The sequence below is a fragment of the Dermacentor andersoni genome, chromosome 7 (assembly GCF_023375885.2).
Source record: "Dermacentor andersoni chromosome 7, qqDerAnde1_hic_scaffold, whole genome shotgun sequence".
Classification (NCBI taxonomy): Eukaryota; Metazoa; Arthropoda; class Arachnida; order Ixodida; family Ixodidae; genus Dermacentor; species Dermacentor andersoni.
The window spans coordinates 85,704,599-85,776,687 of record NC_092820.1 but is presented as its reverse complement, the minus strand read 5'-3'; the positions used below and the strand labels follow the sequence as shown (position 1 = coordinate 85,776,687).

The 72,089-nt window shown below is 44.0% G+C and overlaps 1 protein-coding gene and 2 long non-coding RNA genes across 3 annotated transcripts in view; all 3 read right to left on the bottom strand.

Annotated features, from left to right (window-relative positions):
* Positions 1 to 27,283: 27,283 nt before the first annotated feature.
* LOC129385464 (uncharacterized) lies at positions 27,284 to 30,385 on the bottom strand. The gene is made up of 3 exons (XM_055072095.2): positions 30,329 to 30,385; positions 29,515 to 29,600; positions 27,284 to 27,960 (listed from the first exon to the last, which is right to left on the bottom strand). Exons 2-3 carry the CDS (start codon positions 29,585 to 29,587, stop codon positions 27,413 to 27,415), a joined length of 621 nt encoding a protein of 206 aa, XP_054928070.2. The 5' UTR covers positions 29,588 to 29,600; positions 30,329 to 30,385; the 3' UTR covers positions 27,284 to 27,412.
* A 10,818-nt stretch (positions 30,386 to 41,203) lies between these two features.
* Positions 41,204 to 48,367, bottom strand: LOC129380222 (uncharacterized). Its single transcript, XR_011895446.1, has 3 exons — positions 48,228 to 48,367; positions 47,383 to 47,469; positions 41,204 to 41,879 (listed from the first exon to the last, which is right to left on the bottom strand). It is a non-coding gene; the product is annotated as an uncharacterized lncRNA (long non-coding RNA).
* Positions 48,368 to 65,295: 16,928 nt separating this feature from the next.
* LOC129380074 (uncharacterized) overlaps positions 65,296 to 72,089 on the bottom strand; it is a 7,260-nt gene continuing 466 nt past the window's right edge. Inside the window, exons 2-3 of the long non-coding RNA XR_011895445.1 lie at positions 71,611 to 71,697; positions 65,296 to 65,972 (exon numbers count right to left, since the gene is read on the bottom strand). This is a non-coding gene — a long non-coding RNA (uncharacterized lncRNA). The remainder of the gene's footprint in view (positions 65,973 to 71,610; positions 71,698 to 72,089) is intronic.

Genomic DNA, 72,089 nt, shown 5'->3' with positions numbered 1-72,089 from the left:
AAGCACCTCAGAGAAGCTTACTGACAATTTCAAGTACGCTAATTATGAATGAGGTAATTATATTTAAATAAGTATGTGTGATGGATCATTGAATATAAACGACTGGATACATATGTCAGTTTGAGGTCGTACGGAGAAACGAGAGCACGAGAAGCGCAGTCGAGGACGTTTTCTTGCTATCGCGCTCATCTGAAGTGTAAGCCGCATGCAAGCGACCTTGTTCGCGACGGCGACAAACGACACGATGGAGATCGCGCTAGTCGCCTACAAGTCGTACCCTAGGCGAGCAAGTACATTGAGCGACACGTCGCTGACGTTACCGGTGTGAGGGCAGCAAATGCGCGCTAAACTGGTGTGACGTGTCCCAGGCAGCACACCAGCAATATCCCAAGCATGGCCCAATCTTGGCAGAAATCGGTACCAATCTAATTGGTACCAACCAGAGTTAAAGCAAAGATTGCACCAATGTTATGCCAATGCAGCAGCCATTGTGCTGCCAGCGTAGGACCTGTGTTGAGCCATATCGTTGCCATTATTAGTGCCAGCTTTGAGCCAATGCAGCGGCCATTGTGCTGCCAACGTAGAACCAGTGTTCAGCCATATTGTTACCATTATTAATGCCAGCTTTGAGCCAATGCCCTTTGCATGATGCATACTGAAAATACGCTGGCTCTTACCGCCATTCTTACCGCGAACCTTTTGCTAGCGGCATTTTTGATAGGAATTGTCCCCATACCGTCTTCCTCAATAGTTCCTAGGAAAGCTCGACGGAAAGATATTATGTCAAGAAGCAGAAGTCCTCTATACTTGCAAATAATAATAAAAGAATACTGAAATTCACTTTTATGACAGTTTATTTGCGAACAAATTTGCAAAAACAGGCATTCTCCGTGGACCTAGATGGGGGACGCCCGGTTATGTTAGGACAGTTTATTTACAGGCAGGGCCCTCAGGATAGGAATTGGGCAAGGTGCCGGGGACGGTGGGCTGGGCCAGGGCTTTCAGGGCAGTGAGCTGACGTCGGTAGGCAGGTTGATCAGTGCTTGGATGATGGTGGGCTGGTCAGGCCGCCGAGGACCACGATAACGCGGTGGTTTCATTGAATTTGCTACCACTTCCCATAGTGACTTCACCATTACTTGGAGGAGATGCTTGCACTGTAAAATAAAAAGAAATGTTATCAGCGATGTTGTTATGACAAATGTATGTGGCACTGTTTTCATTTGAAAAATCGCCATGCCGCAAGAATATAAGTTTGACCAGAGAGTCCGAAGGGGCGAATCAAGAAATTTTCTTGCAAGAGATTTGTCAGGTAACACTCTTTATTATTTCAACATATGGGGCATATTTCGTAGAAGGTGTAACAGAGAATATTTAGGTCACAAACATAAAATGCGCCGGATCCGTCCGCTTTGTTTACACCGCCCCCAACTAGTCAGTGTAGCACTTTATATTGAAAAAAATGCAAGAAAACCTGCTACAGTACAAAAAGCCTAGTTTCATATGCATTAGACACAATGGGGCCTTCATGTGAAATTTCTCATTTGAAATCCGAGAAGTTCCGCCAGGAAACAGTAGCAAAATAGTCATTTATTATACGGAAAGCAAGAAATACTGCCGGCTGGAAATGACACTTGATGAATGACCGTGAGAAGAAGCGCGGTTCCTCGGTATGACTAGCAGGATCAGGCAGCACGCATTGCTTGATCAAATCAAAGTCGTGGAAATTGAGTGAAATTCACAAACAGAGATTTACACATGTTCTACTCCGGGCATTATTCAAAGGCTGCGAATAAATGGAGCTATGCGATTACAGGCACTCTACATTACCCAAAGCTGTTTCAGTAACATGTATACCGCGTGATATTGTTTGGGTTGGCAGCAGTTTATAACATTCATCCTAAAACATCACAAAAGAATTGTCAATTCTGCTCACAACGTTTCTGCTCAGTAAAAGTTGATGGGTCTACACGAGCAATGAATTTATGAGCACCTAAATTTCCGCAGGCAAGAAATGAATAAAATAAGAAAGCATATTTCGGGGATTCTTTCGCCTTTGCGCTAAAATACTGCGAGAGCAGTATCTGCCAGCTGTGAAGACGACCATTCTATTTTAGATTGCCTGCTTATTCCTGAAATAATTGCGTTCCGCCACGACAGGGAACTCGACAACGATCTAGCGGTTATATGAAAATGTATTCATTTAAATGAAGTGGACTAAAAATATGTAGTGTCACATTTGAAATGTAACCACTACACATAAAAAGTGTTTTAAATTTCTAGTCAACCAAAATTTATAATCCACACATCTATGCCCCAAGCTTATAGCAGGCAAACGCAATATAACGCTGCAATCGCCACCACACATTGTTCTTTAGGTCGTCCAAAAACGATGAAGTGCTGAGCATGAATTGAAAAAAAATTGACCATTAAGGACTCAGCGAAACCATGGGAAATGTTAGAACTTCAACAGTAACACACACAAATCGCGGAATTAAAAATCGAAACGAAAAAGCGTTGATCAGCAGGACATAATTTTAAAGGCAAGATTGTCATGAAATTTAGCCCTTTGAAACAATTCTAAAACACACAACTTAAGGCGTACTTTCCTAACTCAATCCGTCTGGCCCCTTATAAAACTTATAACATGCGCAAAACAAATGCACTCACCCTTATAAGATTCACGCTTCTGTGTATCCGAGTTCATCCCACATCAAAGATGGTGGCCACCAGCGCCCATTTTTTCTACTTGTTGTTTCCCTTTAATAATTCTAACACAAAATATTCGTGGCCACTTTGCTGTGTATTTCAATATGTAGGCTGAGTAGGAATGACGACCGCAAGCGAGCATTTTTCATTATAGTAGTGCGCTGACAAGAACGGACAAGACGGCAAGCACTCAGGTGGTGTTGCACCATGTCGATGTGCTAGCTATGCCTAGAAGGAAAGGGTAAAATGAAAGGGTGAATGAAAAATACGGCGTAAGCGCTGCACTTTCCCCCGCTGGACCTATCCCGACCACGTTCTTTGGGCGGCACCGACGAAGGGAGACGAGGAGTTCAATAGTGACCCCGCCGCGTTCCCCCATGCCGGAGAGAGCAGCCAATGCAACACAGTAGCTTGTAGCTGTCTGAGCGCTTTATTTATAGCAATGACCAGGCTCACATGGGTGCGTGGGAGAGATGCAGGTGTTGGCTGAAGGACGGAAAGCTAGGCCGAAAAAAAAAATACGGGAATGCACCGTGCCAAAGACAGGCAAAGACGAGAGGGTGTTGACACGGACAAGCACAAACGTTTAACTAATTTTTATTTTTGCAAGGGGCATCCATGCAAGGAGCTTGCTACACATGCGCGAACAGACAAATCGATTGGAATAAGAGCATGATGATTATGCCACCGCAACATGCCATGCATGCTAAACAAAGTTTCACCAATAGATATGCGCTCCATCTCAACGCAATATAAAACGGTTCCATCAGCTCTGTGGCACTGTAATTCTCGAGTCTCCTCAGAATCCTGGTCCTGCAAAACCGCGGAGCGTACATGCAAAATTTACCATGCGTAGGCAAATGCGCAATACCGTTGTTTCTTATGGAAAGCTCATGTCCCCATGCACGATCAATAAAGCATCGGTTAGTTTGCCCGTTATTGCGACTTACCCTGTTTGCTACGTTGTGCATTGGCTGTTTGCTTCAGGAGGCGCATTTCGGTGAAGGCGGTGTGCAAAAACGTCCGTGTACCATGCGTGGAGTTGACATGGAAGAACCACAGGTGGTTAGTACAAATCCTGCGTCCCCCACCACCACCCCCTACGACACGCCTCATAATCAAATTGTGGTTTAGGCACGTAAAACTCCATATTTCATGTTTGTATTGACATTTTCAAACGTCACTAAAGCTGAACACATTTGTTTACTTCACACCCTGTGTTGGTCCAAGAAAGCCAGCTTAGTAACCCATACTGGCAAATCCACACGAATATCGGCTAAAATTTCCCGCCTTTTTGAATGGCAGTGCTAATATTGTTTGTTGCAAACAGGGCCTGCCTTGGATCTCCAGCACACTGGTACAGCCAATGTTGGAACCATGCTTTCAACCTTAAGTCATCATTGGTCCAGGAACTGCCAATACGTATCCAACGTTGGCCCAAGCTGACCCAAGCTGACCCAAGTTGGCCCAAGCCTGGGGTGCTTTATTATTATGAATGAATCTATTTTACTAATATAAGTGGATTTTAATATATAAGTGGATTTACTATTATAAGTTAATATAACTGGATATGTTTTACTGAAAACAGTGGTATAACATATTTGTGGAGGTCCTGCAGTAGGTTCATATCTTTGAACGTACCGCCAGAATTTAGTCCTTTGATCGGTCTGTACAACAATCCGTAGGACTTTATTGATCTACATTCAGTTGCGGCATCGCACTATTGGCTATTCTCTAAAGCAACTTAGGACGGGGAGGGACGAATTCTAGATTTCTATTCCCGAGTGACCAAGTGACGTGAACGAGCGATTTGTTCACGCAACTGCCCGTTTTCGTAACTCCAAGCAGTCGTTCGCCGCCGTCGCACACAAAATCACTCGCATTGGTTTTAGACTTAAGCGTCTCGCAAGTCTTTTACGGCGAAGCTGCCAAGGGGAATTCCGCAACACTTTTCGTGCGGCAGGGAAGGCCAACATGCAACCACGTGGCCCATATCACGAGTAAATACAAGGTTGCGCATGTCGAAGCCTCTAATTTCTTTCAAAACGCAATGACCAACGACTGTAGAATAACAGACGCTTTGCATATAACTTATGAAAATGACAACTTACATGGGTTCTTTTCGTTTCAAACAGTAATCGATACATTTTGTTTCTCACGTGAGAACATACCGGCTCCTCGATGGAGGTTTCTAGCAGTACGACTGCGGTGGTGAAACCAGACCCAGTGACGTTGCCAGTGCGGCCACGCTCGGTGAGTGTGAGCCATCACTAAGAACGATTAGCGAAATACCGCGCTGGAACGAAGCACAATGACGCCCCTCGTACGCACTTGTAGGGGCTGGTGTGGTTGCTCATGGCTTCAACCGTATACAGCACCAACTGCTGTTGAGTTCGAGCGAGGTCGTGACCCGTAGGACTTCCGAAGTGTCTGAGGACACTTAAACCTGCTTCACTCTCTTTCTTGTGACCATTGTGAAGTTTCCAAATATGTGCGATAGCTTGCTTTGTTTTTCATATAGTGGTAGACCGCGAGTCGTGTGGGAACCTGGAGTCGATATTCAACAAGGGTGGTGTCACAATGCGAATCGCTATACAGTATTCCCACTACACCTAAATGATTGGTGCCCACATTTTAGTAAAGTGTCCGAGAGGCAAATAAAGTAGGGCATCATCTAATTTTTTGAGAGATTTGTTCGGAATGGTATCAAGGCCAGGCTGCGTGTACCTCTTCGCGGCCTCAGCTGCTACCCCGATTTGCCTCTTACCATTTATCGGAAACTTCGTAAACAATCCAGAAGTTCTGTTTTGGGGGCCTTCATTGGTTTCGCGCCAGCCAAAAGAAAAAAGTGAGGGCTCCTTTTTTAGTGATGCTTTCCGCAATGACATCAAGGGCTATCATTAATGTTGCCTCAGGCGTAATTGTGATTGTTCTCATTACCTATAGATGTTTTCATCTTGACGCTGTAGTTAAGGCATACATGTCAATAAATAGCGAAGCATTATTTGCAAAATTCAGGTATTTTTAATCTATCTATCTATCTATCTATCTATCTATCTATCTATCTATCTATCTATCTATCTATCTATCTATCTATCTATCTATCTATCTATCTATCTATCTATCTATCTATCTATCTATCTATCTATCTATCTATCTATCTATCTATCTATCTATCTATCTATCTATCTATCTATCTATCTATCTATCTATTAATCCAGCATCTTAAATCGTGATGATATCGTACTTGTTATTTCATCTGGGTATATACAAGAATAGGCATGGTGGGGGCATCACATGCATGCATACACTCATAATTAACATGTGCTGACATCATTGCCATGACTTCTTTGTCATGGCATGTATGTGAAGACATAATTCAATGGATGACATAATGGTCGTTTTTTTCTTAGCTCAATATATACCATGACGTGATTGACATGCATGCATGACCTGCGTGCGGTACATTACATGTGTTACATGCGTGCGGCAACATGAACAACATAGATTGCCTGATATGTCATGTGCTTCACGACAGGAATAACAAAACATGCATGCTCATTCCTTCTCATGGCATAAATGACATCGCATGCTTGTGATAGTATGTATGTCATTGCATATAAGTGGCATGAATGATATGATGCTGACACGGTAATTTCTTTAGCTCAATGTTCTTCAGAATATGAATGGCATGCGCGTTCAGACAAGCACGAGACACATTGCCTTACGCGTGATGTGCGTCATGACGTGAATTACAAGATGGCTTTCACAACAATATCTACGTGATATGCAGGTCACCCTTTCATACAATGCATGTCATGTCGTTTCATCCACACCATTTATATCCTCTTAGATATAATCTCAAAAATGCCGTTCACATGAATGAGAATCATGTTATGACATAGGTGGCACCACACGCAAGCCATGGAATCAATGTCAAGCGTGAGGTGACGCGGCATTATTAAATTCTTTAGCTTGATGTATTCTGGGTACGCGGTCGTGACATGCATGCGTGACATGAATGAATCGTCACGACATGAGAATCATGACATGTCTGTATGCTAAGTCATTACCTGATATACATGAATTTATTGACATAAGTGTCAAGAATCACGTGAATTCATCATGGCATGCCTCCAGGCATGTAAGGCACGGCTTTATTAGCCTGACAAAAACTTATGCCGACCAAATGATCCAACTCGTCTGCTAACATGAGCTGATAGCTATGTGATCGTCTTGATGATGCCATCGGCGTTCCAGCTTCTTAACTCGAGTCTCGCTTATGTTCCCCATGTGTTCAAATAAGGCATCACGCCCAAGAAGAAGCAGGCTATTCTGCAGCAGAACAACAGGTGGTGGTCGCATCTTTACAAACAGCGATGACAAAGCAAGTGCCCCATGAACATTCATTTCCGAATGCTTGACAGCAACGCGCGGCCTTCTCGTTTCTCACGAAGCTCGTACCAGACTTTCGAGCCCAGGTCGCTTAATTAGGCATCGTGGCACGCTCGTTCCCGGTGTACATAAAGTCCAAGTGTAACAACGCTGCCCCGAATTCCTCTACGGCACCATCATCGCGGCTCGGCCAAGGCGAGGGGTGCATGAGGGCGCTGGCCATATAAGGACACATAATTTAAGTTGTGCTACTGTATCACTGTCTACTCTACCCATTTGTGTACTTCATGTGATCCTAGTTGCTATGAAGTAGTAAATAATGTTAGCGATATATTAGAGCAATGGAAATGTCAGAATTTTAGCACATCTCGCACCTCCGTACTCCTCGTACACATGAATTCAGTCGTTCGTAGAAATCACACCATTTTCAATGCTATGGACGTCCTCTTGCTGCTGCTGCTAGGCACACGCACTCTCGCGATAAGTCTAGTTCACTGTACTTGCCTCACACACATAAATACAGGATTTACACAAACACATTTGTAAACCTGGCGACGCTTTGCTTAGCCTCAAACAATGTTGTATAGCCAGTTCCATGCAAAATGCTTTGCATAAGGTTGATTACAACTGTGCGTTTCATCTGCACAATTTAATAATATTGATTCGCAAGCATCGAGAGGCCCATTCAGCCGAAAAGCCAGCGTCTGGCGTGTGGAGCAGCGAAACGGCACCTTAATGCCCATTGGCTCTGACACCACGTAAGGCAAGCGCATCGACGGAGCAAAGTGGGCGAAAGCCCGCTTTGCTTCCTCGCTGGTACGCCAGGTGCTGCCTGAGGGGAGAGGGCAACACCGCCTACTTCATCACTCTCATTCTTCGATGCATGCGTTATCTGCTCGTTTTTTGGACGCGCATGTTCGCGTCTGCGTTCTACCTTCCTCTCGGTGACTGCTACAAATTAATGTATAAAAACATTATTAATTAGAAAGTAAAGACGTTGGCTGTGAGTTTGGAGCCAACAAACCCACCTTCAGAAACCGCGCGTCTTACCCACTGGTAGGCTAAACGAGCGCCTCCTCGAGAGCAAGCCTGGGCACTTTCCTATATGACATGATACTGCTTTCACCATAATTTATATTGCCAAGCCCGCCGCGACAAAATCGGTGACGTCAAAATCACCGCGACTTACTCGCGAGCGTCCCCATTAGATTCTGTGGCAGTCGGGCGAGGCAGCGCGACGTGCCGAATCGGAGTGCACCGGCCTTGTGCTATCTAGGAAGCCGTGGACAAGCATACCAACGCGCTCGCATACCCACGAGAAGTTCATTGGCCCTCTAATGTAAAACTATTCTAGTATGTTTCTATTCCAATCTCCTGAAGTCAAATTTACCTAACCGCCAACGGAAGCATCGGCAACCTTCTTTGAAAAGCATGATCAAGCGCTTTTGTATTTTAAAGGAGGTAAGCTTTACTTGTTTTTAAAACCAATAACATTGCCCAAATCCAGCGAACTTTTTTATGCAATTGGATGACAAGAGGCCAGAAGCACGATCGAGTGGAGAGGGCTTCGATGGATAGAGCGAGCGCAGTGAAAATGGATAATGTGAAGAGTAGGGTGCTGCCTGCGTCCGTGATTGGTTCACTTCCACTTACGCTACTTGCTAACGTTACTAACGGAAAGGTAAAAGTGCCGTTAAAGCGCATCCTCAGCAATGAAGAGTTCGCAGAGCTTTGTGGCGTACGTGTCAAAATGGTCGCTGCGTATTACTGCAACGCAAACATTTATATTATACGCGAATGAATCCGTGCTTACCAGCACCTCCCAGTAGACAGTGTCTGAGCGATCGGCATACAACCATCGTATATTTCTTTCAGAACGGGCCACTCTCCGGCAGTTCATAAAAAAAAATATCTCAGTTTTGTTCGGCACATTAATGCATCTTTAACGCGTACACATCACTTTGACGCGATGAGTTTAGGTGCTTTTCTAACGTAGTGGGATGGACAGGTGAAGGGGGCGCAGCGCAAAATTTTTTTAGCCATAGAAGAGGGCAGACGGCAAAATAGCGTCCCATCAGAAATATTTTCTCTCATTCGGTCTCATCATGCATAATAATTGTGTACACGTCATATCAGATAGGGAGCTATCGCGGTTTTTGTGGCGTCGCGTGACAGGCAGGCGATGTTGGGGGTGTGTTATTTATTACTCAACTTTATTAATGATCTTGCAAATTATGGCCGGGGTATAGGGTGCGCCAGGGATAGCAGAGAGACCCTGTCTCTCGGTAACCTCTCCGGCTTGCTGGATGGCCCAAAGTTGGTCCTGATGATCTGAGCCAGTCAGTGCGGCTCTCCACCGCGCCTCTAGTTCATTCGGGGGGACTGCAATTCTCCTCTGAACTATTTAACAATCCCGGCGTATATGCTCTGGGATGGCTCCTCTATTATCATACAATTTATATTTGTCAACAAGGTATAATTCCGGAAACATGCTGTTAAGGTGTACCGGGTTCGTGTAAATTCTGGTTTACAGGCGCCTTCACTCATACGCCTGAGACCTGTCCAATTTTGGGCTAGGAAGTGGATATAGACACCTCGACTTATTATATAATTGACTAATGTCACTATTTATTTATTTATTTATTTATTTTATTTATTTCGAATACTGTTAGCCCTTTTCGGGCTGGTACAGGGTGGGAGGATTGACACATTTTGTCAACACATCAAGCAATGAAACAAAATAAATACATCACGAGAGGTACATTTCCAGCTTCCGTTCAAATGATTGTACAGTCATTGTGTCATCAAAAATCTGTACATCAAGGCCATTCCAGTCTTCAATTGTCTTAACAAGGGGAGAATATTTAAAAACATCAATTCTGGCATTGTAAGGCATAAAAACATAAGGGTGATTCACACGGGGGGAGACTCTGCCAGGACGTAACAAGTAGCGCGACTGATCTAAGTTAAATTTATAAGTAGAAAGCTGGTACAAAAACTTCAGTCGTGCGATTTTTCTGCGTGTTGCCAGTGTCGATAAATTTGCCCTAGCGAGCAGAGCGGTCACGGACTGTGTTTTGCGATACTCTGAAAATATAAACCGTACTGCAAATCTCTGAATGCGTTCAAGTTGGTTAATCTGATATTGCTGGTGAGGATCCCATATAACTCTAGCATATTCCAAAGAAGGACGTACAACAGCTGTATATGCCTTAAGTTTAACTGCAGGCGTTGCATGTGACAATTTTCTTTTCAAAAATCCAAGTTTTCGCTGAGCAGATCCACATATGTTGTTTACATGATTCTTCCAATTGAGGTTATTTGAGATGGTGACACCAAGATACTTTAGTTTTGTCGTGCGGGCTATTTGTTTGTTGCCTACAAAGTAATTAAAACACAGTGGTATTTTCTTGTTCGAGACAGTCATACACGCGGTCTTTTCAAAATTAATTTCCATGTTCCATTTGGAGCACCAATTGTGGATTCCTTCCAAGGACTTATTCAGTAATTTTTGATCATCTATTGATTTCACTGGGCTGTACAATATACAATCGTCCGCAAATAAGCGAACCTCAACACTTGTATCTATATGCTCGGCTATGTCATTAATGTAAATCAAGAATAATATCGGCCCCAACACAGACCCTTGCGGTACACCAGAAGAAACGGGTAAACTTTGGGAGTGTTGGCCATTAATATCAACAAATTGCAGCCTATTTGTCAAGTACGCCTGAATCCAATTAATGATTTGTTCGTTGACTCCAAAGTCATAAAGCTGGCTGATCAGTTTGCTGTGACAGACCTTATCGAATGCCTTTGACATGTCAATTGAAATTACGTCAACTTGCGCTTTCGAGTTGACTGCCTCAGCAAAGCTGTGGATAGTTTCAAACAGTTGGGTCACAGTTGATAGATTTCTTCGAAAGCCATGCTGCTTACTGTAGAAAAGATTATTATTTTCTATGTACTGAACTAACTCCTTAGCAATTATATGTTCCAGGACCTTGCATATTGTGCACGTAATAGAAATCGGGCGATAATTCCCAATGGCAAGCTTACTTCCAGATTTGAAAATTGGTTTCACCCTTGCCATCAGCCAGTCAGTAGGTATAATACCGCTATGAAGTGATAACGAAAAAAGCTTTTCGAGAAAGCATGCCACCCACTCAGAATAACGTTTAAGAAAAGCGTTTGGAATCATATCCGGGCCTGGTGACTTTTTGTTGTCTAGTCTTAGCAAGGCAGCAATTATACCTTCTTTGGTGATAACAATGTCGCTGCTGAAAAGATTTATGTCCGAGTGTTTTATGACAGTACTATCATCTTTTGAAGTGAATACAGAGCAGAAGTACTTGTTAAATGCTTCAGCTAGGAGGGAGGGTTCAGAACACGACATACCATCTACAAGAACGGCTTCGGTTGTGTCTCTGCTCCTTAACATGTATCGCCAAAATTTCTGCGGCGATTCTTGCATATATTTAGTTAACGTATTGGAAAGGAAAAAGCTTTTAGCTTTTTTTAACTCGCAACGCACTTGCGCACTGAGGTTACTGATAGCTGTCGCGTCTCTTTGAATTCTCTGACGTGCACGGCGCAGTCGCCGTTTTAGATGAATAATATCTCGTGTAATCCATGGGTTTGGCCTATCTGTCCTTTTTGTTTTTTGGGGAACATATTTGAGCAAGCAATCATTTACGACTGCTAGGAAATGACGCCAGAGCCCATTTACGTCTTCATGATGTGGCGTTTCATCGACACCGATTTCCAATCGGTCGAGAATTGATGTGTCATCGGCTCGAAAAAAATCAAATACTTTACTAGCCGATTTCTTAATTAAGAGTTTATTGCTGACTTTAAGAGACGAAATGACTGCTTTGTGGTCGGATATTCCTTCTTCCACATCAATTTCATAATCAAACGTTCCCTCGGATAGAAACAATAAGTCCAACGTCGTCGAACTTGCCGCACGTACTCGCGTTGGAGACGAGACCACCTGAATAAGACCGAGCTTAGCCATTGTTTCTAACATACTGTCTGCATGAATCCTATCAGTGGAACTTGGGATTCTTGCCTCCCAATCTACACCAGGCAAATTGATGTCACCAGTGATTATTATTCTCGCTTTCTTACTTAACGCTGTTAGGTAATTATCAAGGCTTTCAAATAATTCCACAGAGCTGCCAGGAGGCCTGTAGATGACGCCCACTAACAATACGGTATTACCAAGAAATAGTCGGCACCAAGCGTTTTCATGCCCTTCAAATGACGGTAAGGGCTCGTATTTTAGTGGTTTCTTTAACAATAGCGCAACGCCCCCACCTCTTGTTAATCTGTCATTTCGCAAGACATTATAAGAACAAGGAAAAACTTCATCACTCGCAATATCATCTCTCAACCATGTTTCTGTAATAGCTATTATGTCAGGGTCATGCGTTAAAGCCAATCCCTCAAGCAACTCAGTCTTATTCACAATGCTTTGGGCATTCAAATTCACGAGCCGTATTGCATGCTGCTTCTCTTGTCAATGACGGTTCAGCGAAGGGTTTCCTTTGGTACCGCGCATCTTTACCCGCATGCCAGCAAGTCCTGAGCATGATCCGGAGAGTCACCAACCGGAACAGAGGAATCAAAGAAGAAGACGCACTGCGCCTGGTGCAGGCATTCGTCGTGTCACGCGTAACGTACTCCGCCCCGTACCTCCAGCTTGCGAAGGTGAACCGCGAGACGCTGAACACGACGATAAGGAAAGCAGTGAAACTCGCGATGGGCATCCCAGTCTACTCGTGAACGCAGAAGCTGCTGGAAATGGGTGCCCACAACACGGTGGAAGAGCTGGTGGAAGCACACCTATCCCACCAGAGAGTAAGGCTGAGCCGGACAGAGCACGGTCGGGCCGTCCTACGCAAGATAGGATGGCAAATTGAACAGCAACCGACAACGGAGCCACTCCCCACAACGTGGAGAGACATTATTAAGACCAAGCCTCTCCCCCGGAACATGCAGCCGGGGAGGAACGACGAGAGACGCTCTGCGCGGGCCAAGGCAATGGCTCGACAGCTGGAAAAGGACCCAGAGGTTCTCTACGCGGACGCCTCGCTTCCCAAGCACGGAACCAGAGCAACGGCGGTCGTCACCACCATCGATAAACTGGTCACAGGCGCGTCGATACGGACGACGAATATAGCCGAAGCAGAAGAAGTGGCCGTGGCCCTCGCACTCGCACAACCGGGAGTGAGGACCGTGGTCACAGACTCCCAGACCGCCTACGCAAGCTACCGCAAGGGGAACATCTCTCCCGCGGCACTAGCGATCCTCACCAAATGCAAATCACCTCGACGGGCCGTTGAGCTCGTGTGGGTCCCGGCTCACTCGCAAGTGGAAGGCAACGCACTCGCCGACCACTATGCCCGAGAACTGTCAATCCGGGCCGAGGACGAGCCAGAGCTACCGCACCCCGTGACAAGCTACAAAGAAATCACGCAAATGTACAGAAGCGGCAGATGTAGGCTTCCCCGTCCGCATCCGCAACTCAGCCGACAGCAGCAAACGATCCTGCGACGCACGCAAGCGGGGTCGCTAGCGCATCCCGTGCTCTTGCACAAGATGTTCCCAACAGAGCATGACACTTTATGCCCTTTTTGCAGACGGTCAAAAGGCACTCTAGCACACATCATTGCAGAGTGCACTAAGCTCAAGAACCCCCCACCATCCCTACCCCCCACCCTCCCCAGCCCCAACCCCCCCGAGCGATGGGAGACCTTGTTGTCCAGCCCCGACCTACCGACCCAGCTCGCGCTGGCGGCTAGGGGCCAGGAACTGCTGGACGCATATGGGACCTGCGAATAAGGTTCCACCCCATCTGGTGCCAGTGCGCACCAACCGCCACTAAGCGCTCAGTTCAAAAGTTGATTCTCTCTCTCTCTCTCCCACAAGTAGGCCTCATCATCCACAAAAAGCCTATCATGCACGAGCTTAACTTTGGCTCCTCGACTTTTATCGGCCTTAGCCGTTTCCCAAAGGCGTGTTCGCTTTTTGAGTGTTTCCGGCGAGTAATCATCAGAAATGCTTATTTTTGAGCCTTTCAGTTTATGGCAGTTCTTGAAAAGTGCTACCTTTTCATTGAAGTTATAAAGCTTCATGATGACTGGCCGATCCCGGTCATCTTTCTTCTTCCCAAGCCTGTGAATCCGCTCTACTGACGACACGTCAACATCAAGGCGGTTCAAAAAAATGTCTTTTAACACTTTGCGTTCAATATCGTCACTTGTTTCTTTCGCGTTTTCTTTGACACCGTAAACTATGACGTTATTCCGCCTTGATCTGTCTTCTAAGTCAGTTATCCTTTCTTGTTGGTTTCTGATCGTCCGCTCAAGATCTCTAACTGTACTTTCAAGTTCTTGCACCTTATTGCACACATCTTTGAGGCTATCGACATTTTCTTCAAGGCTTATAAGCTTAGCCTCTGCTTATGTTTGGTTGGCTAATATTTCTTTAAGCATTTCCTCAACAATAGGACCCGGGTTAGTTTCCACATTTCCGGCAAGCAAAATTTCAAAGTACAACCATAACATACTCAAAATTTCACGACACTTCATTGGGAGCGGCAGCACAATAATGCAAGGATCGTCTGAACGAAAACATGATACGCAAGGATAGTAACGAACCTGTAAAATAATCCAGGCATATTTAGGCGACATGGTCGCTCCAGCGCTGCCGCTCCCACTGAAGGAATCGGCTGCGGAACAGGCTTTATATGATTCCAGGCCGTCGTTGACGCCCCTGCGGTTGGATGATGCCATGGGGTGGCGCTGTTCTCTTGAAGGTCAGCCGGCGTTTCCAGCGAAAAGGCAGTTCCGTTGCTTGTGCTGACGTAACTTGTAATCAGCGGCAATATCTGTAAAATAATCCAGGCATATTTAGGCGACATGGTCGCTCCAGCGCTGCCGCTCCCACTAAATCAGAAGAGTCTATCCCTATCCTTTCATTCCATCTCCTCCTCGGTCAGAGCCTCCCCCCTTAATTGGGCGCCGTTAATGAGTCCTCGCGCAACACGATGGGCAGACTCGCTAAGGGGGGCGGGGGGTTCGCACGCTGCATGGGCTGGGAACCAGATGATTGTCTTGTCGTGAAATTCCTCAGATGATGCGAGTTTGGCTTTACTGTTTAGAATTCTTGTAGCCTTAGCTGATATCCGTCCTCTGCCGTAATTATGTATAGCCCATTGAGAGTCGCTAATTATTTATCTATATTTGGGAGAAGTGATAGCCCGAGCGATAGGAACCTCCTCCACAACCTCAGATACCCTGGTTTTGATTAAGCACGTTAGTATGCTTTTTTTGTTTTGTAATATTTGCTACTACTGTAAATGCTTGGTGATTTGAATACTCCGCGACGTCCACAAATAGCGCTTCCTCATCATTGCCATACTGTTTGAGTAGAGCTCTAGCACTGCTAGTTCTCCGGCCCTGATTGAATTCCGCATGCATATTTTTGAGTAAATTTGGGATTTTAATCCTGCTTCCAATCTCTCTGACCAACGCAACCTTGTGTCCTTGCTGCTTATGGCAATTAATTCGTAATTTATCGAGTATACGTCTGCCAGTCCGGGTGCTGGCAAGTCTTTCCAACTGAGCTATCTGCTGAGCTTCAATCAATTCTTCTAAGGTGGTATGTATGCCAACCTGCAGTATTCTCTCAGTACTGGTGCTTTTGGTTAAGCTTATAGCATGCTTAAAGGCTTTCCTTCTGAGTGTATTGGTTCTGTCCTTTTCGGCCTTGCACCAGTTAAGGTACGCAGCTACGTAAATGATATGGCTTATAGCAAAATAGTTAAGGAACCTAACAAAGATAGCCTCCTTCATTCCCTGATTCCTGTTGGTGAATCTCCTCATCAACCTAATGGCGTTAGTGACCTTGGTAACGAACTTTCTAAGAGTTTCACCGTTAGTTCGCTTCGACTCAAAGTTGAGTTCCACCACCCTAATTTGTTTAACTATGGGGATGGCACCGTCATTCTTCGTACAAATATGTATCTTCTCGTGATCTCACCTTGATGTATCCCTTGGGCAGCCTGCCCTTGAGGATAGGTCTGTAAAGGAGTAGCTCTGATTTCTCTGGAGAGCATTCGAGCCCCGTGCCTGTAAGGTACTCCTCCACTTTACCTACCACTTCCTGTAATTTCTGTTATATCTCTCCATCTCTGCCTTACGAGATCCATATGGTGATATCATCCTCGTATAATGAGTGATTAATTCCTTCGATCTCCTCGAGCTTTTCTGATAATCATATCATAATAATGCTAAATAGCATGGCCTATATCACGGAGTCCTGAGGGGTACCGAACTGCCCATGCCCCCGACCACAGGCTTGAGTCCCCTCTTGGTGAGGGTAGACTTCCTATTCATTAAGAAGTCTCGAATGTAATAGTATGCCGTTTCTACTACGTTTAGGTTTCTGACCTGACTGAGTATGGCTGAATGTGCTGCGTTGGGAGCGGTCCGAAAATTTTTTCACCATCTGTGGAGGGCTGACTGCATAGTTCGAATAGAAATGTTTGGAATAATAATAATAATAATAATAATAATAATAATAATAATGTTTATTTCCCATCAAGCAAGATGGAGGAGGCTGCAGGTAAAAGCTGCACGAACGAACGGCAGCTTGACAGGAGCCCGCAGCCCCCTCTACAAGGCGGCAGTAAAAGGGTTACAGAAAAGAACATCGAATAGCTTGATGTTATAACGCACCATAACCCAAAAGCCACCTCAGCGGCCCTATGTCGGCAATTAATTATATTGCATTCACAGCTCATAGGAAGTGATTAGGCGACTTGGAATTAGAAAAAAAAAAGTTTGTTTTTTGCAGGGATGGTTTGAAAATTATAGTGTCCAACCTAACGTTACCAAGCTGTTAAACATAAAATATAGAATTACGACGACGCGACCAATGGTATTTGACAGCAATGGCATAGCGCACCAGGTGGATTTTTTCATTATCGAGCTATCGGTAATTACATTAAAATAATTACTAAACCACGTATTTACTTAATCGAGGGCACGCATTTTGGATAAAGAAATTATATTTGCGTTTTAAACCGCCCTTTCAGTTGGTTTCCGTGTGCTATGCCTCGCATTATGATTTTTTTCCGCGCTATAAAGAAAACGCGCGAAATAATAAAAAATAGGCACATGATTACGCGTCCACGCGCCGCGACGGTACCGGTCCCCAGCGTTTCTCAGTCGAGTCAACTCTCCATAGGAGTCAGGATTGCCCACAATTCAATGTAACCCCAGAGTACATTTCTATCTAGATTTCCCATTTTGTTTTCTTTCGCTCAACTGCTCCATGACAATAATTTTGGTAATCTTATCGCATAACATATGAACACGGATAATACAATCCGTGTTCATATACACGGATTAGCAATCAAGCGTCTGCTGAATCTTCATCCTCGTGTCTTGATATAATGAAGACAGTGTTCGCGGCAACCACAACAAGATGTTCCTCTGGAGCATGCAGTACGTCACTCTGCGAATATCTTCCGTAATTGTTTGACAGGTACCTACCGCTGCTGTAATCAAGCCACTTGATGTTCCCATTCTCATTAGGGTTAATCGAAAGCTTGCTCTGATGCCGAAGCTGGCACGTAACCGAGAGGGAGGCCTCCACCCCGAAAAAAAAAAACTTATCGGCGTATCACTCCTTTCCGTTCATGCCACCACTCCTCACCCACATTCCTAAAGCGCCGGCAAATCAATCTATTCGGCGGTCAGCATTTTGCTGCCTTTTACAGCCAAAGCTGTATATGAATAACCTTCCGTAGCTTTATCGCTGTCTGTCAAAAGAAAAAAATCATTTTTGCCGATTCTGGTGATAGTGCAGAAAAGGTACAAGCTCAGTGGCACATACCCCTATTGGCTCGCGAACCTGTAACGCCATCTTCAAAATCTTGGGGATGGGCCCACGTACTTAACGCCTGCTTCATCTCCGCCGCAGGTTGGCCCGGCATGACACTCTCTTCGGGATAGACACACGTATTTGCGGAGCCTTCAACTCATGTTTCACCTTCGCCGCGGGTGTGCCCAGCATTGCACTACCGTTGAAATCGGCCAACGTATGGGTAGTGCCTAATGCCTGATTCACCTCAAATGCGGTTCGGCCCGGCATTGCACTACCGTCGGGATTGGACCACGTATGGGTAGTGCTTAACACCTGCTTCACCTTTGCCGCAGGTGGGTTGGCCCAGTACTGCACTACCATCGGCTTTTGCAGATTTTGCACATGGGCAGATTAAAGGCGTCGTCAGCAATTCCCTTGAACAGCCGCCCGACCTTCTGAGCTTCTGTCATGTCATGATCGCCTTTACAACAAAGCGCCAACACGTCCTGGATGCTCGAGACGTAGGACCGTATAGGACCCCAGTTCCTGCTTGGCGGCGATTTTAAGGCCGGTCGGTTTGCCAAACAACTCTGTTAACTTCTCTCTACATTGGTCCCAGCTGGTCAGCTCCTCTTCGTGGTTTTCGAACCACACCTTTGCCGTGACTCTTAGGTAGAACAACAGGTAAGCTAGCATGAGCGTAGGGTCCCACCTGTTGAATCCACTCACGCGTTCGTGCATACTCACCCAATCTTCAACGTCGGTGCCATTGGTGCCACAGAAAGTTCCAGGATCATTGGGTTGCACTACGACAACCGGAGGTGACAGCGGCGTAGCATGCGACGGTGACGTAGCAGGCGGAAACGAGGTTCATCCCGTGCGCTCACCGTCATTCATGGTGGGGACGGCGATGCGACGTCCACTGCGGAGCTCCGTTTCCGGCTGTGGCACCCAGCACGTACACCAGTATGTTACGGGGATGTTGGGAGTTTAGACGGCCTATATATACAAGGTATGTACAAGCAGAGTCAATGTAGCAAAGGTGGCTGACCAGCAGCAAGACGCAGCAGCCAGCGTCTCGCGATCTTCTTCCTTTCTCTTGTTTTACCCTTCCGTAACAAGATTTATGGATCAAAATCCTTTCATTTAAAACGAAGGTAGAGAAAATGCGGCCGGAAGTGCAGAATAATTCCGTTTAACGGTTCTACAATTATCAGTCGAGCCACCTGACGTGTCCACTTCTCTGCTATACTAATGTGGGTGTTGTTCTGACCCACCGCGGTAGGAGCAGCACGTCTAGAACCACAGCGTCGTGCGCTTTACGCGGTTGTAAGTCACTGGCAGCCACGCATCGTTACGCAACTTCCCAAATGACAACACGAGTCGGTTTTGACACTTAACTTGGTAGAGGAGTAAACTTGGGGTGCAAAACAACTGTGATTGTTCTGCACACACACACCCACACACGCACACACACACACACACACACACATATATATATTTATTTATTTATTTAGGGATACTGTAGCCCTCACTTGAGGGCCATTACAGGAGAGGAAAAAAATAAAAATTGAAATTTCAACATTGACAATACAACGTTATACATCATTGTCAAACACAAATTACTGGCAGGATGAACAAACATACACAGCATAACAGTAAGCATGATCAGGTCTCAATTATCCCGTTGCCTGTAATACAATTCTAATAGACTACAAAATTCGTTAACATTTTGTGCTGTTACAGTGCAGTCCGGAAGGCCATTCCATATAATAATAGACGAAGGAAAGAACGAGTATTCAAAACCATCAATGCGTGTTTTATAAGGCTGTACACTAGCACTGTGGTTTAAACGCGCACTGTGTTTGAAAGGGGGTCGAATGTATGTTTCTTTGTTTATTCTTATTTGATTTCTGGTTATCTGGAAAAATAATTTCATTCGTTGTTTTTCTCGTCGTGTTTCTAGCAGTTCCAAGTCACAACATTTCAACATGTGTGTTACAGAATCGGCTCTCCGATAACGCGAACAAACAAAACGCACCGCGGTTCTCTGAATATATATATATATATATATATATATATATATATATAATTCTGGCAGATTTAATTAAAAAAACGCTAATAAGAATCTTTATGTTACACTTTTGCTGGATTACTTGTTCTTGGCGGTGTTCTTCCCGCGCTCTTGTCATGTGCAAGTCCGTTTGATGTGGTTCCTTGTTTGCCAAGTAAAGGTGAGGTTTATTTCCTATACCTGTGAAGTACACCTCAACTAAGCTCTTTTTTGAGGGTTTACGCGTCTTTATGGTAAATGGTGGGCATTATTCACCTTTGTGAAAGTAAAGTTACCTCCCCCCATAATTTTCGTAGAAAAGTTACCTTGGGTTGGGCCGCCCGTCCCTTACACTCGAGTCCACACTCCCTTACAAATTACACTCGAGTGGAGACAAACGAGTGAAAACGTATATATTTCTCGTGGGTGACCGCAATGGTCTCCTAGTATTGCTAAATTTAGAGCGCGAACTGCTGGCACACACGCTGAGACACAAGAAATGACAGGACACGGCGCAGAGTATTCTTGGGACCAAAGTTCTGCAGTTCATTTTGACCTCTACGCGTAGATGTGAGCCAGAACGCAGGCGCAGCACTCGATTTCTAAGGCAACAACTGCTTTCCTCTTTTTTTCGTTTAAATTCCAACGAGACGAGTGGGAAAAGATGGAATGGATCAGAGAGTAAAGCCTCGAGCCGTGGACTACTAGTCGCACAAATGGCGTTACTATGGCTGGTTATCGATTACCAATTCCTAAATCTTACGCCGCTGGAAGTGGGCTGTGATAAGCTACTTTTACAGCACCTAAAAGTTTTCTTGGACTATCTCGCTACTTTCCTTTTATTTTATAAAATGTTAGTCGTTTAACATAAATTAGCCTAAAAGCTTCTTTAATTAATTGTCACGATTTTTGGAACACCACGACTTGTCAAGAAAGACCTACATGCCAGTTGCGAATCGGTGATTATGTAATACTTTTCCCCAGAAGGGCTGAAGATGAGTTGGATGGCGAGGGCAACCGCCAGGTTCTGTCCTGAGTCAGTAGCTGCAGGCGGAGAGAGAATACAGGCAGCACTCACGACGTCGTGAGTGCCATCGACTACCACCGTTGTATGCCTTTAGACTAGAAGCCGCGTCCGTTTAGATAACTGTTCTCCTCAAGTTCGCCAAGAGTGTGAGCGAGGTATCCCATCCATGCCCACCGTCGACCGACATTGTGCTCTGGATGCATATTGCGAGGTATGGCATGTACCCGAAACATCCTAGTCATCCTCGTTGGTATGGAGATCCCTTCCATGTTAGGGGATGTGGGCAGAAGCTGGTGGCCCATGTGAGTGAGGAGCTGTCTAGCAGTCGGAGTAAAGAGAATATGTTGGGGCTGGCTGATTCACCTGACCTCAAGCAGTTCGTTGAGAGCGATTAAAGACGTTGATCGGAGCTATAGTGTGAAACTCCGAATGCGACACTGGAGGCTTTGCGGATGAGCGTGTCCACGCGGTCACGTTGTGCCCGCGTTAGGCGGCGAAAGGGAAGATGAGAATTGAAGGTGCTAAGAATATATGCGTCTACTAGTCAGAGCATGTCCTTTTCTTTAGGTACCGAGCAACGATTGCTAACCTGGCGCAGCATAGCGATGAACTGCTCCGTTTGGCGCGAAATGAGAGAGAGGGTGTGCCTTGCCCTGCCATCGTCCTGAACGTAAAGCACGAGGACGCGCGTAATACGGGCATTCCTTCGATGAGGACTGTGATGGAGTCCAAGGTAGATTTGCCGCGTGTATGGAAGTGGACGAGATCGGACTTGTGTACGCAACTCAGGCCGGCCCTTCGGGCTTAGCCTGACACAATCTCGACCGCCTGTAGAAGCCGGTCTTAAGTGGCTCCGTCGGAGCACCGAACCGTCCACAGCATTCTTTCGTCGGCATAGAGTGCATGCTGAAGATGATCAACTTGGTCCAGTTGTTTGAGGAGTTCCAGCCATAGCGATGTTAAAGATGGTTGCTAGGATCACCGATCCCTGGGGGGTACCTTGTCCAGTTAGCTGGAAGATACCCGAGCAATGAGAACCAATGCCGATCGTTCCGGTGCGGTCGCGGACAAAGGCTCGGACGTAGCTCTATACCTGGACCTCGCAGTGCGATCCGGCGAGGTTGTTGAGGATGAGGTCGCGCTATACGTAATTGAAGTCTGACTTAAGGCCGAGCGCACGTAAAGCTTGGGTTAGGGCTTCGTGCTGGGGACCAGGGACCTTCTACCTTTTTTGTAGCAGCACGTCCCGTGTCGACAGGTGCGACCAAAAAGCGAACTGCATATGCTGGAAAAAGGAATGGCGCTCGAGGAAGGGCTGCAGGCGCCGATGGACAACATACTCAAGCAGCTTGCCCATACAAGACGTAAGTGACATGGGTGTGAGACTGTGGATGTAGATAGGTTTCCCCAGCTTTAAAATAATTGATATATTCGCGTGGCGCCATGCCGGGGGCCGCGTGCCATTGCGCCAATGCTCGCGAAACGTGTCCACCAACCATTCAAGATCCTCGTTATTGAAGTTGCGGAGACTCGCGTAACGGATGTGGTCCGCTCTCGGTGCCGAGTTCTTTGCGGAAGTTCTGCAACACGGCACGGACCTCCTGAATAGGGGTTTCGGCCTCAAGCGCGTGGGACCGCTCTGTCATTACGGGGACGCACGGTATTGAGGGCTCGAGCCAGACAGAATAAAGCGCATCTCGAGCTCCTGGAGGAGGTGGTCGGGATTGTGCTGAGAGCATGTAAGCCAGGCACGTACCCAGGGGGGGGCCCGCCCCCCCCCCCCCCCCCAAAATCAAGTGGCATACTCCTCCCCCCACCCACGCCACCACTCCTCACACATTCCTAAAGCGTCGCCAGATCAATGTTGAGACTTGGCAGCTGTTCATCGGTCAGCATTATGCTGCCTTTATCACTCCTTTTAGATGGCGGTAGTTATCGGCATCTCTTGTAATGTGAAGGACAGTTTTCTCATAGATTCCGCAGTCGCGCGATCAACTCGAGATGCGTTCAGTTGTCACCATCTATTCAACCGCCACGCGCATAGCTGTTGCTTTTGTTAGTTCAACCTTCTTTGTTTAGGCTGATTCTGGGACCAGGAGAGGGATGCGGCTGTTACTCAGCTGGTCTGTACGGTAGTGGAACGAGTTGCGGCCGGAGAAAACGCCAATTGCGGTTAACTTATCCCTTTCCTTCATTATTTCCTTGAGTTACCACTCGCCGCAACGCTGGCAGATGCCCGGAACCATATACACGTGATATGGGTTAGATAAGGTGGGAAATAAAATAATGTGAAAGAGCGTCAATCATGAAACCCTGCAATAACCCTGAAACCCATAAGCAAGATGACTGTCGCCCGTCACGTCGTCTCTTTTTCCCTAATTGTATAGAACTTTTCGTGCAAAATTGGCAACTGGAAACAAAAATCGTAAGGAGTTGAGAAATTAAGCGATCTACTAAGGGAGCGAGCCAAGGCAACAACCAAACTGCAAGCAAAAGCGAATAATAAAAAGTTAACCGTTGTTTATGAGAATATTTATCGATCAACATCTTTTTATAATAGGGAAGTAGAGAAAACGCCGCCGGAAGTGGAGAACAATTACTTGTTTTGAATGACGCTTCTACAGTTATCGCTCGAACCGCCTCACGTAGCCACTTCTCTGTTGTGCTTATGTGTGTGTTTTTCGAACCTCTCGCGGTGAGCGCAGTACGTCTAGAATCGCACAGTCCTGCTCTCTACGCGGTTGTATGGGACTGGCGGCCGCGCAGCCTTACGCAATTCGCGGAACTGTCAAAACTGATCAACAAGTTGAAAATAACAGATATTCGAAACTCTAACATGAGAAAGACTGAAGAAGCCGTAAAAAATGAACGCAGCCTGAAATCAGTAAAAAAGAAACCTGGCATAGGACAAACCATGATGTATGCACTAAAACATAAGAAGGATAATATCATCAGCAATCTCGAAGATATAGTAAAAGCAGCGGAAAAAATCTAAGATGACCTGTATACAGTACCCAGAGGAGTCCCGATACCTCACTTAAACACAGTAATAAACAGGATACAAAAACTCTCCTATAACTAGCGATGAGGTCAGAAGGGCCCTGCAAGACATGAAACGATGAAGAGCGGGAGGAGAAGGTGGAATAACAGTCGATTTAATCAAAGGTGGAGGAGTCATAATGCTTGAAAAACTGGCGGCTTTTTATACGAAGTGTCTATCGACTGCAAGGGTCCCAGAAAACTGGAAGAATGCAGATATTATACTAATCCATAAAAAAGGAGACGTTAAAGAATTGAAAAATTATGGGACCATTAGCTTGCTCCCAGTATTATATAAAATATTTACCGAAATTATCTCCGATAGAATAAGGGCAACACTGGATTTTGTCAGCCAAGGGAACATGCTGGCTTCAGGAAGAGATACCTTACAATGGATCACATCCATGTCCTCAATCAGGTTATCGCGAAATCTTCAGAGTACAATAAGCCTCTCTATCTGGCTTATATAGATTACGAAAAGGCATTTGATTCAGTAGAGATACCAGCAATCATAGAGGCACTACGTAATCAAGGAGTAGAGAAGGCTTACGTAAAAAACTTGGAAAATATTGCTACATGTGTGTGGTATTTGTTTGTTTGAACGAGGCGCGTAGGCGCCATCACTCCAGAAAAGAGGAGGAAGAACGAACTGGGCTCGCGCTGTGAATCTAACCGGTCAGCGCTGCAACCGCTGTTGTAAATATAATCTGTAAATAGTTTCTCGTCTTATTGACTCGTCCTTCGCGTAAGAATATCTACAGAGGTTCTACAGCTACCTTAATTCTACACAACAAAAGCAGGGAGATACCTATAGAGAAAGGGGTCACACAGGGAGACACAATTTCTCCAAAGCTATTCCCCCCGTGCTTAGAAGAATTCAAGCTATTAAACTGGAAAGGCTTAGGAGTAAAGATCGACGGCAAATATCTCAGCAACCTTTGGTTTGCCGATGACATTGTTCTATTCAACAACAATGCAGACGAGTTACAACAAATGATTGGAGACCTTAACAGAGAGAGTGTAAGAGTGGGGTTGAATATTAATATGCAGAAGATGAAGATAATAATAAATAGCCGGGCAAAGGAACAAGAGATCAGGATCGCCAGTCGGCCACTAGAGACTGTGAAGGAGTACGTTTACCTAGGTCAATTAATCACAGGGAACCCTGATCATGAGAAGGAAATTCACAGAAGCATAAAAATAGGTTGGATTGCATACGGCAGACATTGCCAGCTCCTGACTGGAAGCTTACCATTGTTATTGAAAAGTAAGGTGTGCAATCAGTGCATTTTGCCAGTTCTGACATATGGGGCAGAGACTTGAGAGCAAGTTAAGGACCGCGCAAAGAGCGATCGTACGAAGATTGCTAGGCATAACGTTAAGAGAGAAAGAGAGCGGTTTCTATCAGAGAGCGAACGGGTATAGACGATATTCTAATTGACATCAAGAGCAAAAAATGTAGCTGGGCAGGTCATGTAATTCGCCGGTTAGATAACACTTGGACCATTAGGGTTACAGAATGGGTACCAAGAGAAGGGAAATGCAATCAAGCATGGCTGAAGACTAGGTGGAGCGATGAAATTAGGAAATTCGCGGGCGCTAGTTGGAATCGGTTGGCGCAGGACAGGGGTAATTGGAGATCGCAGGGAGAGGCCTTCGTCCTGCAGTGGACATAAAACAGATTGATGATGATGACGATGATGGTGATGGTGGAGGTGGTGGACCTCCCCCCCCCCTCCCCCCCGAAAAAGAATCCTGGGTACGTCCCTGATTTAAACGCTTGTGTGTCTGCATCTTGCTGGCCGGTGGATTTGTCAGTACTCGGAGAATGGCCCACGTGTTAGCCGTGCCCCGTGTGCCTTACTCACAGTCACAAAAGCCTCTCAAGTTTTTACTCATAACAGTCTTAGTGTACTCCAGCGCTTCTCGCGTGATAGAGGCAACCGATAGTTGCAGCTTGCGATTCAGATGCTGCCTCCTCCATCGCTTCATCAGCTCGCTCCTGGCGTCCCAAAGATGGAGAGGGTCTACGTCAAGGTCGGGATTGGCAGACGTAGTAGCGTTCGCGTGTGGGGTTGTCTCAAGGTCTGTTGTGACGGCTGCGAGCCCTTCCTCGTACCCACCCGCTCCAAAAGCGGATGGGTACCAAATAAGATCTCATGGTCACGCACCATTGGTCCGGTAGTCCGTGAAAGGTTGCGATTAACTGTAGTGCGACGCTTTTGAGGACTTGCTGAGGTAGTAGTAGCAGTAGTAGTAATAGTAGTAAACTTTCTTAACACAGGGAGTGGGGAATGGGTTCCAAGGCGGGTGGCTGGCTCCCTTAGTTCAGGGCTCCACTGTCCTTTCCGCCCACTGGACTTGCTGGAGGATTGTCCTCTGGAGCCCCAGGTCCGAGTTGGCATGCTGTACCTCCTTGAATTTCTCGCAACAGACGTTTTTTACTGGTGCACTTGAAGCATTTCTTACAAATCAGTCATAGCATTTGTACCGTATTTCAAAAACGTTTGCATTTTAGCATGTTCTCTCATTTCACTACCTTGGGAAAATTCTGTACCCGGTTCGGAACTCTCGTTCATAATGCTTTGACAGCATTGTACAAGAAATTGCTTACATTAGGTGTAGTTGCCCACACACTTCGAGCTTCGAGTATTGCTACGCCATAACCTGGTCCTAGTTATCTTAAATTGGGAAATTGCTGCAGCCCTTCAGTGTCTAAAGGGCAGTAGGCGAAATTTAAATATGCTTGATACAAGACAATAAATAGGCAGAGCACGAGGTTTTAGCGACTTGAATTTAGCTCCTCAGTAAACCAGACACGTGATGAACTACTAGCCCATCACTGTAAACATGATTTACTGTTTCCTTAAGTACACAAATCGTCAATATACAACTTTTCATGTATATTTCTCAAACATGGCTCCAATGTTTCTTTGACATAATAGTCACACTTTTCAAAAAGAAGACGCTCAGATTTTGTTTTGTCTGGGCCATTTATCTGTTTGCCTCGCACCTCTATTGAGCTGTACTGACATGCGTGGTGGCTGAAGGCTATGTCCAGCTTCTCTCTGGTACTTCTGAGTTTCAGCAAATCATTCACGATGCCATATGAAAACTACCTTCAGTAAAGGGAACGACAATTGTGCACAAAGAAAATTCACAGAAAGTCTCACAAATCCATGTACATTTTGGTATGTTTATTCTACTAGAATGCACGAGAGCGCAGAATGATATACTTATACGGCAAGCTTCAGCAAGTTTACCATGTGGTACTTTTGTGTAGCGACATTTATTTCAGTCTAGAAAATCACTTACTCGATGGCTTTGCGCAAGGCTCTATCAAATGCAATAGAAAATTCCCAGTACCACACTTCATTGACTACGCTAGGGAAGACGGCGCTCAGGATTTGAAAGGCCAAGCGCACCTCACTACCGGCACCACCGACAACACCGCGGAGGCCTTCCGTTGTCACAGGAACAATGCGACCCAGCAGTTCCAGTTTGACGCCATCGCCAGAAGACTCAAGGATGCGGAACTGTGCGGTAAACCGGGAGAACGAGGCGCTAAGGCTGAAGTTACCAGCGTGCCCTGAGCAAACCTTCCATGGCAACGATAAAACGATGTCGCCATCATTGACGAAGTCTACTTGTAGCATGCGGGTTCCGTTGATGCAGTACGGAAATAGGGGTCCGTACAGACGGAGTTTGTTCAGGTTCTTCAATGTAAACCCAGCTATTTCAAGTCCAGGTGCATATGGCTGGTCCTGCTGTCGACGGGACCCCTGAATTTCAGGGAGCCTGGCGATCACCCGGGACACTTCGTTGTCTAGACTTAGGCCCGAGAAATCACACGTAGTATCTGTGGAATAAAATGTTTTTTCTGTAGGATCGGCATAGCAATGTTTTTACCGAAAAGAGTATCAGTACGCAAATAAAACGTCTGAACCATTTACTATGTAGTACTGGAAAAGTCTCAACGGAATCGTTATACAAATGACAACAAGTACAGGAAAGGCCATCGCTGGGAGCTGCTCCCGTCTGTTCAAGGCAAGCTACAACTTTTGATAAGTCCGTTAAAACATTTTCATAAATTTTTGTATGCGCATGTTGTGTAAAAATGACGTTCTTGAAGCTGTGCTGATCTCACTGGTCATAGATTGGATCACTTAAACCACATAGTACCATGTATGTTTCTACCATAGATTCACTAACCAGAAACTCCAATTCCCGCGTCTTTGTACACTGACCAAATGCCAGTAGTTTAAAACAAACAAGAGCGCCCTCAATAAAAAACGAAAATTGTTTCACATTGTAATGCGGTTAAATAGTAAACTACGTGGTTCACAGAGTGGTCACAACACACCCTTCTCTGCTTTAAGTTATTGTCAACAATTATTTCCTTTTTCGTTTTTTGCATATATATGTGCGTCGTTTCTTTCTCTCGCATTCACAACTTATGGCTCCAATTGAACATGTTTGTTTTACTTTTTGAACCATATAAGCTATGTTGATATCTAGATATTTATGACCATTAGCCGAGAATAAGGCTTATAAAGCGTTGCATTGAAGGAATGTTTGCGCACACAAAGAGAAGTATTCTCGCAAACATGCGAATCCGGCAACCTTTCTTCACCTACCTTTAATTACACCAGCCATGATTGGCATAGTATGCAGGCGTTTATATTATTGTTGTGTGCATTGAGATTATAAATATAGATTTTATGGTAATTTACTGCAGCGACAAATGGGACAAGTTGATCTTTTTTTGTTCGTGCAAGTTTAATAAAGCTTTACCAAACTTTATTACATTCCACCAAACTTCCCCTACCGTGTATTGAAGCACTTTCTTGAAGTAGCTCCCTTGCAGCGAACCACGGGTACGCGGGAAAGTCGATACAGTGCCATTGCTTAACCGGTTGATGAGTGAGAGAAGGCGGAAAGAGAACCTGAACCATGAAGTCAAACAGCTTTCTTTCACATATTGAAAACACATGGATTCGCGAACTTTGTGTAAATGCGTGGCAGCCGATCTCAAGCGCCAGCTATCATAGTGGAATATTTTAGCAGTCACTGTTTATAGCGCCTATGATACCGGTTGAAGATTTACAAAGCGGAAGAAGAAGTACAAACTACCAACTTCGTACGTGTGCGTCTTCCGGTGTCAGTCTTACCCGGAGTACGGACTTTCCTCACCACGTCTAATCTTATCAGTTTTCTATCCGCCGGGACCAGGACAGGTAAAGTCTGATTCTTGCCTTTTACTAAAATACACCTATGCATTTAGTGCGCTTTCCTGTCGATGCATCTATGTGCATCGCCACTTAACCCACCACGACAATTGACAGCAATCGTTCAACTTACGAAGACCAAAAGGGTTCGATGACACGAAAATAAAATACAAACATCTCCTCACCTGCCTCGTGGTGCGTTGCAGCACAAGACGTGGCCAAATAGGCAGCGACAGCCACAATTGTCGCTGGCCCCATCTTCACGAAGTTCCTATAAAGTAGATGTTCACAAAATGCGCAATAGTAAATCACTGGCCTTTCGGGCATGTCGCCTTGTGGAGCGTAGGGCGTGTTTGTTCTGGGCCTAAATACGCTATCCCGAGAAAAAAAAAGTACAACTATAATGTTCTAGTTATCCTCAAATGACAAAGTTACAAACCCTTTCCAGAAAATTAGTTTTTTTTTTTCAACTGAAAAGCTCACCAGGTAATTGTAGGATTAATCCATATTGTCGGCGTAGAACACTCCAAATATCGCCTAAAGTAGAATATAGCTGTTTTGATCTTGACGATGCCAATCTTCTCTAGAGCTAATTAAAAAAAGTGTAGAAGCGGTAGCATTCAATACATGTGAGTTCATGCAAGTTCAATATGACAATACAGATTCAGAAGGTGACTGATACACGCTTACCTTTTCTTGCAAAATAAACAGGCACGTGATCGGCAGCTAATTTGTTCGCAGGCGTTAGAGCGCTGGGCTTCCCTATGGCGCGTATTGGAAGTAAATAAATAGCTTAGTAATTAGTAATATATCGCCAAATACCTTATTGCTCGTAAAAGAATTTTTCAGGCACATCAGTGCTTACTTGAAAAGCCTAATGGCTCTTGCGTTTCTTATGCAAAGCGTCGCTTTTTCACTAGAATTAGTTCAATTCTTATTGTAAATGTGAAAAAGCCAGTTTTTTAACACCGCAAATACAAATGACCAAATTCGACTTACTTTTTGCCACAACGTTGAACCGAGAGTATGGCCTCCCTTGAAAGGAAGTACCCACGGCGTCTGCAAGAGAAAGAGTTTGTAGCTTGTGGTCTATCGTAAAGCTTTATAAAGCCTTCGACGGACGCGCCTAGCCTTCGCCGATAAGTTCGGGTTGCAGCAAATGTACCGTGCCGACTTCTGCGATCTTATCGACACGTTGCATGAAAGCCGGCCCGCTCGCGTTACTCATTAGCCACATTGCCCCAGCAAAGGCTTGTTGACCGCGCCACTGCAACTCTTCAGACGGTCGGTGATTTCACCACCAAGCCCAAACCGCCGACAGATATTTTTGCAATTTGTTATTACTGCTAAATTCAGATGTTTCCGATGAATACTTGGACGAATGCTGTGCCTTTAGTTATACGCATACGTTTAGGTTATCTTACGATTGAGTCATACAGTTGAGTAGCGAGAAAAGCCACGCATTGGCATATTGCCCTCCTGATGCAGGGGCTTTCTGGCACGCATTTATTCTGAATAAGCATCTTTAGCATTAGGTCGTGCCCCGTGCAAATGCGCTCATAAACAAGCATAAAAAGTTTGTTCATTATGATTTTGGACATGATGCATTGTTACAAAAGGATGATGGAGGATTGTGTCATCAAGCCTCTAACGATTACCTTCTATGCCTGTAGAATGACCTCTTTCTTTCTGTATCGATAACCTAAATTTAGCAGCTGTGGTCCCACCCATATACACAAATATCTCTAATGTAAAAGAGAGAAAAAGTCGTATTGTTTAAAAGTATTTTCGTGGAATAGTCGGAGCCCCTTTAGTCCTTGGCCCTACTGGCCTCGGGCGCCCGCTTGACCTTTTTCATGATGGACTGTTTTATATATAAAGCCCGAATGCCCGCTGTGTGGTGGAATATTGTGAGAAGAATCAGACAACACGATCGTGTCTCTCTCGAAACTCGAAGCTAAGTATTGAACACTGGCAGCAGAACGGTGACGTCGCAGTTACAAATTCAGTGTAGTTGGTCGGAATTTTTCTTTCATGAATGCACTAGTTTGTACCCAATGATCTGTGTGTAAGTTCGGGGCGTTTAGTGGTATCTGGACCTCACGTTTAGAGGCTCTTCGGCTAATACATTTAGGATTGAATACCCCTTCAATCACAGTGGTACATTCAATCTGAGGTACTGGCCAAGAATGGGCAGATGCCCAGTAGAACAAAACCATTGATCTAATAGGCAGCCGCCAGCAGCAAGTTCGCTGTGCTCGCTCATATGCAGTGGCAAAATTTATCAATCTGTATCTATCTAGATTTGCATCAAGACAGGAAACGACGTACGCGAAGCCCGCGGAAGAGGCAAAGAAGGCGTCCCTGTAAAAATTATGCAGAACACACGCTCTGTAGGAATTGACGTTGTGACAGTCTTTCTGCTGGGGGTGCTATCTAGTACTGTTAAGCGTCGAACAACGCGCAAGGCGGCGACAATTTCACGACGATAGCATGCAGAGTAAGGCATACTCACTGATTTATAGTACTGCGAGGTAGAAACAATAAAAACTGCCCTACTGTGCGCTGGGTCGATCGAGAAGGTGGTACAATGTGACACAGCGTTTCAAACATTGGCTGTTACTAAGGAAGGAGATGAAAATCTGACGCACTCTCACGATTAGAAACGTCATCTTGCTATGCGAGCTAAATAGGCAAAAAATAAAATAGGAAATACTCACCTCTACGTACAATATAAGGGATCATGTTGACTTCTCCTCGCCACGGATGAGTGGTGCAAAAAGATTCAGGAATGTGTGAAATTAGGGGGCACTTTCATGTGGGAAAGCAAGAGATTCCCTTTTCTTAGTGATGGTTCCATTTTGTAGGGTATTGCATGACTTAGCGACATCGATCGCAATGGAAATACACGCAAAGTTGCTATGCAAAGAAACTTGCAGAGCCAAGTAAGCTAAACTGTAAAAAATGTTTACACCCTAAGGGCGTTTTCTTGTTGCACTGGTAATACCTTACCGTTAGGGCCTTACAAACATTTATAGAGGCCCTAGGCGTGCAACGAATAAACTAGACGTGCGATGAAAAAAAAACGCAGTTGAAGCTGTGTAATCCTTCTGACAGCCTTGGGTGCACAGAAATATCCGACAATAGAATTTCGCAGGAACAGGGATGACAATCTCCTGTTGGATGATTCTGTACGCCAAAAGCACTCAGAATGATTACATAGTTTTCAACTACATCTTTTGTCATCGTATGTCTAGCTAGAGCTCCGTTGTTGTCCTCTATAAATTATTGTAAGGCCCTAAGGGTAAAGATGCTACCAGTGGGACAACAAAACAACCTGAAAGCTGTAAACATTTTTACAGTAGGATAGACGTGCTATGATTCCAGGTGTAACCAAAGCCAGTCAGATTGAGATAATATATTTCGTGTTCTAGCAACAGTAGGTTGCCAGTAGCTAGCGCGGACTCACATAAAACCGTTAGCTCCAAGGTCCCCCTTACGCAGAAAATCTAGCGTGTTCAACGTTCTTCTGCATTGACCTTGAGTTTGTCGTGAGTTGGACACGTTCGAAAACCACCGATGGAAATAAACATTTAACAAAGTACGTAAACAGGTGAAAGAACGTTCGTATTGCCGCTGGATTTCTCAGGGAGGTTCCTGAAACCATGCGAAAGTAATTGAGCTAAATTGAACTTAGCATAAGATGAAGATCGAACCCAGAACATTCGGAATGCGGGACTGCCAAGAAGGCTCGTCGGTTCAAGCGCGTTAGATTCGCTCGTATTGAACGCTTTGTGGTCTTGGACTTAGTAAAGTGTCTTAGAGAAATGTACTGCGTCTTGCGCGGTAATTATCTGAGAGGTTATTAATAATGGGCTAATTAGACAATTTAATGCGTCGGTTGGAGTGGATCATATAGGTAAGCAAATTAATGTGTACCTATGTGTGATGCATCAATAAGTAGGCTGCATTTTGTCTTGGTAAGACGTTCCAGCGAAACGTACTGACAATTGGGACTATGCTATTTAGAATGAGTTAACTAGGTTGAAATAAAGGTGTGGTGGGTCATTGACTTTAAAGGAGTGGATACATTTGTAGGTGTGATGTCATTTGGTGAAGCGATAGCACGAGAACTAGTCAAGGGCCTTTTATTGCTATCGCGTTTTTCTCTCAAGTATAAGCCGCATGCAAGCGACCTTCTACGCAACGGCGACAAACGACGCAATCGAGATTGCACTCGCCGCCTACAAGTCGTGCCCCAGGCGAGCAAGCACATTGAGCGAGACGTCGCCGACATTAATGGCATAAGGGCAGCAAATACGCGCTAAAACTGGGGTGACGTGTGCTTTACTATAATAAATGGATGCGTTTTACTGAAAAGAGTAGCAAATAATATTTCTGAATGTCTTGCAGTTGGTTTTTATCTTTGCACGTATCGAGAATTAGTCGTTTGCTCGGTCTGTACGACAATCGGTAGTACTTTAAAGATGTACACCCAGTTGCGGCATCGCACTATTGCCTAGTCGCTCAAAGCCCTTGAGGGCCGCGATTGAGGAATTCTAGATTTTCATAACCGAGTGATCAGTGACATGAACGAGCGATCTGTTCATGCGACGGCTGGTCTCGTCGCTCCAAGCAGTCGTACGCCGCTGTCGCAAACAAAATCACTCGCATCGGGTTGCATTGAAGCGTCGCTCAAGTTTTTCACAGCGAAGCTGTTGGGGGGAATTGCGCAACACTTATCGTGCGGTAAGAAACGCCAGCATGCGACCGCGTGGCTCATATTACGTGTAAATGCAACGCAACGCATTTCGAAGCCTTTAATACCTTTCAAACACTACAATAACGGACGCTTTGCGTATAACTTATGAAAACGGGTAACGCTCATGGGTGGTTTTGGTTTCCAACAGTAATCAATACATTTGGTTTAACACGTAAGAATATACCGGCTCCTCAATGGAGGTCAGTACTAGTACGGATGTGGTGCTGAAAGTTACCCACTGGCGCTGCCAGTGTTGCCACGTAGCTTGAGTGGGAGTCATCTGAGAACAGTTAGCCATGACCACGCTAAGAACAAAGCAGAATAAAACCCTTGGGAAGCACTTGTAAGTCTTGTCATTGCTCACGGTTTGACCCGTATGCTACAACAACTGCTGCGGCGTTCAAGCGACGACATGACCCGTAGGACCTCGGAAGTGTCTGAGGACTCTTAAAGCAGCTTCACTCTATTTCATGTGACCGTTCTCAAAGTTTCAAACATCTGTGAAAGCTTTCTCTTTTTTGCATATGGTGGTAGACAAATGGTGGGGTTACGTAACCTCGAGTCGGTGATGAACATGCCTGGTGATCAACGCGAGTCGCTATGCAGTGTTCCCACAACACCCTAATAATTTGCGCCCTCATTTTACTGAAGAATCCAACAGGCAAATAACGTTGGTCATCATCCGATTTACTGAGTGATTTATCGGGAATGGTAATAAGGCAAGGATGCATGTGCCTCTTCGCAGCCTCAACTGCTACTCCGATTTGCCTTTTAGCATTTATCCGAGACTTCCTAAAGAATCCAGGTGTGCTGTTTTTGGGCATCCATTGGGTTCGTGCCCGCCAAATGTGAATATAAGGGCTCCTTTATTACTGAGGTCCTCAAGGTAGACATGAAGGGCTACTGCTAATGTTGCCTCAGCCGTAATTGTGATCGTTCCCATTACATAAAGAGGTTTTGATCTTTACGCTGAAATTATGGCATATATCTCATTTAATTCAAAGCATTATTTTAAAAAGTCAGGCATTTTTATTCGATCTAACTATCTTCCTCCCTATCAATCTATCACTTTAGCACCTTACGTCTGGGCACCTTAGCACCTTAAGACTGGGTATATATCAGAGTACCCATGGTGGGGGCACCACATGCATCCGTACAATCAGAAATAACGAGTCATGAAATCCTTTCCATGACTTGTTTGTCATGGCATGTACATGAAGACGTAGTTCTATGAATGACATAATGCCGCGGCGGTAATTTCTTTAACTCCAAGTACATCAGTATATGAATGACATTCGAGTTAAGACAAACACGACTCACATTGCATAACACATGATGTGCCTCATGACGTTAATGACAACAGTTCATTCCCAAAAATTTCGTCTTGACATGCAGGTCATGTCATTCATGTGATGCATGTCAAGTCATATCGTTCACGTGATTCATATCTTCATAAACATATTTTCAAAAGTATACCTCACATTGATGAGAAATATGTTATGACATGGCTGACACGGCACGCATACCATGGCATCCATGTGAAAGAAGAGGTGACACGGCATTATTCAATGTAATAACTTGACACATTTCTTTAACTGGATGCATTCTTGGTGTGCTCTCATGACATCCTTGTGTGACATGAATGACACGCCATGCATATCATGACATGTGTGTATGCCAAATTATTACATGAATTACATGAATGTTATGACACAAGTGTGAAAAATTACATAAATTCGTGTCGTATCATGGTTACCTACCTACAAGGCATAACCTAACTACCGGAACAAAAGCTTATGCCGACCAAATGGCCCAAGTTCTCTATTAACTTGGGCCGATGGCTATGTGCTCGTCTTGATGATGCCATCGGCGTTCCAGCTTCGTAAATCGACTCTCGCTTCTGATTCCCGTGTGTTCGAGTAATGTAGCAAGCGTAAGAAAATGCCGGCAATTCTGCAGCTCAACAATGGGCGGTGGTTGCATCCGTACAAAGAGGGATGGCGAAGCAAGTGCCCCAGGAACATTCACTCCCGAATGCTGGGCCGCTACGGGTGGCCTCTTCGTTTCTCACGAAGCTCGTACCAAAACATACGTGGCCCTCCTTATTGTGAACAGGTTCACTAATTAGGCATCGTGGCCTGCTCGTTCCTTGTCCACATATAGTCCGAGTATAACAACGCTGCGCCGAATTCCACAATGGCACCATCATCATGCTGCTGGCCATAAGATGACACATACTTCAAGTTGTGCTACAGTATTGCTGGCAACTCAGCCGTTTTTGTACTCCATGTGATACCAGTTACTTTCGTGTAGTAAATAATGTCAGCTAAATATGAGAGTAAAAGAAATGTTGGAATTTTAGCGTATCTGGCACCTCTGCGCTCCTAGTACACTTGAATTCGGTCGTTCGTAGAAATCACTACATTTTCATTGCCATGGACGTCGTCTTGCTGCTGCTGTCAGGCACACGCACTCTCGCTTTAATTTGGTTTCACTTTACTGCGCCAAGCACAAATATATAAGAATTACACAAACAGATATCTGAATCTGGTAATGCTTTGCTTAACCCCAAACAATGCTGCATAGCCAGTTCCTCGCAACATGCTTCGCATATGGTCGATTGCAGCAGTGCGTAGCATCTGCACAATTAGGGAATATTAATGCGCAAGCATCAAATGGCCTATTATGCGAAAAGCAGGCGTCTGTTGTCTGGAGCGACGAAACGGCATCTAAATTTTCAGTGGGTGCTACAGTACGTCTCGCAAGCTCCTCGATGGAGCAACACGGGCGAAAGAGAGCGACTGCTGCCATGCTTCCACGCCAGGTGCTGCCTCAGGGGAGAGGACAACACCGCAATGCTTCATCGCTCTCCCTGTCATAAGCATGCGTGATCTGCATGTTTTTAGACGTGCATGTTCTCGCCTACGCTTTACCTTCGCCTCGGTGATTGCTACAAAGAAATAAATGCACAAAAAGCTACTTCATTACAAGGCACAAATGTTGGCTGTGAGTTTTGCGCCTACGAACGCACCTTCAGAAGGTGAGCGTCTCACCCACTGGTAGGCTAAACCAGCGCCTCCGGGATAGCAAGCCTGTACACTTTGCTTTACGGAATCATGCTACTTCGACCGAAATTTCTATTGCCAACCCCGGCGCGACAAAACCGATGACGTCAAGAACACCGCGGCTTACTCGCGAGAGTCCCCATTAATATTTGTGGCTGTCGGGCAAGGTAGCATGACGTCACGAAACGAAGTGCACCGACCTTGCGTTATCTCGGAGGCTGTGAAGTAACCTCTGAACGCGCTCGGATGCCCGCGAGGAGTTCGTGGGCCCTATGATGTAAAACTATTCCAACCGATTTTATTCCAATACCCAGGCATCAAATTTGAGTAACTGCCGACGGAAGCATCGGGCGGTAACCTCCAACCTTGTTTGAAAAGCCCTATCAAACGCTCTCCAGCTTCACAGGAGGTAACTTCTGCTTGCTTTTAAAGCGAATAGCATTGCCTACATCGAGCAGATTTTCTCGTCTGATTAACTCCCGATAGAGTGGAAGCACGATCAAGTGGAGAGGGTGTCGATGTGGCAGAGCCATAGCAGCCAAACTGGGTGACCTGACGAGTAAATTGCGGCCGGCATCCGTGATTGCGCCGCTTCAATTATTTAACTTGATCTGGCTGGTCGAAAATCGCAGCGGTGGGTGATGGAAGCTTAAAAATGCTGCGGAAACGGATCCTCCCTATAGAAGAGTTTGCAGAGCCATGTCGCATACGCGTAGAAAGGCTTGGTAGCCTTACATTGTTAAGCATTCGCTTTTATTATACGCAAATAAATCCGCGCTCTCCGGCAGCTACCAGTATCCAGTGCCCGAGTGATCGGCGGGCAGCCATTTTATGTTCTTTTCGGAACGGGGAAGTCTCCGGCTGTTCAAAAAATAAAGTTCGCTTTTGTTCGGGATATTAATGCGACTCTAATGAGCACACGCCACTTTGACGCGATGAGTTTTCTTGCTTTTGTGACGTGCGCGACAAAGAGGCAATGAGGGCGCAGCCCCAAAAACTTTAGAACAGTTGCAGACGGCGGGCGATACAAGGCATGCAATCAGAAATAATTATTTTTCTTTTATTCGGTCTCATCATGGATAATCATTGTGTAAACGTCATATCACATGCGGAGCTATTGCGGTTTTCGGGATGTCGCTTGACAGGTTGGCAAAGTTTAGGGTGGCTCGTAAATTTTTTGCCGAGTCGTGGAGGACTGATTGCAGAATTGGAGTACAAAAAATTTGGAATAGTATTTGTGCAGAACAATAATTATCTCGCAGTCACAACTCATACGAAGTGCTTAGGTGTCCTGAGATTTCAGTGATGGTGTGCAATTTATACAGCCGAACCTAGAGTTCGCAGCTCTTAAAAATAAAATTTAGAATTACCAGAGCGAAACCAATGGTTTTTTATCAGCAGTGAAATAGCGCCCCAGGGAGATATTATTCATTATGAAAAAATTGGTAATAACATTAGAAGTATTATTCAACTATTTCATTACATAATTGAGGGCACAAGTTTTGATAGCGAACTCGTATTTGCGTTTTAAAATACACTATTCAGTTCGTTTCCGTGTGCCATGCTTCGCCCTATTATTTCCTTTCGCAATAAAAGGTAAACGCGCGAAGTATTAAAAAAAAAGCCGCATGATTAAGCATCCGCCCGCCGCGACAGCAGCGGTCCCCAGCGTTACTCGGTCGAATTAGCTCTGCTCAGAACAAAGGATTTCCCACTTTTCAATGTAACATCAGAGTACACACCTTTCTAAAGTTCCGATTTCGCCTAGTTCTGCTCAACGGCTCCATGACATTAACTCTGGGGATGTTGGCCCATAATATATAAGCACGTAATATACGATCAAGTATTTGTATTGTCTGCCGAATCGTCATCCTCGTGGCTTCAGATCGGGAAGGTGGCCTTGGCGACAACTACAACAAGATGTACCTCTGGAGCAGGCAGCACCTGACTCCGCGCTTTATTTTCCATAATTCCTTTACAGTTACCATTGCTTGGGGGCGATGGGGGGGTGGGGGGGTGGGAGTGTAATCAAACCACTTGATTTTCCCATTGTTACATATGATAATTGAAAGTTTCCTCTGAAGCAGACGTATCTACATCCGTAAACGCTTCGCGGTAAGGCACATAGCTAACTTCGTTGCAGACAAAAGGATGTGACGTTTTCAGTTCTTTCAACATTTCATGTAGCTTACTTCAAAGCCACTTGTTGTTTTCTGATTCAATTTTCTTTCTTAGGGCTGTAGAAATTCTTCCACACTTTTCCGTAGTTTCCTTACCATGAGAGAAGGTATGCATTTCCTGCTGACTACGCTCTAGCAGTAGATGTTCCACTCCAGCCTCAGTTTATTCAATAGCGCGGTTTACTGAGTTTTGACGCCATATTATTCTTTAAATAAGTACTTCAATAATAGGGGGATAATGATGAAGCGCAGTTATTTTGTTGAAGCAGAAACTATTTAATAAGCATTGTAAATTACTTAATGTAATATTTTCCCGACTGCTCAAGCAGTAGTATAGCTTTGACGCATGTCTTTGCCTTCATTGCCGCTAAGCATATGAGAGGATCAATAACTGGCCTAGACACAAGGGTAGACATACGGTATATAATTCCGGTGGGCGACCTCCATGTTCTCCTTCCTAGTATTGATAAATTCAATGCGCGATCTACTGAGACACAAGCTAAGGCTCAAGAAAAAAACAGGACACGGCGCTGAGTATTGCTGCACCGAAGTTGTTCAGTTTAGTTTCAACTCTTCCGCGTTGATCTTAGCCAAAATGCAGGCGCAGCGTTCCACTTGTTAGGCAATCACTGTTTTACTCTTTTCCTCCTATCAATTCATGCGAGGAGAATGTGAAAAGATGAGATGCCTGGAGGTGCGTGATAGCGGGCATATTTTCGGAGCAACGTCGCCCGCAGTTGACCATTCGTCGCGAAAATGGCGTTAATATGAACTAACTTCGCTCATCAATCCCTGACTCTTTCAGCGCTCTAAGTGGGCTTTGAAAAGATGCTTTATCAGGACCGAAAAATTTTCTCCATCCCGCTACTTTCGCTTTTTATATAGAGTGTTAGGCATTTAATTTATATTAGCCTAAAAGCTTTCTTAATAAATAGGCACAAAGAACGCTTTGTTCAACGCACATTCAGTGGCCTTCTGTAGCTACTCGGCTTTCATAGACGGACCTGGCTTTGGGGTAAATGAAGCAGCCGTGCGTTGGGAAAAATGCGCCGGCCTGACAGAGAAGTCCGAAATTTCAAGCTCTAAATTTAGTGTAGCATCAAAAGAAAATCACTTGGTTATCATCTCCTGCCCGCCAACTGGTAAAAAATGACTGGCAAGCTCAAAAGCAAATTACATTTTATTCATGGTCAACCTCGTCGGCGTTAAGGTTTTCCCAGTTTTATCAGCCGTCCGTCAGTGGGCGCAACGAGGTATTTGCCATCTTTTTTCGTGTTTGAAGTTGACCCGTCAGCGTACAATATTTTCCAGCTTAGAAGATTTTGCAACCTTTCCTTCCGCCTATTCCATTCTTCTTCTCCGATGTCCTACTCCCATTAGGCGAAGCGGGAAATGGGAGACATTTTATTCGCTTGAAATAGTCTTCGTGTTGTATTATAGTAGATGTTGACCTGAGGGAAATATACCACCTGTGGATGACACGTTCACGAAAACGTACGACTATTTCAGTTGTGAATCCCTCTGTAACCTTGCTAGTGAATTTTTTCTCCGGAACTTGTCCAGTCCTCCCCGCTCACCAGAAATAAAAGTGCCTATAATGTTCCAATTTATCTTGTAGCAAATTTTCCTGAAAGAGACTGTCGGCTCTCTCATGTCACTTTTCTTCCCTTAATGTTGTTGCGGAAGACAGAGTAGTAAAAGTAAACAAATGTTGCCCAGTGCTCCTCCAGAATGAAGGAAATGGCTGTAGCTAACACACCTAATAATTTTTTCTATTTTTCCTCTAGACTAGCGCTTACTTCTTCGTACACCTATAGAAGAACAATGACGATATGGCGTGCCGATAAAACATATAAAACCAGAGCACTGCTGAAACGAAAGTGATTTTATTAGGTTTCTTGAAATAAGATAAAGCGACATGATTACAAGACGGTGTTTTTTGGATTTCAGGTAAGTTTCGGTGTGGCGACACCGACATTTTTCATTGTGAATATTTCACGCACGGGGCATATGGAAGGCCCTGGCAAGATTATGCGAAAATTGTCTGTTCCAAGCTTCTTCAAGAACACTTGGTAGGAGTGCGCTCAGTGTTTTAACAGCATCGAGCACAATATCCCCCATACCTGTGACAAGAACGCGGATGTTCTGCGTTGTAACAGGTAGTGCACGCTCGAATTCCAGCTTTAATCCTTCACCAGAGGACTCGACAATGGCAAATTGCGCTGTGAACCGCAAGAACATGGAGCGAAGAGCTAACTCTCCTTGTTGGCCTGAGCAAATCTTCAATGGCGAGGCGAATTCTATAGGTTCACCATTGTAGAAGTCGACTTGCACCATGCGCTTTCCTTTGGCACAGTAAGGAATTAGGGGCCCGAACTGGCGCAGTTTGCTCAGGCCACGCACAGTCATTCCGCCGACATCAACTCCTGGGAGGAGAGAGTGGAACCTCTTTGGGCCGTACTCGAGACCATCTGGAAGCTTGACCAGCAGCTTGGAAAACATTTCGTCGTCTAGTTGGATGTTTGTGAAGTCACATGGACCATCTGAAATTGGAAACGCAGCAGGACGCGCTTAGCTCAATTCAGCGAAACAGTTTCTTGCAAGGCTAATTTTCGAGCTAATATTCGCATCGCCATTGCACGAGTCTGCCACAATCAGAAAGTTGGAAGGCAGAGGATTGCGAAACTATATTATTTTGCTAAAGCTCTCGAGAATGGTCATCGCTACACGTAGGCGTCTGTTAAAGATTACGTGAAGACAAGGACCTTTACCAGTGCGTAGGCGCAAGCGGCATGCCCGCGTCTCAAGATTAGGGGATTGATTCTATCGGCGAATATATGGGTGCTTTTCGACTGTCATCTTGGTAATAAGTTGATGTGACCGCCTAATACTTCTTTTTTCCACTCTATACGCATTGTAAGCTTGGTTCATGGTTTTTCTCAAGGGTGCTTGTAGGGGTTGTCATCTTTATACCTGCTGCTAATTGTATGTATGTATGTATGAATGTCTGTATGTATGTATGTATGTATGTATGTATGTATGTATGTATGTATGTATGTATGTATGTATGTATGTATGTATGTATGTATGTATGTATGTATGTATGTATGTATGTATGTATGTATGTATGTATGTATTTAAATACCGGTGCTTCTACCCCCGCGATCATTGGTTCTCCAATTTTGCTAATATGCGGGTTTATCACTTATAACTTATAGGGTATAAAGTTTGTAAACAGGGAGAAGGTGCCTCAGAAAGGCTGGCCTAGGGAATTTTTAAACGTCACCTGCGGCAGAAAGCGTATTTGTACTATTTGGACTGCATTCCTCGAAGCGGCGGACATTACTTGTAAGAGAAATGGATATGCATAATCGACTAATAACAGAATTTATTCTCCACTCGAGCGGTAAAAATGCACTGTTGTTCCACTTAGTTTTTGTTTTATGAAAAGGCTCATGAGTGCACGGAAAACCAAAAGTAACCGGGACGCCCATATATCGCATTCTTTGAAAATTATTATTTTGGAAATGGATGTCATTTTGAAATGTCATTTTAAGTCGATATGCCTTTCAGACTCACCGATTAGAATCTTTAAAATGCAATTAGCGCCGTAATGTATTAATTAAAAGTTAAGATGTGATTTTTGGTAATTACCCGAGTATGCACTTCTTCCAGTCTAATAAATATTCGTCGATATGAATAACCCACCTCAGAGACTACAATTAGACTACCTGACATATATTTTTTTGAAAATCCTGTAAAACGTAGAAATCATTGTTATGCGGGTCGCTCTACCCTGTTCAGATGAAAATATGCACGGATCCTTTATGCTGCGTAATATATAAATTCATCGGAAAGTACCAATACCATTATTTTGTTACTGCATTTAGTGCGTCAGAACCACGTGTGTTGGACATTGTAGAAGTATATGGCCTTGCTTCGATGACCACCTTAGAAGTTACACAACACAAGCCGATGAAACAAGTAATACTTTATTGTAGGAATGTTTGTTTGCAGCTTCGCCTCACACTCCGGGCACAACAAGTGAAATTTTTATCGCTAATTTCGATTCGAACAGAATTTTTTCTGCTACCAAACATAGGAAAATGAGCTCATTCACGTGAATAAATGTTAAAACGTAACTGTGCTAAGATACCAAACACCGGCAATTGTGGTAGGGCTCAAGTAATACAGTGTTTCCTCGATTAAAATTGTATATTTGCACTGCTGCTTTATTTATCTAAAGGATTTCCGATTCCAATCGTGAATTCTATCTTGCGCTAATAGGGGCATTTACGGCGTGTATTCAACATTAAGAAGACTAGCATACAAATCCGTTTGAATTACCCCTCTCGCTCACCAGACATGTTTTCATTCATATTATTTCTACGGCTGACTGTTCTTTGGCTATCTTCCCCTGAAACTTTAACGGCAACTTAGGTTGAACTGCGTGATAACCCGTCAGGAGGACTCAAAACTGCATGTTATACACTGATTAGGCACTTATGAGAGTAATGAACCCTTGTAAAGCGCCGCGATCTGATCGTAGTTTGTGCATAAGCTCGTAGGAAACTACTCTTAGGTCTGTGTTCTTTACACTTACTGCTAACTTCTTCAATGCACTCTTGTATTTCGATTTCACGACAATAGCATCATTCCTGAATATTTAACACACATTGAAAAATATTGTTTCAAGTTTACTGCAAGCGCCGCTCGCATCAAGTGATCTTTAAGACATTATCTCTTTGCCAAAGTATATTTTAGCATCTATTATTAGAGGGGAAAAATAACATCCACAATTCACTCCTTACAGTCAAGCTCCTTATTTCGAATGTAAAGAAAACCACCTTCAGAAATTCAGTTCATTAGCTATGCAACACATGGAATTGGTAATGCTACTTTCCTAAATAACAATTATGTGCGGAATTTCCTGCGACTCGTCTAATATGGAAATGCAGTATGCGAATGCATTACCACAAGCGAGACAACCGAGAAACACAGAACTATACACAACTTGCACTACAGAATGATGTTTCAGAGAATCGTTATGTACACTGACGCAGCAGTTCTGAAGAACAAAGAGAACTGTTTGCATGCATGAGTATCATTCAATCTGAATCCTCGCCAGCTTCCTGGTGGTGTTTTTTTTTTCAGTTTCAGTTTCAGTTTATTTCTTTATTAAGGAGGAGACATACATGTTTACACAAGTATACAGAAGGAGGTCCCAGAGCTTGTGGCTGAAAGGGGACCTCCTGTTACAATGAGTTACAAGTAACCGCTGCTTATACTATGTCTACATAGCGATCTTTCCAACTTCTACCTATTCGTTATACGCTGCAAGGAAGGAATCCACACTATTCAGATTTCATCTCATTTTGCAATGAAGGTCCAGTGGGCACAGAGACAGGCTCCCTACCACTAAGAATACTAAACCGCTCAATGCATTTCTTCGCCACATAGCCACCAAATGGCCCTTGCTTCGACACGGCGCTCGAACCCTTCTAACCCTAAAATCTCTTCTGCGACGGGATTCACGTGCTTTAAACCCTTCCCTTGGCTGTGATAGCAGTCAGGCTGAGAACGTTTCTTCCCCGACACGTGGGTAGGGGGGGGGGGGGAGGTGGCAGGGGAGTTTCCTTCCTCCGTTAGTAATTTTGACCTGAACAGTTTACATCCCTGCAAAGTTCGCAAAGTTTGCTTTGGATAAATGCGATAGCCAGTCCTTCACTGACCTATTTTCCCCGATTGACAACTACTTAGGCCATGCTACGTGCTCTGTACACGTGCTCCGTAGACGTGTCGGCAATGGAAACTCGTGATATAATGTGGCGGTCCAGGGTGCAAAATTTCTCGCAATATTTCCTAGAATAATAACTCGCCCTGCGACGCCGTTTTATGCATCGTACTTCAGGTACTTGAGGTCTTCGGATCGGGAACACTCTCGGTGAGTGAGGAAACCTATATGGCCCGCCTGTTCTGTCTCACACGGGTTCATTAATAAGCTAACTGCCACATAGGCAACTGTTCTTTCTCATATTACGCAAAAGGGTTTTTTTTTATAAGACCTTTCCCTCAGATGCAGCAATATATGAAACTTGAAATTTTCGAAGACAGACGGCGCTTTCCGCGCTGCAGTATTGTCCATTTCTATTTTTTTGCTTTTTCTAGCTTACTCGTGAACTGTAGGTGAACAGCATTAGACAAAAATAGGGTATCGGCGAATTAACATTTTTATAGCCTTGATATTTTACGACAGCTATATCTGTAGAGCCATCACCACGTTTACCTACCATTTTCCAAATGAACATTCGACATTGTTTCTTCATGTTTATGTTCACTGACATTTCAACAAGCAATGAAAGTTTGAAAGTGGCCTTTTATGTCGCTACATATTCTGTGAGCAAAACTAATACATTTTTTTTGGCCAGATGAAATTCACGACGAACGAACTGTTCAGTTTATTTCAAGTCGCAAAATATATATGCGAAAGCGTTTGCATAGTAGATAGACTATCTACTCTGACTCGAGTACATATCGAGAAGTACTAAATCGCAGTAATTGAAGACTACTTTATTATCTTACTAAATTGCAGAAGGGCTACACTTAGCATCTCTTGCTGGTCATCAAGTTTGTTTCCAATTTATTCTGACCCAGTGATATTGCAGGCTTATATTGAGCTGGATCCTTTGACGCCCTCTTATATTCTCAATATAAAATGGCAGGCTTTTTTATTTACACTGCGACAACTACTTAGTGAGGTCACTTGGTTTGACGGTGAGGCTAAGTAATCTCACTTATTAGGAAGCGACCTGTTTTTGCGCGTCAGGATATATGAAATGTTAGAAAGCATGTTTATTATGCTGGTACACGTGACTACATCTGGAGGTCTTTTACCTCTTCTTCTTTCATTGAATGAAGAAGATGCTGTTGCCTGATGGTACCTACTGTCACAAACAGGATGCGTCAGCTGCGCACCTGCTCATCGAGTGTCCGCCATACGATCGCCAGCTTAACGCCAACATAGCCAGCAACCAACAGAACAGACAACACCAACCCTACATGGCCATTTGATTTGACGGGATAATCACCTTCTATCAATAGAGAACGTATTTAGTCCCTGGACTGGCCCAGACAATGACAGGCTGTCATAGCTGTTTGTCATTTTCTGACAGTGACCTTTTTCATTACTCTTTGAAGACAACAAAGTGTGAACATGCTCACATTGTGAACATGCTCACTTTGCGTCGGTGGACTTTCAATATGTTTACATGCTTTAATAATCACTTTGTTATGACACACACATCGTTGATCAGCAATTCAAGAAAATTTTCGTTGCACTATTAGCTGCGAATGGACCCTTGCTTGTCGCCTATACAGTTCGTCTTAGACTTTACATACGGCAGAATAAAATGATACTTTATTCCTTCGCTATTCTTATTCTCTTGTTTTTGTTCTTTCTTTCCTTTTTACGGTGCTTAATTGCACATTTTGCTCATTCTCTAGAGTTTGCTTTGGATAAATGCTATAACCAGTCCTTCACTGATTTATTTTCCCAATTGACAACAACCACTTAGGCCAAGCTATCTCAAAGGCAAACCGTCCCATACACATTTAGTAGCTATCTCTAAAACAGAACAGGGCCCGTTAGCAAACTCGCATTCGCTGTGCCTTCAGATTTCGCTCTGGGTAATACTCTAAGGAGCTTTAAAGACCACTCTAGAGTCACATTAGAGAAAGTGCTTAAAGGTTCGGTTATACAGGAAGACCGCACAGCCAACTATGAACTGCCAATTACGGGCGATGGCTGTAACAGGGTACGTATGCAGCTTCTTTACGAAGGCCTGCGCGCATTCATATTCAAGAATATGCCGACTGGAACACCCTGCAATGACAGACTGTAGCAGAGGATAATTTTTGTGCCATTGAAGCAAATACGTCTCTACAATGACGATATTACCAATAAAACTGAAGTTTCAGACTGTATAGCGTTCACAATTAGATAAGTAAGCATGTGTATCCATGCGAGAAATTAAAGTGGCAACTTACCGGTCCTGTATTCCATCGCAGCACACGAGGAAAAAGAGAAAGCGATTACAACAAAGAGTTTTGCAAGGCCCATGTTTACTGATGAATCTGCAAAGATACGAGGAGGTTGTGCAATGTCAGAAAACTAGAATCCAGTATAGTTGTGGTAGAGTACTATTGCAATAGAGAAACTCAAATATGCCGTGTGTAAGATCTTGTAAATGATTAGCAATTGGTTACACTCCCTGCTACCGTTATTCATAGGGTAACTATACACGTCACAGAAAGTATACGAGCCATAAGCACTGGCTTCTGTTGTGTGTTCAATATTGTACACTGTTGTTCAGCTCATAACGTAATGCATCTCTCTTTAAATGGGAAGTGTAGCACGTAGATATTCTAATATTGAGCTCATTGACACCGAGTTCTTTTAGGTGGCTAAAAAATTAACTTGGTGGTAGAATGAACAAGGAAGATATTTTTTTTTTTGGTTTTGTTGGCATTAGACGTCTTCAAAAAGGCATCCCTTGTAATTGTATTCTTACATGCAGCATAAAACATTTCATGCTGTTTTTCTTCAAGAACCCGATAAAGCAATACTTTGCACAGCCAGCCGCGAACGTCTATCGAAAAGATCATCTAGAAATTTGCACAAGAACAACCAACAGTTAAACTGATATTTTACACAGGTGAAAAACTGTTCCCTGTTTCTCTTGCATGTTTTATTGAGTATTCTATCTCAACATCATAATAAAATACTAGCCCCATTAGATCTTATATATTTCAATTCCTGGACAACGCATTTGTCCTCTAATTCAAGGCAATGAGTGCAAACTACATCATGGCGCAAGGACAAAGTAACTTACTTTCGGGTCGCTCAGTTGTGTCCAGAGTGCCGTTGCAGAGAGTACTAGTCCTGTAGCCTGACTACCCTCTGTGAACACGAGCTTGCCCTCGCAATCGCCCTGTACAAGAAGTTGTGAACAATACTTCTTTCCAACAGCTTTATAAAGAGCAACTTTACTGACGTCTGCGGACCCGTGATAAGTTAATATCGTGTTGAATGTGCAACAGCAGCGACGTTGAGCGTGACCCCGCTTGCAATCTTAATGGTACGTTCTATGATGCCTGCCGCTTCCGTTACTCCCTCATTGACTCTAACAAGAGCTTATTTACCGCAGCACTGAGACGGCTACGACGCACGCTGATTGCAGCCTAAAATAACAATCGTAGACATGAACTCGGCTCTCTCACCGCTATCAGTGCCAAATAATGATGTTCATTCGACCTTCGGCTTGAGAGATTTATGCGTCCAGTAATTGGTCAGATCCGGTGCTTGATATGTGGCACGTGTGAATGTACTGCTAAAAGTGCTAGTCCATGTTGTATGAAGCTGTTTAAGCAATGCATTTAACGAGGCCATTCTTTCTTGCAACATGTTTGTGCACTAGGCACTGTAGTCCTCCACTGTGTTTGCAGGCTTTACTGGGACAAAACCTGTTTGGGCTCAATGAGAACAGCTCCAGGTATGAGAAGAAATGTAATTTTTTTTTCCTAATATCGCATGCATGGAGACATGATGGACTAATTGTCGAGGACCCTGCCATTCCTCCTAGATGTTTCTGTTGCAAGAAAGTGAGGCAACAAATGGCCCAGATATCTTTCAGCACTTCAAAGCAATGAAGCGAGCGAAGGAACAAGACGGAAACGCCGTTGAGGTGGTCGATCTCAAGTATTTTCTACAGCATTCTTAGCATTAGATTAACCGACAAACTTAGATTGCCAGTGTGGCACATCATTCGTGTTTTCTTGCGACTTTGTAGGATTCACGTTTTTTTACAAAGCTATCATGCTCGTTTCCTTGGTTTGTTGAGAAGACATCGAGCAGCCACGCAGTGCGTAAAGGCATTAGCCTTACTAATAATATAATATTGGTAAAACGAATGAAGGACCTAGATTGGCAGCGCTGCATAAAATGCCGGCAATTTCATTTGATTATACATCTTAGATATTAAATTGCAAATTTGACTTTAACGTTTATTAATTTTTTTGCAAAATAAGCTGTTCAATGATGATGCAGAACTAGCAGATCCTAATTCTTGTTCCCATGGTTTGTCCAAGAGAGCTTCGCGAACAGTAGCGTAAGATGCTGCAATGATTTGTCACTTTGACACAAACGACAAGACTGCCACCGAATCGCTTAACGGAAGAACGAAAATACGAATGTTTCTTGGCGTAAAGCTACGCTATTTCTTGTCGGAAGCCTTTAATTTCTTATGCCTTCGGAAAAATAGCTTTTATTCTAGGATTCATGCCCCAAGTTGTCACATACAGAAATCGTAGTTCTACAATATCACAAGCCTTGCTGTAAATCGCCGATGAATTTGCCCAGATTTTTCACCCCTGACATTCCACCACAGCTCCTATCTTCTGCGAAAGGCACAATTGCACGCACAGTGTCTCACATTTAAGGACTTTGAGCATTGTGGCCTCTAGATCAACTACATTGACCCAACCTAGCGGCCTCAAAACTTTTTCTGATGCGTTCGCTTTTTGGGAAAACGCGAAATTTTCGGTACATCTTATATGACACCGCTTCAACATTAACAGCTCGTGACATAAAGCCGCGCTGTTTTCCTTTATTTCTTTTAAAGGTAACGGGCGTCTGTTTGTACAACACTGCATAGAAAGTGTTGTACAACAGCACAACACTTTCTATGCACGATAAACGTAGGGGACAATTGATCCAGTGACGAACGTTTTACTGTCCATTCGTTATCATTTCGAAAGTCAGATCTTCCATTAGCGTGCGCCGCAGCGTGCCTCCAAGAACTAATTTAAACGCGCACTTTATCTTTACCACATATGTTTCATTCAAAACTAGCGCCATGTGGTCAGTGAGAGCTGAGATAAGGGCGGGGCTGCGTCTTGCCATGGTGTTCATTATTAAACTTGCACATTTCAGTCATGGTATGCATTATGTCGTTGTTTGCAACAACGCATCTTGAAACGAGTGGAAAAGATAATACTCACTTTTCCAACTGCGAAAGATCTCAACGGAAGATGCTGCAGGTTCAGGACATCGTGCCTAACTCAACTTGTAAAAGCAGGAAGCAATTGATGCTCCCTATGTTGGGATGATTCAGCATCGACAAATAACTGCGGAAATGTGCTTTATGTTTCAAATATTACGGTAAATGCGTGTTGGATGACTGCTACAATGAATACACTAGATGGCCAACAAACTGGATGACAGATAAAAAGCACTTCTACGGCAATATTAATCAATCAATTGACTTAAAAAGATCCTAGTCTACCAGCTGCCTAACATTAAGAGATCACCATTCCTCTAGCAAGGAAAACGCTGGCCTAGGTGTTACATACTTAGCTCCACCTGTATTACAGGAGAAGGGACATCACGAAATACTTTATTTTTCTCCTATATCCATGCTGGCCAATTTAGTTTTGTGAATTATACAGTGTTCCATGCTGATAAACTCGCATAAATGCCGTGAGTTTTTACCTGTACGTTGTTGAAGCTATTTTGGTTTACTGAAGGTATTCTGAAAAAATCAGAAAGTGAATTACATCCCCCATAAGAGTGTGACCTGGGCGTTTTGGACAGAGCCGTTAAACGCTAGGCGGTTACCATGAAATTGGCCCTCTACATTCACAAAGAGATAAGTTCGGACCAGGATGAAGTTGTGACAGAACCGCCAGAAATTGAGCAGATTATTAAACGCTTCCAAAGAAAGAACCTTACCGACACTTCAAATTGTAATAAATTCCACCTATGGGCTCATGGCTACGGCAGTGATCATTACTTCGTAGTAGACATGCGCTGATATGAGGAACATATTTCAATGGAAGTAGAAGAACGCAGCGGTAAAGCACGCGTACAGAGTTATTATGCGTTAGCATTCCTTGGATATTTCATATACTTTATAGGGGTTATCTATCTGATTTCTATCTATGTTTGTACCTATGTATCTACGTATGTTTTATAAACTGTTTCCCGCCAACTTAGGTCCCTGGCAGTTTGGTCGAATGTTTAGCGCATTGGGTTCCTGTGCTGAGGTAACAAGGCTTGTTCCATTGAAATTGTGCCACGGAGTATGTACAAGATACGTGCCGCTCTTCAACAAACCTCTTTCACGCGACATGAATCACTGTAAATGGGTGGACTAAGTAGAGACCGCTCTTTGAAGAAACTCTTTGACGCTGAATTGAAGCACTGGGTATGTGCACCTCCCTTTCTGCTAAACTTAAATAAACGTTTTGCTGCCAGTTGCCTGCTCAAGTATTTCATTTGAATAAGTAGATTTGTGCTAATTTCCGCGGGTGATTTACAAACGTTGTCGAAACGTTTAAAGAACGAACCCTGTACCTGAGTCATTCTCATTGTATCATTAGTCTTTAAAACAGATCATGTGTAAACACGAATATTTTGGTCTTATGATAAACCATTTCTAAGCGAATGTTGATTAGGATCAAAGAAATGGGTCTTTTGTAAAAGCTGAGTGCTGTTAGCTGCAAATTACGTGTGCAAGTATTTTGAAGGGTATGGTTTACAGGGATATAGGGCCGTTGTTATTGACATTAATTTTACGTCCAGGTACGAAAGCAAGAATGACGTTGCCAGTTTTTCAACTCTGCGTAAGTGTGCGTTAGTTAAAGATTGCTGGAAGATCTGATAGAGGATTAAACTGCTATAAGTTACTGTTAGTTGGAGTATATTTGTATTTATATCATCAATACCGAAGCCTGTTGATACTTTCAGACTCTTTATTACAAGTGTGATGCCTTCCGTAGGTAATCCAATTGGGCTCCTGAATTTATATTGTCTGCACACAACACCAGGAGCAATTTAGTGTTCTTCCTTCGTAAATACGTATGTAAAGAATTAGTTAAAACATGGGCAGATTTCTCATGATCAATCCGATTTCTGTTTTTCTACTTTATTATCGAAGTGCAAGAAAGGAAAGAGCGCGCCAGAATGTTTTGGACTGTAAGTATTACTGTGCACTTCTCGTGTGATACGGGCAACCCATAGTTGCAGCTTGCAATTGACGCGGTCCCTTCTCCATTGCTTCTTCAGCTCCCACCTGGCATCCCACAGATGGACAAGGTGTGAGTCAATGTCGGAATTAGGAGACGTAGTAGCGATCGCACGTGTTGTTTTCTCAAGATCTGCTGTGAAGCCTGTGAGCCTGTCCTCGTACCCACCCCCTTTTGGAGCAGGTGGGCAGGAGACAACCAAATAAGAGCTCATTGTCACACAGTGTTGGTCCAATACTCTCGAAAGGTTGCGATTAACCGGTGTATACCTCATTCGAGGACCTGCTAAGGTAGTAGTAGCACTAGTAGCAGTAGTAAACTTTATTAGGAAGGGAGTGGGGAATGGGTTCCAGGACCAATGGCTGGCTCCCTTCGTCCAGGGCTCCACTGCCCTTGGCCGCCCGATGGACTTGCTGGAGGATTGTCCTCTGCACCCCCAGGGGCGACTTGGCAAGCTGCACCTCCAGGACTTCCTCGCAATGAACGTTTTTTACTGGCGCAATTGAAGCATTTTTTACATAGCAGTCATAACATTTGTATCGTATTTCAAAAATGTTTGCATTTAACATCTTTCCACCTTTCACAACCTTGAGGAAAATTTTTTACCCGATTCTGAAAATTTGTGTGCAATACTTTGTCATTGTTGTATAAGTATTTGCTGACACTTGGTGTAACTAACTGAAGAGTAGTCTATTGCTCAACCATAACATGGCCCTAGTTACCTAAAGTTATGAAATTGCTGCAGCCTTTCGGTTCTCAGAAGGCAGTGGGCCACATTTATAAATTCTTCAAGCACGATGGCAAACAGGCAGAGAACGAGGTTATAGCACCTTGAATTTAGCTCCTGTATAAACCAGACACGAGAAAAACTACTTGCTCATCACTGAAAACATGACACACTGTTTCTATAAATATAGACGTCTTAAATTATCAACTTTTTTAGGCGTATTTGTAAAACACGAATGCAATGTTTCCTTGACCTAATAGTCTGACTTCTTGAAAAAAAGTACTGATTTTCTTTTGTCTAGACCATTTCTCTGTTTGCCTCCCACCTGTATTGAGCTGTAATGACATGCGTGGGGGCTTAAGGCTATGTCCAACTTTTCTATAGCACTTATGAGTTTCAGCAAATAATTTACGATGACGTCAAAACTCGCTTCAGTAAAGAGAACAACTGTGCATAAAGAAAATTCACAGAAAGTTTCACAAATCCATGTGCATTTTGTTACGTTTAATGTAATAAAATAAATTAGAGTGCACAATGATATACTTATGAAGCAAGCTTCAGCAAGTTTACCACGTGGTGCTTTTGTGTAGCGACACTTATCTCAGTCTAGAAAATAACTCACTCTATGGCTTTTCGCAAGGTTCTATCAAATGCAAGAGAACACTCCCACTACCACAACTCATTGACTACGGTAGGGAAGACTGCGCTCAGGATTCGAAAGGACAAGCGCACCTCGCTACCGGCACCATCGACAACACTGCGGAGACCTTCAGTTGTCACAGGAACAATGCGACCCACCAATTCCAGTTTGATGCCTTCGCCAGAATACTCAAGGATGTGGAACTGGGCGGTAAACCGCGAGAACGTGGCGCTAAGGCTGAGATTATCTGCGTGCCCTGAGCATAGCTTCCATGGCAACAATAAAACGATGTGGCCATCATTGACGAAGTCTACATGTAGCACGTGGGTTCCTTTGATGCAGTACGGGAACAGGGGTCCGTACATACGGCGATTTTTCAGGCCCTCCTTTGTGAATTCACCCACTTCGAGTCTAGGCACGTACGGCTCGATCTGCTGTACATCAGACAGCTGCATTTCGAGGAGCCTGGTGAGCACCTGGGACGCTTCGTCGTCGAGACCACACGTAGTATCTGTGCCTCGAAAAAAAATATGTTTGCTTTAGAATCGACAAAGTAATGTTTTCACTGATCAGAATATCACTACGCTAATACATGTGTCTGAGTCATTTATTATGTGCTGCTGCGGTGGTGCAAGCTGACCCAGTGACGCTGCCAGTGCTGTCACGCATCGTGTAAGCTATCACTAAGAACAGTGAGCCTTGACCGCGCTCAAACGAAGCAGAGTCACCCCCTTCGGAATCACTTGTAGGGATTGGTGTGGTTGGGGTGCCAGTGCTGCCACGTAGGTGAGTGTGAGCCAACACAGAGACCAGTTAGCCACGACCGCGCTAGAACGAAGCGGAATGACACTCATGGAAAGCTCTTGTAGGGGTTGGTGTGGTTGCTCAGGGCTTCACCCGTATGCTGTATAAACTGCTGCTGCGTACGGGGGAGGCCTTGACCCGTAGGACTTCCGAAGTGTCTCAGGGCTCTTAAAACAGCTTCACTCTATTTCATGTGACCGTTGTCAAATTTCCAACCATCTCTGAAAGCTCTCCATTTTTTTGGCACATGGTGGCAGACAATGGGACGGGTGACGGAACCTTGAGTCTGTGGCCAACTTGCCTGGTGGCATAACGCGAATTGCTTTACAGTGTTCCCACCACACCGTAATGATTTGCGCCCACATTTTACTGAAGTAGCTAGAAGCAAATGACGTAGGTCATCATCACATTTGTGAGTGATATATTGGGGATGGTATTAAGGCCCGCCTGCGTGTGCTTCTTCACGCCCTCAACTGCTACATCGATTAGCCGTTTAGCCTTTATCTGAGACTTCCTAAACAATCCAGATGTATTGTTTCTGGGGAATTCAATGGGTTCGCGCCAACCAAAAGAAAAAGATCAGCACTCCTTTATTAGTGGTGTCGTCCGCAATGACATGAAAGTCTATTGTTGAAGTTGTCTGAGGCGTAATTGTGATCGTTCTCATTACATAAAGATCTTTTGATCTTGTACCTGTAGTTATAGCACAGATGTCATGTAATGCGAAGCATTATCTGCAAACTTAATTTTTGATCCATCTGTCCTATCGTCCCATCTAGCTATCAATGTACCGTCTGACGTCATGATGATATACAGGTAGTAGTAGTTATTTCAACGGGTCAAATACCAGTATAGGCATGGGGGGGGGGGGGTGCTGAGGGCCCACCAGCTTTCCGAACCCCTCATATATATATATATATATATATATATATATATATATATATATATATATAAAGATATATATATTTCTTGACTTGGAGAAATTTCGTAAGACCTTGAACAATTGGTCTCTGAAGTGACGGCCTGATGAGCTTTTAAAATACCTTATGGTAGGAGGCAGTGCAGTTTCGCAACGTTAGGTCTCTCCCACCACCCAGCGCCTGGCGTCTCTCAATGGTGTAATCTTCCTTAGTGTAATTGTCGTATATTTCACGGCCACTAACACTGCTACGCATTCCCAGTGAAACTGCAGCCTCTCTAGGTTTCTTTTTTTTGTGTGTGTGATTTCAACAGAAGCGCCCCTGCGCGTGAATGCTGTTCATTCTGGTTTCGAGGAAATCCATCTTGGGCTCATTCTGGTTACTGAGAGAATTATACAGGGTGCCCAACAATCCTGCATCAAGAATTAAATAAGGAGCAGTTGTGTTACTCGGAGAAAACATAGGGCATATTGTTTCCAGTACAGTGGAGTAGCCGGCAGTAATTCTTTCATTCCTGAAATTTAATTTACCAATTGCAATATTAAGTAATTCGAGAAGTGCTGTCCTAATGACCAAAGTGTTAATGAGGCATTTGTAGGCACCCCCAGGCACCCACAAATGACGTCATCATGCTTTGTTTGGAGCGACGTACTAATAATGTGCAATTTCTTCCGACTGACAAAAAGCTTCACGAAATATGAAAAATACCACGTGACTGTGCTTCCACCAGTATCCATAAAGCAGTGCCTTCAAATAAGCTGATTGAAAGGAACTGCACCCGAAGCGACAGCGCATCACGAAAGGAGCACCAACAGCAGGTTTCGCGGCTTTGCAGCTATTCCTACCTCCCTACGTCACACTTATTATTCGCATTTCAAGGCTGACTGTTCACATTGATAACAAAAGCCCCTTGAACCGAGGCACCGCTCTGACCACGCACGAAACACGAAAAGCAATGTGATAGACATATATAGCATGTTTCATGATGGCTTTGCTCGAAATGAATTGGCAGAATTAAAGTGGCAGAACCGAATTGGCAGAACCGAATTGGCAGAACCGAATTGGCAGCCAAATTAAAGTGCCGGTTTTAGTCCTCTTTTAAGTGTATACATGCTGCAAACACAGGTTCATAGTCTTAAAATAAAAGCGAAATAAACAGACCTCGAAGTGACCCACGTGTTGAGGAAAGGCAATGCCGATGCGTTCAATAAAGTAAATAACTCCTTCTAAATGAGCCGAATTTGCAATCTGGAGGTCTGCTCAAAAAACAAAACAAAAATACATCACATTTCAGTGCACCCTTATTTTCTATGAATTCGTAAGTGCCGTTGAACACTAGCGCCTGCCTTGAGGACGTGTTCCGATAGGTCTTCTTCTGCAGCTACGCTGTACTGAGTGCACTTTATCACACCTTCAGTGGCTTTCTTGATAACCCACACTCTAATTCTACGGCAGACATTCGTTATCCTTGTCTTGAGCTAATCTGACATCCGTCTCGATCATATAGCGAAAATCATTCACATAACCTCAAAGAAAGAAATCGGGTGGAGAGAGGGCAGGTGACCTAGCCGGCCAATTTACAGGCCCTTGCCTTCCAATCTATTGCTCATGAGAATCCGCATCCAGTCAGTTTCGTGCTCGGCTGCTCCAGTGTTCGGGTGGCAGATACCGCAGAAATGGAAGATAGTACAGGTGTGGCAGATCCCACAGGAGTTGAAGACGTGACAGCGGGACTTCGCTAAGAAACACATCCACCACTTTTTCAAGGATTTCGTCCACTTAACACTGTCCAGTCTGTCTGTGATGGAAGATGGGACTGATTATAGCTCCGGCGTAAATTCTGCACCCCACATTGAACGACTACTGCTATTGTTGACGATTGCGCTTTACCGAGTGTGCATTGTAGTCACTCCACTACTGTGCATTATGTAAATTTACTTGTTCGTTTCTGTGAAACTTGGCTTCGTCTGTGCACATGATGTAGCTCTAAAAGTCCGGTGATTCATGGTCTTATTTGGGGAACCAATTCGAGAAATCTAGGCGAATCTATACGTTCCTATCTTTCAAGCATTGTTACTGGTTAAGGTGCAATGGGTGAAAGGCCATCGTTTCGAATCCTCTATACTGATGACTTGGAAATGCGTACCTGGGCGGCCACGTACCCACCTGCTAGCGTGAGGGTTCGAGGTCGTAAATGCTAGAACATCCGTAGTGAGGCTGGGACTCAAAGATACGCGCTAAAATGGGGTGACGTGTGCTTTACTATAATAAATGCATGCGTTTTACTGAAAGGAGTAGCAAATAATATTTCTGAATGTCTTGCACTTGGTTTCTAACTTTGCACGTATCAAGAATTAGTCGTTAGCTCGGTCTGTACGACAATCGGTAGTACTTTAAAGATGTACATCCAGTTGCGGCATCGCACTATTGCCTAGTCGCTCAAAGCCCTTGAGGGCCGCGATTGAGGAATTCTAGATTTTCATAACCGAGTGGTCAGTGACATGAACGAGCGATCTGTTCACGCGACGGCTGGTCTCGTCGCTCCAAGCAGTCGTTCGCCGCTGTCGCAAACAAGATCACTCGCATCGGGTTGCATTGAAGCGTCGCTCAAGTTTTTTGCAGCGAAGCTGTTAGGGGAACTTGCGCAACACTTATTGTGCGGCAAGAAACGCCAGCCTGCGACCGCGTGGCTCATATTACGTGTAAATGCAACGCAACGCATTTCGAAGCCTCTAATACCTTACAAACACTAGAATAACGGTCGCTTTGCATATAACTTATGAAAACGGGTAACGCTCATGGGTGGTTTTGGTTTCCAACAGTAATCAATACACTTCGTTTAACACGTAAGAATATACCGGCTCCACAATGGAGGTCAGTACTAGTACGGATGTGGTGCTGAAAGTTACCCAGTGGCGCTGCCAGTGTTGCCACGTAGCTTGAGTGGGAGTCATCACTGAGAACAGTTAGCCACAACCGCGCTCGAATGAAGGAGAATAAAGCCGTTGTGAAGCACTTGTAAGTCCTGTCGTTGCTCGCGGTTTCATCCGTATGCTGCAACAACTGCTGCTGCGTTCAAGCGACGACATGACCCGTGGGACCTCGGAAGTGTCTGAGGACTCTTAAAACAGCTTCACTCTATTTCATGTGACCGTTCTCAAAGTCTCACACATCTGTGAATGCTCTCTCTTTTTTGCATATGGTGGTAGACAAATGGTGGGGTTACGTAGCCTCGAGTCGGTGATGAACATGCCTGGTGATCAACGCGAGTCGCTATGCAGTGTTCCCACAACACCCTAATAATTTGCGCCCTCATTTTACTGAAGTAGCCAACAGGCAAATAACGTTGGTCGTCATCCAATTTTCTGAGTGATTTATCGGGAATGGTAATAAGGCAAGGATGCATTTGTCTCTTCGCGGCCTCAACTGCTACTCCGATTTGCCTTTTAGCATTTATCCGAGACTTCCTAAAGAATCCAGGTGTGCTCTTTTTGGGGCATTCATTGGGTTCGTGCCAGCCAAATGTGAATATAAGGGCTCCTTTATTACTGAGGTCCTCCAGGTAGACATGAAGGGCTACTGGTAATGTTGCCTCAGCCGTAATTGTGATGGAACCCATTACATAAAGAGGTTTTGATCTTTACGCTGAAGTTATGGCATATATCTCATTTAATTCAAAGCATTATTTTAAAAAGTCAGGTGTTTTTATTCGATCTAACTGTCTTCCTGCCTATCAATCTATTACTTTAGCACCTTAAGTCTGGGCACCTTAGCACCTTAAGACTGGGTATATATCAGAGTACCCATGGTGGGGGCATCACATGCATGCATACAATCAGAAATAACGAGTCATGAAATCCTTTCCATGACTTGTTTGTCATGGCATGTACGTGAAGACGTAGTTCTGTGAATGACATGATGCCGCGACGGTAATTTCTTTAACTCCAAGTACATCAGTATATGAATGACATGCGAGTTAAGACAAACACGACTCACATTGCATAACACATGATGTGCCTCACGACGTTAATGACAACAGTTCATTCACGAGAATTTCGTCGTGAAATGGAGGTCATGTCATTCATGTGATGCATGTCAAGTCATTTCGTTCACGTGATTCATATCCTCATAAACATATTTTCAAAAGTATACCTCACATGGATGCGAAATATCTTATGACATGGCTGACACGACACGCATGCCATGGCATCCATGTCAAACAAGAGGTGACACGGCATTATTCAATGTAATAACTTGACACATTTCTTTAACTGGATGTTTTCTTGGTGTGCGGTCATGACATCCTTGTGTGACATGAATGACACGTCACGCCATGCATATCATGGCATGTGTGTATGCCAAGTCATTACATGAATTACATGAATGTTATGACATAACTGTGAAAAATTACATAAATTCGTGTCGTATCATGGTTACATACATACAAGGCATAACCTAACTACCGGGACAAAAACTTATGCCGACCAAATGGCCCAAGTTCTCTTTTAACTTGGGCCAATGGCTATGTGCTCGTCTTGATGATGCCATCGGCGTTGCAGCTTCGTAAATCGACTCTCGCTTCTGATTACCGTGTGCTCGAGTAAAGTAGCAAGCGTAAGAAAATGCCGGCAATTCTGCAGCTGAATAATGGGTGGTTGCATCCGTACAAAGAGGGATGGCGAAGCAAGCAAGCGCCCCATGAGCATTCATTCCCGAATTCTGGACAGCTACGGGTGGCCTCTTCGTTTCTCACGAAGCTCGCACCAAAACATACGTGGCCCTCCTTATTGTGAACAGGTTCACTAATTAGGCATCGTGGCCTGCTCGTTCCTTGTCCACATATAGTCCGAGTATAACAACGCTGCGCCGAATTCCACAATGGCACCATCATCATGCTGCTGGCCATAAGATGACACATACTTCAAGTTGTGCTACAGTATTGCTGGCAACTCAGCCGTTTTTGTACTCCATGTGATACCAGTTACTTTCGTGTAGTAAATAATGTCAGCTAAATATGAGAGTAAAAGAAATGTAGGAATTTTAGCGTTTCTGGCACCTCTGTGCTCCTAGTACACTTGAATTCGGTCGTTCGTAGAAATCACTACATTTTCATTGCCATGGACGTCGTCTTGCTGCTGTCAGGCACACGCACTCTCGCTTTAATTTGATTTCACTTTACTGCGTCAAGCACAAATATATAAGAATTACACTAACAGATATCTGAATCTGGTAATGCTTTGCTTAAGCCCAAACAATGCTGCATAGCCAGTTCCTCGCAACATGCTTCGCATATGGTCGATTGCAGCAGTGCGTGGCATCTGCACTATTAGAGAATATTAATGCGCAAGCATCCAATGGCCTATTCAGCGAAAAGCAGGCGTCTGTTGTCTGGAGCGACGAAACGGCACCTAAATTTTCATTGGGTGCGATGCTGCGTCTCGCAAGCTCCTCGATGGAGCAACGCGGGCGAAAGAGAGCGCCTGCTGTCATGCTTCCACGCCAGGCGCTGCCTCAAGGGAGAGCAACGCCGCAATGCTTCATCGCTCTCGCTGTCATAAGCATGCGTGATCTGCATGTTTTTAGACGTGCATGTTCTCGCCTACGCTTTACCTTCGCCTCGGTAATTGCTACAAATAAATAAATGCACAAAAAGCTACTTCAGTAAAAGGTACAAATGTTGGCTGTGAGTTTTGAGCCTACGAACGCACCTTCAGAAGGTGAGAGTGTCACCCACTGGTAGGCTAAACCAGCGCCTCCGGGATAGCAAGCCTGTACACTTTGCTTTACGGAATCATGCTACTTCGACCAAAATTTACATTGCCAACCCCGGCGCGACAAAATCGATGACGTCAAGAACCACTGCGGCTTACTCGCGAGAGTCCCCATTAGAATTTGTGGCTGTCGGGCAAGGTGGCATGACGTCACGAAACGAAGTGCACCGACCTTGCGTTATATCGGAGGCTGTGAAGTAGCCTCTGAACGCGCTCGGATGCCCGCGAGGAGTTCATGGGCCCTATAACGTAAAACTATTCCAACCTATTTTATTCCAACACCCCGGCATCGAATTTAACCTAACCTAACCTAACCTCCAACCTTGTTTGAAAAGCCTTATCAAACGCTCTCCAGCTTCATAGGAGGTAACTTCTGCTTGCTTTTAAAGCAAATAACATTGCCTACATCGAGCAGATTTTCTCGTCTGATTGACTCCCAATAGAGTGGAAGCACGCTCAAGTGGAGAGGGTGTCGATGTGGCAGAGCCAGAGCAGCCAAACTGGGTGACCTGACGAGTAAGGTGCTGCCGGCATCCGTCATTGCGCCGCTTCCAGGTATTTAACTTGCTCTGGCTGGTCGAAAATCGCGGCGGTGGGCGATGGAAGCTTAAAAATGCTGCGGAAACGGATCCTGCCTATAGAAGAGTTTGCAGAGCCATGTCGCATACGCGTAAAAAGGCTTGGTAGCCTTACATTGTTTAGCATTCGCTTTTATTATACGCAAATAAATCCGCGCTCTCCGGCAGCTACCAGTATCCAGTGCCCGAGTGATCGGCGGGTAGCCATTTTATGTTCTTTTCGGAACGGGGAAGTCTCCGGCTGTTCAAAAAATAAAGTTCACTTTTGTTCGGGATGTTAATGCGACTTTAATGAGCACATGCCACTTTGACGCGATGAGTTTTCTTGCTTTTGTGACGTGCGCGACAAAGAGGCAATGAGGGCGCAGCCCGAAAACTTTAGAGCAGTAGCAGACGGCGGGCGATAGAAATCAGAAATAATTATTTTTCTTTTATTCGGTCTCATCATGGATAATCATTGCGTAAACGTCATATGACATGCGGAGCTATTGCGGTTTTCGGGATGTCGCTTGACAGGTTGGCAAAGTTTAGGGTGGCTCGTAAATTTTTTGCCCCGCCGTGGAGGACTGATTGCAGAATTGGAGTACAAAAAATTTGGAATAGCTTTTGTGCAGAACAATAATTATCTCGCAGTCACAACTCATACGAAGTGCTTTGGTGTCCTGAGATTTCTTCAATAAAAAAAACGTAGTTTATTTCAGTGATGGTGTGCAATCTATACAGACGAACCTAGTGGTTGCAGCTCTTAAAAATAAAATTTAGAATTACGAGGGCGATACCAATGGTTTTTTATCAGCAGTGGTAGAGCGCCTCAGGGAGATTTTATTCATTATTAAAAAATTGGTAATTACATTAGAAATATTATTCAGCTATTTCGTTACTGAATTGAGGGCACAAATTTTGATAGAGAAGTAGTAGTTGCGTTTTAAAATACACTATTCAGTTCGTTTCCGTGTGCTATGCCTCGCCTTATTATTTCCTTGCCCGTTGAAAGGTAAACGCGCGAAGTATAAAAAAAAAAGTCGCATGATTAAGCATCCGCCCGCCGCGACAGCAGCGGTCCCCAGCGTTACTCGGTCGAATTAACTCTGCTCAGAACAAAGGATTTCCCACTTTTCAATGTAACATCAGAGTACACACCTTTCTAAACTTCCGACTTCGCCTAGTTGTGCTCAACAGCTCCATTGCATTAACTCTGGGGATGTTGGCCCATAATAGATAAGCACGTAATATACGATCAAGTATTTGTATTGTCTGCCGAATCTTCATCCTCGTGGCTTCAGATCGGGAAGGTGGCCTTGGCGACAACTACAACAAGATGTACCTCTGGAGCGGGCGGCACCTGACTCCGCGCTTTTTTTTCCGTAATTTATTTACAGTTACCATTGCTTGGGGGGGGGGGGGGGGGGGGAGTGTAATCAAGCCACTTGATTTTCCCATTGTTACATAGGATAATCGAAAGGTTCCTCTGAAGCAGAAGTATCTACATCCGTAAACGCTTCGCGGTAAGGCACATAGCTAACTTCGTCGCAGACAAAACGATGTGATGTTTTCAGTTCTTTCAACATTTCATGTACCTTACTTCAAAGCCACTGGTTGTTTTCTGATTCGATTTTCTTTCTTAGGGCTGTAGAAATTCTGCCACACTTTACCGTAGTTTCCTTGCCATGAGAGAAGGTATGCGTTTCTTGCTGGACTACGCTCTAGCAGTAGACGTTCGACACCAGCCTCAGTTTATTCAATAGCACGGCTTCCGGATTTTGACGCCATAATATTGTTTCAATAAGTACTTCAATAATATGGAGGTAATGAAGAACTACAGTTATTTTGTTGAAGCGGAAAATATTTAATAGCCATTGTAAATTACTTAATGTGATATTTTCCCGACTGCTCAAGCAGTGGTATAGCTTTCACGCATGTCTTGGTTTTCATTGCAGCTAAGCATATAAGAGGATCAATAACTCGCCTAGTCAAATTATACACGAATGCAGACACACGATATATAATTCCGGTGGCGACACCCATGTTCTCCTTCGTAGTATTGATAAATTCAATGCGCGATCTACGGAGACACAAGCTAAGACCGAAAAAAAAGCAGGACATGGCGCTGAGTATTGATGACACTGAAATTGTTCTGTTTAGTTTCAACTCTACGCGTTGATCTAAGCCAAAATGCAGGCGCAGCGTTGCACTTGTTAGGCAATCACTGTTTTACTCTTTTCCTCCTATCAATTCATGCGAGGAGAATGTGAAAAGATGAGATGCCTGGAGGTGCGTGATAGCGGGCATATTTTTCGAGTAACGTCACCCGCAGTTGCCCATTCGTCGCGCAAATGGCATTACTATGACCTAACTTCGTTTATCCATCCCTGGCTATTTTGGCGCTCTAAGGAGGCTTTGAAAAGATGCTTTATCAGGACCGAGAAATTTTCTCCATCCCGCTGCTTTCGCTTTTTATATAGAGTGTATGGCATTTAATTTGAATTAGCCTAAAAACTTTTTTAATAAATAGGCACAATGACTGCTTTGTTCAACGCGCATTCAGTGGCCTTCTGTAGCTACTCAGCTTTTATAGACGGACCTGGCTTTTGGGGAAATGAAGCAGCCGTGCGGTGGGAAAAATGCACCGTCCTGATAGAGAAGTCCGACATTTCAAGCCCTAAATTTAGTGTACCATCAAAAGAAAATCACTTGGTTATCGTCTCCTGCCCGCCAACTGGTAAAAAATAACTGGCAAGCTCTAAAGCCAATTACACTTTATTCATGGTCAAACTCGTCGGCGTTAAGGTGTTCTCAGTTTTGTCAGCCGTCCCTCAGTGGGCGGAACGAGGTATTTGCCATCTTTTTTCGTGTTTGAAGTTGACTCGTCAGCGTACAATATTTTCCAGCTTCGAACATTTTGCAACCTTTCCTTCCGCTATTCCATTCTTCTTCTCCGATTTCCTACTCCGATTAGGCGAAGCGGGAAATGGGAGACATTTTGTTTCGCTTGCAATAGTCTTCGTGTTGTATTATAGTAGACGTTGGCTTGAGGGAAATATACCACCTGTGGATGACACGTCGACGAAAACGTACGACTATTTCATTTGTGAATCCCTTACTAGTGAATTTTTTCTCCGGAACTTGTCCAGTCCTCCCCGCTCACCAGAAATAAAAGTGCCTATAATGTTCCAATTTATCTTGTAGCGAATTTTCCTGAAAGAGACTATCGGCTCTCTCATGTCACTTTTCTTCCGTTAATGTTGTTGCGGAAGACAGAGTAGTAAAAGTAAACAAATGTTGCCCAGCGCTCCTCCAGAATGAAGGCAATGGCTGTAGCTAACACACCTAATAGTTTTTTCTATTTTTCCTCATGACTAAGCGATTACTTTTTCTGACACATATAGAAGAACAATGACAATATGTCGTGCCGATAAAAGATATAAAAGCAGAGCACTCCAGAAACGAAAGTGATTTTATTAGGTTTCTTGAAATAAGATAAAGCGACATGATTACAAGACGGTGTTTTTTGGATTTCAGGTTAAGTTTCGGTGTGGTGACACCGACATTTTTTATTGTGCATATTTCACTCACGGACCATACGGAAGGCCCTGGCAAGATTATGCGGAAATTGACTGTTCCAAGCTTCTTCAAGAACACTTGGTAGGAGTGCGCTCAGTGTTTTAACAGCATCGAGCACAATATCCCCCATACCTCTGACAACAACGCGGATGTTCTGCGTTGTAACAGGAAGTGCACGCTCGAATTGCAGCTTCAATCCTTCACCAGAGGGCTTGATAATGGTAAATTGCGCTGTGAACCGCAAGAACATGGAGCGAAGAGCTAACTCTCCTTGTTGGCCTGAGCAAGTCTTCCATGGCGAGGCGAGTTCTATTGGTTCACCATTGTAGAAGTCGACTTGCACCATGCGCCTTCCTTCGGCACAGTAAGGAATTGGGGGCCCGAACTGGCGCAGTTTGCTCAGGCCACGCACAGTCATTCCGCCGACATCAACTCCTGGGAGGAGAGAGCGGAACCTCTGTGGGCCGTACTCGAGAACTTCTGGAAGCTTGACCAGCAGCTTGGAAAACATTTCGTCGTCTAGTTGGATGTTTGTGAAGTCACATGGACCATCTGAAATTGGAAACGCAGCAGGAAGCGCTTAGCTCAATTCAGCGAAACAGTTTCTTGCAAGGCTAATTTTCGAGCTAATATTCGCATCGCCATCGCACGAGTCTGCCACAATCAGAAAGTTGGAATGCAGACGATTGCGAAACTGTATTATTTTGCTAAAGCTCTCGAAAATGGTCATCGCTACACGTAGGCGTCTGTTAAAGATTACGCGAAGACAAGGATGTTAGCCAGTGCGTAGGCGCAAGCGGCATGCCCGCGTCTCAAGATTAGGGGATTCATTCTATCGGCGAATATATGGGTGCTTTTCGACTGTCAGCTTCGTAATAAGTTGATGTGACCGCCTAATACTTCTTTTTTCCACTCTATACTCATGGTAAGCTTGGTTCATGGTTTTTCTCAAGGGTGCTTGTAGGGGTTGTCATCTTTATACTTGCTGCTCATTGTATGTATGTATGTATGTATGTATGTATGTATGTATGTATGTATGTATGTATGTATGTATGTATGTATGTATGTATGTATGTATGTATGTATGTATGTATGTATGTATGTATGTATGTATGTATGTATGTATGTATGTATGTATGTATGTATGTACTTAAATGCAGGTGCTTCTACCCCCGCGATCATTGGTTCTCCAATTTTGCTAATATGCAGGGTTATCACTTCTAACTTATAGGGTATAAAGTTTGTAAACAGGGAGAAAGTGCCTCAGAAAGGCTGGTCTAGGGAATTTTTAAGCGTCACCTGCGGCAGAAAGCGTATTCGTACTCTTTGAACTGCATTCCTCGAAGCGGCGGACATTACTTGCAAGAAAAATTGATATGCATAATCGACTAATAAATGAATTTATTCTCTACTTTTTCATTAATTAATTTACGGCACATACTGCAATTTTCAAATTGTAGCCATTGTCGTTCCATGGCATATCCACATGGAACAAATTTAGAGAATGGCATGCATATTGAGATATGCGCCTTCACTCGAGCGGTAAAAATGCACTGTTGTTCCACTTAGTTTTTGTTTTACGAAAAGGCTCTTTAGTGCACGGGAAACGAAAAGTAACCGAGACGCCCATGTATCGCATTCTTTGAAAATTATTATTTTGGAAATGGATGTCATTTTGAAATGTCATTCCAAGTCGATATGCCTTTCAGGCTCACTGATTAGAATCCTTAAATTGCAATTAGCGCCGTAATGTATTAATTAAAAGTTAAGATGTGATTTTTGGTAATTACTCGAGTATGCACTTCTTCCAGTCTCATAAATATTCGCCGATATGAATAACCCACCTCAGAGACTAGAATTAGACGACCTGCCATATATTTTTTTGAAAATTCTGTAAAACGTAGAAATTATTGCCATGCGTGTCGCTCTACTCTGTTCAGATGAAAATGTGCACGGTTCCTTTATGCTGTGTAATATATAAATTCATCGGAATGTACCAATACCATCATTTTGTTACTGCATTTAGTGCGTCAGAACCACGTGTGTTGGGCATTGTAGAAGTATATGGCCTCGCTTCGATGACCACCTTAGAAGTTACAAAACACAAGCCGATGAAACAAGTAATATTTTATTGAAGGAATGTTTGTTTGCAGCTTTGCCGCACACTCCGGGCACAGCAAGTGAAATTGTCATCGCTAATTTCGATTCGAACAGAATTTTTTCTGCTACCAAACATTGGAAAATGAACCCATTCACGTGATTCAATTTCAAAACGTAACTGTGCTAAGATACCTAACACCCGCAATTGTGGTAGGGCTCAAGTAATAGTGTGTTTCCTCGATTAAAATTGTATATTTGCACTGCTGCTTTATTTATCTAAAGAATTTCCGATTCCAATCGTGAATTCTATCTTGCGCTAATAGGGGCATTTACAGCGTGTATTCAAAATTAAGAAGACTAGCGTACAAATCCGTTTGAATTGCCCCTCAGGCTCATTAGACATGTTTTTATTCATATTATTTCTACGGCTGACTGCTCTTTGGCTATCTTCCCCTGAAACTTTAACGGCAACTTAGGTTGAACTGTGTGATAACCCGTCAGGAGGACTCAAAACTGTATGTTATACACTGATTAGGCACTTATGAGAGTAATGAACCCTTGTAAGGCGCCGCGATCTGATCGTAGTTTGTGCATAAGCTCGTAGGAAGCTACTCTTAGGTCTGTGTTCTTTACACATACTGGTAACTTCTTCAATGCACTCTTGTATTTCGATTTCACGACAATAGCATCATTCCTGAATATTTACCACACATTGAAAAATATTGTTTCAAGTTTTCTGCAAGCGCCGCTCGCATCAAGTGATCTTTAAGACATTATCTCTTTGTCAAAGTATACTTTAGCATCTATTATTAGAGGGGAAAACTAACATCTACAATTCACTCCTTACAGTCAAGCTCCTTATTTCGAATGTAAAGAAAACCACCTTCAGAAATTCAGTTCATTAGCTATGCAACACATGAAATCGGTAATGCTACTTTCCTAAATAACAATTATATGCGAAATTTCCTGCGACTCGTCTAATATGGAAATACAGTATGTGAATGCATTACCACAAGCGAGACAACCGAGAAACACAGAACTATACACAACTTGCACCACAGAATGATGTTTCAGAGAATCGTTATGTACACTGACGCAGCAGTTCTGAAGAACAAAGAACTGTTTGCATGCATGAGTAACATTCAATCTGAATCTTCGCCAGCTTCCTGGTGGTTATTTTTTTCAGTTTCAGTTTCAGATTATTTCTTTATTAAGGAGGAGACATACATGTTTACACAACTATACAGAAGGAGGTCCCAGAGCTTGTAGCTGAAAGGGGCCTCCTGTTACAATGAGTGACAAGTAACCGCTGCTTATACTATGTCTACATAGCGATCTTTCCAACTTCCACCTATTCGTTATACGCTGCAAGGAAGGAATCCACACTATTCAGATTTCATCTCATTTTCAATGAAGGTCCAGTGGGCACAGAGACAGGCTCCCTACCACTAAGAATACTAAATCGCTCAATGTATTTCTTCGCCACATAGCCACCAAATGGCCCTTGCTTCGACACGGCGCTCGAACCCTTCTAACCCTAAAATCTCTTCTGCGACGGGATTCACGTGCTTTGAACCCTTCCCTTGGCTATGATAGCACTCAGGCTGAGAATGTTTCTTCCCCGACACGTGGGTAGGGGGAGGGGGGGGGAGGTGGGAGGGGAGTTTGCATTCTCCGTTAGTAATTTTGACCTGAACTGTTTACATCCCTGCAGAGTTCGCAATGTTTGCTTTGGATAAATGCGATAGCCAGTCCTTCACTGACCTATTTTCCCCAATTGACAACAACTACATAGGCCAAGCTATGTGCTCTGTACACGTGCTCTGTACACGTGTCGGCAACGGAAACTCGTGATATAATGTGGTTGTCCAGGGTGCAAATTTGCTCATAATATTACCTAGAATGATAACTCGCCCTGCGATGCCGTTTTATGCATCGTACTTCAGGTACTTGATGTCTTCGGATCGGGATCACTCTCGGTGAGTGAGGAAACCTATACGGCCCGCCTGTTCTGTCTCACACGGGTTCATTAATAAGCTAACTGCCACATAGGCAACTGTTCTTTCTCATATTACGCAAAAGCGTTTTGTTTTTTCTTATAAGACCTTTCCCTCAGATGCAGAAATATATGAAACATGAAATTTTCGAAAACAGACGACGCTTTCCGCGCAGCAGTATTGTCCATTTCTTCTTTTTTTTTTTGCTTTTCTTAGCTTAGTCGTGAACTGTAGGTGAACAACATTAGTCAAAGATAGGGTATCGGTGAATTAAAATTTTTATAGCCTTGATATTTTAAGACAGCTATATCTGTAGAGCCATCACCACGTTTACCTACCATTTTCCAAATGAAGGTTCGACATTATTTGTTCACGTTTAGGTTCACTGACATTTCAACAAGCAATGAAAGTTTGAAAGTAGCCTTTTATGTCGCTACATATTGTGTGAGCAAAATTAATCCATTTTTGAGCAAGATGAAATCCACGACGAATGAACTGTTCAGTTTAATTCAAGTCGCAAAATATATATGCGAAAGCGTTTGCATAGTAGATGGGCTATCTACTCTGACTCGAGGACGTGTCTAGAAGTACTAAATCGCAGTAATTGAAAACTAGTTTATTATCTTACTAAATTGCAAAAGGGCTACACCTAGCATCTCTTGCTGGTCATCAAGTTTGCTTTCAATTCATTCTGACCCAGTGATATTGCAGGCTTATATTGAACTGGATCCTTTGACCCCCTCTTATATTCTCAATATAAAATGGCAGGCTTTTTTATTCAGACTGCGACCATTACTTAGTGAGGTCACTTGGTTTGACGGCCAGGCTAATTTATCTCACTTATGAAGAAGTGACCTGTTTTTGCGCGTCAGGATACATGAAATATTAGAAAGCATGTTTATTATGCTGGTATACGTGACTACATCTGGAGGTATTTTACCTCTTCTTCTTTCATTGAATGAAGAAGTTGGGGTTGCCTGATGGCACCTAAAGTCCCAAACAGGATGCGTCAGCTGCGCACCTGCTCATCAAGTGTCCGCCGTACGATCGCCAGCTTAACGCCAACATAGCCACCAACCAACAAAGCAGACGACAACACCAACCCAACATGGCCATTTGATTTGACGGGATAAGCATCTTCTATCAATTGAGAAGGTATTTAGTCCCTGGTCTGGCCCAGACAATGACACGCTGTCATAGCTGTATGACATTTTCTGACAGTGACCTTTTTCAATTCTCTTTGAAGAAAACAAAGGGTGAACATCCTCACTATGTGACTTTGTGCACGCGTCGGTGGACTTTCAATATGTTTAGGCGCTTTAATAATCACGTTGTTATGACACACACATCGTTGATCAGCAATTCAAGAACATTTTCGTTGCACTATAAGCTGCGAATGGACCGTTGCTTGTCGCCTATACAGTTCGTTTTAGACTTAACATACGGCAGAATAAAATGATACTTTATTCCTTCGCTATTCTTATTCTCTTCTTTTTGTTCTTTCTTTCCTTTTTACGGTGTTTTATGACAGATTTTGCTCATTCTCTAGAGTTTGCTTTGGATAAATGATATAACTAGTCCTTCACTGATCTATTTTTCCCAATTGACAACATCCACTTAGGCCAAGCTATCTCAAGGGCAAACCGTCCCACACCCTCTTAGCAGCTATCTCAAAAACAGAACCGGGCCCGTTAGCAAACTCGCATTCATGGTCCCTTCAGATTTCGCTCTGCGTAATACTGTAAGGAACTCTAAAGACCACTCTAGAGTCACATTAGAGAAAGTGCTTAAAGGTTCGGTTATACAGGAAGACCGCACAGCCAACTATGAACTGCCAATTACGGGCGATGGCTGTAACAGGGTACGTATGCAGCTTCTTTACGAAGGCCTGCGCGCATTCATATTCAAGAATATGCCGACTGGAACACCCTGCAATGACAGACCGTAGCAGAGGATAATTTTTGTGCCATTGAAGCAAATAAGTCTCTACAATGATGATATTACCAATAAAACTGAAGTTTCAGACTGTATAGCGTTCACAATTAGATAAGTAAGCATGTGTATCCATGCGAGAAATTAAACTGGCAACTTACCGGTCCTGTACACCATCGCAGCACACGATGAAAAAAAGAAAGTGATTACGACAAAGAGTTTCGCAAGGCCCATGTTTACTGATGAATCTGTAAAGATATGCGGAAGTTATGCAATGTCAGATTACTAGAATCCAGTATCAGTTATGTTACAGCACTATTGCAATAGAGAAACTCAAATATACCATGTGTAAGATCTTGCAAATGATTAGCAATTGATTACACTCCCTGCTACCGTTATTCATAGGGTAACTATACACGTCACAGAAAGCGTACGAGCCATAAGCACCGGCTTCTGTTGTGTGTTCAGAATTTTACGCTGTTGTTCAGCTCATAACGTAATGCATCTCTCTTTAAATGTGAAGTGTAGCAAGTAGATATTATAATCTTGAGCTCATTGACACCGAGTTATTTTAAGTGGCTAAAAAAATTAACTTGGTGGTAGAATGAATGATGAAGACAATTTTTTCCGGTTTTGTTGG

What these genes read in the sequence shown, in the direction of transcription:
- LOC129385464 (XM_055072095.2), bottom strand. Translation starts at nt 29,587, where the DNA reads ATGGGGCCAGCGACAATTGTGGCTGTCGCTGCCTATTTGGCCACGTCT. An exon ending in TGCAACGCACCACGAGGCAG is followed by an intron (nt 27,961 to 29,514) that starts GTGAGGAGATGT and finishes TTTATTCCACAG; the next exon opens with ATACTACGTGTGATTTCTCG.